The 60948-nt window shown below is 39.5% G+C and overlaps 6 protein-coding genes across 10 annotated transcripts in view; 3 read left to right on the top strand and 3 right to left on the bottom strand.

Annotated features, from left to right (window-relative positions):
* Nucleotides 1-218: 218 nt before the first annotated feature.
* On the top strand, nt 219-13297 carry fbxo11b (F-box protein 11b). Of its 4 annotated transcripts, none has more exons than XM_061027667.1 (22): nt 219-396; nt 1534-1697; nt 1900-1960; nt 2194-2335; nt 2429-2558; nt 4366-4449; nt 4552-4684; nt 4809-4915; nt 5801-5912; nt 7285-7391; nt 7492-7629; nt 7718-7935; nt 8055-8235; nt 8384-8506; nt 9457-9542; nt 9650-9726; nt 9808-9951; nt 10551-10661; nt 10766-10873; nt 10978-11086; nt 11574-11672; nt 11868-13297. In XM_061027667.1, exons 1-22 carry the CDS (start codon nt 309-311, stop codon nt 11995-11997), a joined length of 2652 nt encoding a protein of 883 aa, XP_060883650.1. In that variant the 5' UTR covers nt 219-308; the 3' UTR covers nt 11998-13297. The 4 variants fall into 4 exon arrangements, with proteins under 4 accessions (XP_060883650.1, XP_060883648.1, XP_060883649.1 ...); XM_061027665.1 differs by having other exon boundaries at nt 1900-1981; XM_061027666.1 differs by having other exon boundaries at nt 220-396; nt 2191-2335.
* Nucleotides 13298-14840: 1543 nt separating this feature from the next.
* On the bottom strand, nt 14841-26485 carry msh2 (mutS homolog 2 (E. coli)). The gene is made up of 16 exons (XM_061028152.1): nt 26226-26485; nt 25883-26031; nt 23629-23913; nt 23354-23500; nt 22901-23050; nt 21736-21869; nt 21309-21508; nt 20679-20788; nt 20430-20553; nt 19691-19841; nt 19016-19113; nt 18461-18706; nt 17176-17380; nt 16847-17094; nt 16437-16612; nt 14841-15105 (listed from the first exon to the last, which is right to left on the bottom strand). The coding sequence occupies exons 1-16, from the start codon at nt 26431-26433 to the stop codon at nt 14929-14931; spliced, it is 2808 nt and encodes a 935-aa protein (XP_060884135.1). The 5' UTR covers nt 26434-26485; the 3' UTR covers nt 14841-14928.
* A 3476-nt stretch (nt 26486-29961) lies between these two features.
* Nucleotides 29962-34213, top strand: gch2 (GTP cyclohydrolase 2). Its single transcript, XM_061028625.1, has 6 exons — nt 29962-30330; nt 30954-31063; nt 31313-31368; nt 31953-31984; nt 32085-32169; nt 33476-34213. The coding sequence occupies exons 1-6, from the start codon at nt 30051-30053 to the stop codon at nt 33603-33605; spliced, it is 693 nt and encodes a 230-aa protein (XP_060884608.1). The 5' UTR covers nt 29962-30050; the 3' UTR covers nt 33606-34213.
* A 2243-nt stretch (nt 34214-36456) lies between these two features.
* On the bottom strand, nt 36457-42222 carry cript (cysteine-rich PDZ-binding protein). Its single transcript, XM_061028059.1, has 5 exons — nt 42067-42222; nt 41832-41897; nt 40003-40057; nt 39784-39887; nt 36457-36907 (listed from the first exon to the last, which is right to left on the bottom strand). Exons 1-5 carry the CDS (start codon nt 42080-42082, stop codon nt 36843-36845), a joined length of 306 nt encoding a protein of 101 aa, XP_060884042.1. The 5' UTR covers nt 42083-42222; the 3' UTR covers nt 36457-36842.
* Nucleotides 42223-43087: 865 nt separating this feature from the next.
* Nucleotides 43088-47517, top strand: pigf (phosphatidylinositol glycan anchor biosynthesis, class F). Of its 2 annotated transcripts, none has more exons than XM_061028722.1 (5): nt 43088-43482; nt 45816-45907; nt 46253-46369; nt 46477-46585; nt 47194-47517. In XM_061028722.1, exons 1-5 carry the CDS (start codon nt 43249-43251, stop codon nt 47305-47307), a joined length of 666 nt encoding a protein of 221 aa, XP_060884705.1. In that variant the 5' UTR covers nt 43088-43248; the 3' UTR covers nt 47308-47517. The 2 variants fall into 2 exon arrangements, with proteins under 2 accessions (XP_060884705.1, XP_060884706.1); XM_061028723.1 differs by having other exon boundaries at nt 43089-43476.
* Nucleotides 47518-58020: 10503 nt separating this feature from the next.
* Nucleotides 58021-60948, bottom strand: part of LOC132955747 (cytochrome c oxidase subunit 7A-related protein, mitochondrial) — a 6184-nt gene continuing 3256 nt past the window's right edge. Inside the window, exons 2-3 of the mRNA XM_061028745.1 lie at nt 59123-59257; nt 58021-58355 (exon numbers count right to left, since the gene is read on the bottom strand). Coding sequence (XP_060884728.1) covers nt 58215-58355; nt 59123-59257 — 276 coding nt within the window. The 3' untranslated portion in view covers nt 58021-58214. The remainder of the gene's footprint in view (nt 58356-59122; nt 59258-60948) is intronic.

The following is a 60948-nucleotide window of genomic DNA, read 5'->3' as shown; positions in this document are numbered from 1 at the left end:
CTCTTTCTTTTTCTCGCGATTGTTTCCCGTGTGGGTTAATGGCTCCTCCTGCTCCAGTCTGAGACGAAGCTGGCACCGAGCAGCGATACGGGGGGGGGAGAGAGCTGTAACACCAAGGGAGGAGGCTAAAAAAGCGATTACACCCCCCAAAATACCAGCGGGTTTTGGTCGCAGTTTGTTTTGGGTGTAGCGGGGGGAAAAAAATAGACTGTCCAGGTTGGTAGCGCTCGGGTCGTGGGCTAAATTTAGCAAGCGGGTGGTCGAGGATAAGCGAACCTATTTTTTTTTTCCAACAACCAACTCCCCAGATGAACTCCGTCAGAGCCACCAACAGGAGACCCAGGCGAGTGTCGAGGCCGCGCCCGGTGCAGCCCGAACGGAACAACGGGGATAGAGGTAAGCAAAGGCCCCCCCCCCCGGGTTAAACAAGAAGCGGTAACAGTCGGTGTTTTAATCCCGAGCTCACTGCTACGGGGTCTCCTCCACCAACTACGGTGGGGCTAACGCAGGAAAAGCCGAGGCTTCTTTGCTCTGTGGCTTAGGCCAGGCCGCGCTTTGTTTGGCTTGAGTGATCGAGCCTAGCCACCACTGCTAGTTAGCTCACCAGGTTATACGGGATGTTGGGGAGTGGGGTGGGGGGGGGAGGTGTCTTCGCACAAAACGTAATGCGTATTTAACCACACGGTCAACATAAATGCCTCATAATACTTGACTTCAACATGCTCTGACTGCAGCCTTCGTGTCTACTCGGGCGCCGCATTCCCAGCTGTCACTAACGATTCGGAGGGTGTAAATCTGCGGACTGCCATTTTTGGGGTGTAACGTTAACAAAAACATTAGCAGCGAATAGAGGGGGGGGGGGGTGCTAGTTAGCTGCCCCGGCTACAAGAGGCCCACACAGATCAGCTGCTGATACTTTTTTTAAAAGTGAATTCACTGTGTCCCATTTTCGAGCTAATGCAGCCTGCAGAAATGAGACCATATCCCCTTCCTTGTTCGCAGTGCCTCCTCGATTTGTTTACACCGCGGATTTGCAAGCTACGCAGTTCAGTTTGTAGCCATTTAGCCGCTCGTCTTGATCGAGTTTAATTTTGACAGCCACAGCTATAAAGATGAGCCTGATCTTGTCTGGCCCAAATTGCACACACAGTCCGATACGTGTTGAGAATGACTAGACGTAAAAAAAAAAAATGTGGTTGCAGGGGAGGGGGGGTTGCATCTGTCATTATCAATCACTAACCTTTGTCTTGCCTTACCCCACTATATTACCCCGGTGTGTTAGCCTGCGCACTGTGAATACTGCATGTTAGCCGAGTGCACACCATTGTGTCATTTGTAGTAAGGAGTGTCAGCTTTAGATGCAACTACTGGAGAAATGTGAGTGATAACAAAAGAGAAGAGGAATGCATACAATTTTTAAAGAAAATCCCACTGAGTTTTCTGTGTCACACATATTGCATGTTCATTATGGCAGCTCTGTGCATTCAAAGTGCTCGTGTTTGTATAGACAATGTCTATGTGTTTTCTGTCCAGATGAGGAGGCTCCTGCAGCAGCTGCAGCAGAGATGGCTATTGAGGAGTCCGGTCCAGGAGCTCAGAACAGTCCCTACCAGCTTCGACGCAAGACCCTGCTTCCCAAGAGAACCGCTGCTGCCTCTGCTACCGCCTCTGCCTGCCCCAGCAAGGGCCCAATGGAGGTTAGACTATAACATATTTTCTGTAAACATTGCACTGTGCATCCCTGCGGAATCTCGCTTTTGTTCAAGAGAGAATCGCTGATAAAGTGTCTTCCTCTTTAATGGGATGATGTTTTTTGTGACACAGTGCTCAATTTCAGAGTTGCTTACTTGGTGCTTTAATCTTGGCATGAAGCTAATATCTTATTCCTCTCTTTTACAGGGAGCTTCCACTTCATCAACAGAAGCCTTTGGCCATCGAGCCAAGCGGGCACGAGTGTCCGGTAAGAGCCACGACCTGCCAGGTGTGTGTCAAAGCTCCGCAACTGGAGCAAGGAGAGCATTAGCTCTTTGTTGAGCCATTAATTAAGTTATATGTTTGTACTCGTAAATCTTTTTGTTTTTTTTCGAAATCTATCAAATAACATAATCTCACAGTTGCATGTGCTCAGAGGAAAGACAAAAATCCTAAATCTTAAATCACGAGTGTGTGTCTGTATTTGTGTGTTTTTAGCAGCCCCAGCAGAACAGTATCTGCAGCAGAAGCTTCCAGATGAGGTTGTTTTGAAGATCTTCTCCTACTTACTGGAACAGGATCTCTGTCAGGCAGCTTGTGTATGCAAGAGATTCAGCCAGCTAGCCAATGACCCCATCCTATGGTCAGTGCTGCTGAAGAGATGAAAACTTCCTGATTTATATTTAATATTCTGATAAAGACGACAACTAATATTAAATGGTATTTACTATCATAGGAAGCGTCTATATATGGAGGTTTTTGAGTACACACGTCCCATGATGCACCCTGAGCCCGGCAGATTCTACCAGGTCAGCCCTGAGGAGCATGAAAACCCAAACCCCTGGAAGGAGAGCTTCCAACAGCTGGTAAGTCTGCCTTTTACGTTTGTGTGGTGATTTATGGTTATAAAAAAGAAAGAAGGAATGTACTCTCAATAGTCTAATTTGTTTCTAGTTTTCAACAGTAAGCAACGTGCTGTTATTGTAAAGCTTTGGTATTAGATCCTACCTTCGGGGGATTCATTAGAAAGACACTCGATATAAGTTTGTTTCTTAAGTTTCACTGGGGAAATTTAGTCACAAGATTAACTTTTTTGTTTCTATTCCTATGCTATTGTTCTCTCGAAACAGAATCAGGCAGTTCTGTTAAATCTTTTTAAAAGCTGATCCTTGAAAACGTTTCTTGACTGGAGATAATTTGATAAAACGACACACCGCTCCCAGAACTGGTTTATTCTCTCAATGAATGCTGTTAGCTCATCCACAGACACATCCATTTGTTTTGGTTACATGTGTTCACAATGTTGTTCTATTGCTGTGTCAATAATAACATGCGTAGTACTTCATGTCTGGCCGTTAAAATCATTACCATATTATGTTAATATAGTGCTTGTTGTGGACTTAACATTGTCATAAGATCCTCAGGAGACTATCATGCTTACTTCAAGGGCTGACCAATTAATAGTTTCAATTACCATTTTGGCTACTGACCATCATGAAAACAAGACAATCGAGATTAAATGATTTCTGTGCTGGATGCTGTGTTGTATGTTTTTGTCCACATACATATGTGTGGGAGCTGTTTCAAAGTGTTTGTTGTTACATTTTAGCCACAAGATTACAGCCCCACCACACCGAAACAGACTTAATGGATATATGATACTTTGTCTCTAATGTATTTTCATTTATTCAGAATGTAAAAGTGTTCAGAGTGTTTGATAAATGCTTGTGATGCAGATGTTGTAAAATCAAAGAGTTATTGTGTTTAATGATCGTGATCTCAGTATCAATCATAACAATCATGATTATGATTTTTGAAAGAATCGAGCAGCCCTAATGCTTACTGATTATAGTGTTCAGTTAATTTCAAAACATTGAGCGCAGCCATGCAAATTGAACTGAGTCCTTCTTCCTGTTAACACTCTTCCATGTATTCTAATAACTCTTCAATCTGTAGCTCTATGGCACTGCCTTGTTGTTCTGTGGATGTTTGTTATTTATAAACATTTATGGACACCATGGTTTACGCCAGGGGGCACGTAACATGGGAAACATGAAAGCAGCCATACCCTTTCTACACATAAGTTCATTAATTTTTTCAGACGTTTGGCCTTTGTTGTAATCGACTTGTGGAATAAAATGTCTGTGTGAAAAGTTTACAAGCCGTATACATCTTCAGTCTGCAAAGAGGGGGAATAATATTTTATTTGTTTAACAAAGTTCTCATGCCAAAATCCATGCTCACTGTCCCTTTGATGGCAACTGTTTGTATAGCGCAATATTTTAAAAAAAAGATACAGCTCTAAGCAATTGAAAATCAATCTTAGAAGTAACATGTTCTTTGATTAATTATACTCATAAATTGCATATAGCAGTATTTGCCATGAGAAGTTTAACATAAATATCTGAGTCAAAGAAGGGAATTTACTTTAAGGTCTGTATCTCCTTCACATTCCTTTTCACAGTTCAAATGCAATAGTGGCAATTACAATCAGAGTATAATATCCTGTGTTTTAATGTGGAAATAAATAATGTTTCAACATGAAAAGGAAATCAAATAAGTTTGAGGGTTCAAAACGTTTTACATTGTGTTTGGAAAGGTTACCACTAGTCAAGTTTGGACCAGTTCATGTGTAGGAACTTTTTTGACCCTTGTGGTTTTTCTGTGTTGCAGTATAAAGGTGCCCATGTAAAACCAGGCTTTGCGGAGCATTTCTACAGTAACCCCGGCAGATACAAAGGCAGAGAGAATATGCTGGTAAGTCAAAGTCAAAGACAAATCCTCCTTTCCGGTCTACCTACTGATGACTTACAGTTCGTGTGTATTCTACCTGAAAGTGTTTGTGTCTTTCTCCTGCAGTATTATGACACCATCGAAGACGCACTGGGTGGAGTACAAGAGGCCCATTTCGAAGGTCTGATCTTCGTGCACTCTGGCATCTATACAGACGAGTGGATTTACATAGAGTCCCCCATCACCATGATCGGTGCAGGTAAGAGTGCTTCCTTCACTGAAAAGTACGTTAGACGTTTTCACGATGCTTGTTCTGCATGCAATCAATATCTCATCTAAGACAGGGTGAGGGTGTCAGTGAGTGCTCTCTGCTTTGTCTTCAGCTCCCGGTAAAGTAGCAGACAAGGTGGTAATAGAGAACACCAGAGACTCAACGTTCGTCTTCATGGAGGGAGCAGATGACACCTATGTGGGATACATGACCATCAAGGTAAACACAGATCTCAACCTACGCTTAATAGTTATATCTTTCACACAGCTTGTGGATGGCTGTAGTATAATTATAGACACAGATGAAATCTAAATCTTAGCTTCTAGATTATTATTTATTTTTAGTTATTGATCAAGTCATTGTGATGTGTTTCACGGGACATAACATTCAAGAACAGTCAATTGATGATGAGTGATAATTCTCCCTCAATGAACTCACTGGTCAAAATAAATGACACATTGGAAAAAGAAACCGTGAGCCACTTAAATAAGACTTGTTTTTAAAGAACTTGCTGCTTTTCTTTTCCATCCTTTACAGTAAATGAAGATGCCTTTTCTTCTGAACTCTTGTTTGGCCATTCTTAAACAACGCTTTGTGCTCTCTGAACTTATAAAAAGATGGTTAACTTGTGAGTTTGTTAATTCATTGAAATTTTAAAGAGCCATTTAAATTAAAGAGCTCAGGGAGTAGATAGATGAGACAAGTTAAAAGAAGTGAGTTGAACTTGATGGCACACAATGCCTCTTACACAGACCAGATCAAAACATTAGTTTTTGTCTGGCGTTTGAGATGTTGTTAAACTGATAACCAAAAGAAATCACATTGATTTTCTTTGTAAGTTTTTCGTTTTAGACAATTTATTATAAGCATTTATGGTGTCGTGGTTTTCCATCTGTTGTAACCTCATTGCACCTTATGAATATGTGACATATTGATTTATTGTATGTCTCTTGTTAATGTCCTGCTACTGTATCAGCCACTTGTATGTGTTACTCTGATTCCTCCTGTACGGAGAGTCAGTGTGGATCTGGTGGGTGGAGAGAAGCTTGACGCGTTGTTAGTGAGCGCGGCTAATGTCTGACCTCTGCTGCTCCTCTTCTCCAGTTTAATCCTGACGATAAGTCGGCGCAGCACCATAACGCCCACCACTGTCTGGAGATCACAGTCAACTGCAGCCCTAACATCGACCACTGCATCATCCGCTCAACGTGCACAGGTAACACACATACACACACACAGTAATCACCTGTACTTTAGCAGCTCTAAATTAGGTCTGTGTAGCGATCATCTTGTTGACTGATGCTTCAATGAATAAGTATTGGATGCAGGCGTCTTGTATTGTTTTGCATGAAACTGTTGGGTGTTTGTGTGTATGTTTACGTCTGTTTTACATCTCAGAGCCATTGTTGCTATAGTTGTAAAGTGGACAGCTCCCCTAATTGTGGTTAATCGATGTGTGATGAATGAGTGTTCATTATGTCCCAGGATGAGGGACTATATTTATAATTTGGGTCTTGGACTGGAAACCCAAATACAACCTAAGGCAGTGTTTTTTTATATTTTAATAATGACTGTTTGTTTTTCTTTAGGAAAACAAAATAGGCTGTTTTGTTTGTGCAGCACTTTTCCAGTACTGCACAGTGTAAAATATATATAAACACATAGTGTCTTTCCACCTGGGTCATGTCACTCAGTTTCTCATATTTGTAGTCTTTCAACAGCCATCTAGCATGAAAAGTCTCGCCACTTTAGCATCAAGGCATCAATCCGTCATGTGTTGCGAGAGATGGTTGTGAATGAATTTTCCCCCCGCAATGCAGATGTCACAGTTGTTAAATACATATTGTTTTCATTATGAGAATAATGTCAGATATGCAACTTGTGCCCACCATAATGAAAGAGGGAAGATAGACCCTGCGTTTCAAATGACCAACCTTTCTTTGTTCTGTTGCTGGCAGCTGCCCTGACAATGTTCTTACTCGGCTTGCAGTTCAAACAATTTCAGATAAAAAATTGGAGAAATACACGTACAAATCTACAGTTTCTGGACAGACTTGGAAATGACAGTTACTTAGCCTATTTATGGTTTGCAGTCTCCATTTGCTAATGGAAGTTAAAAACAGAAACTGTGCTACTTCTTTGTAATCTCTGCCTCTGCTTTGTTTCTATTATCTGGAATTATGTTTTTGTTTTATGATACACTCTCTTGTTTTTTTACGATGCATGATTTGGCAGCACTTTCATTTTTATGTACCGGTACATCAATAATACATTTTTGTGTCATCATCCTTGTTATGGTTCTTTTAGTATTTAGAAAAGTGCTATATAAGTCTAAATTATTATTATAAGGATTCTAGCTTGCTGATGGTAACACAGAATAACATGTTTGGCTGCAGTTGGCCCACGTGTCTGATGCGTGCGTGTGTCAATCAGCAGGAAATTATTTCATGACTGTAGTAATGATGAAACTTTACTGAGTATGTTTGAGGGTTGGATTGTGTTTATCTGCTCATTTTTTGGACAGATGTGAGTGATCAAAACTTGAAGCCCTGCTGTAGTGTGACAACTTTTTTTCTTCTCATGTTTAGTGGGTTCAGCTGTGTGTGTGAGCGGCCAGGGGGCGTGTCCAACCATCAAACACTGCAACATCAGTGACTGTGAGAACGTAGGACTCTACATCACAGACCATGCACAGGTAAGAAATGAACGTTTCCCTCCACGATAGTTACACTAATGATTTGAAAACATGCAGGCAGAAGTGTTCAGAGAGGTTCTGTTTTTTTTTTCTCTCTCAGGGCATTTATGAAGACAATGAAATCAGCAACAACGCACTAGCAGGAATATGGGTGAAAAACCACGGTAATCCCATCATTAGACGTAACCACATCCATCATGGACGAGATGTCGGAGTGTTCACCTTCGATCACGGCATGGTAAACAAGCTTTCACTGCGTACATAGATGTTCTTACTATGAGTGACACCACAGACTCGTCTAACTCGTCTTCCTTTCTGGGTTTCAGGGTTACTTTGAAAACTGTAACATCCACAGAAACCGTATAGCAGGCTTCGAGGTGAAGGCCTACGCCAACCCAACAGTGGTGCGTTGTGAGATCCATCACGGGCAAACAGGCGGCATCTACGTCCACGAGAAAGGCCGAGGGCAGTTTATAGAGAACAAAATCTATGCCAACAATTTTGCTGGGGTATGGATCACGTCCAATAGTGACCCTACGATACGGTGAGGACACACTTCAAACAGGACTGCATTTATAGTGATCCTGTATGGGGGGGGGGGGGCTTTTGATACAGACCATGTAGTTGTAAGATTCTCACAGTTTGTAATCCTTTGTTTTTTAGGGGAAATGCTATATTCAACGGTAACCAAGGAGGGGTGTACATATTTGGAGACGGACGGGGATTGATAGAGAGTAATGATATCTATGGCAACGCCTTGGCGGGAATCCAAATTCGAACCAACAGCTGCCCAATTGTACGGCACAACAAGATCCACGATGGACAGCATGGGGGCATCTATGTGGTAAAAACCTGTCATTTTTAAAAACATGTCATTTTATTGGTTAGGATGTAACTTTGATGTCAGAAAGTTCCCTTTTTTTCAGCTTATATTCAAAGATGAAACCCCATATATCAGTTTTTGACAGCCTCATCTGTGTTTTGTTTCCCAGCATGAGAAAGGTCAGGGGGTGATCGAGGAGAACGAGGTTTACAGCAACACACTGGCTGGAGTCTGGGTGACCACAGGCAGCACTCCAGTCCTCCGAAAGAACCGCATCCACAGTGGCAAACAGGTAAAAGTGACATGGTTGAACCCCTGAAAAAAAATACCTTCAATTAAATCTCATGCTTTTTAGTTTTATGTCCTCAGCTCTTTCTTGGTACCATGTTAAAGATGATTCCAGGCTTGATTCAAGAGATAATAATAATAATAATAATAATAACAATAATAGTAGTTTATTTAAAAGAACAATTAACAATATTAAACGTATTTACGTTTGATGCTTCTTAAACCTTTAATTTCTAACTGTAGCTCTTGGTATCTTAGGGGTGATTCTTTAGACGTAGCTTTAGGTCTAATGTCAAAGGTAAGCTGCTTTTAAACTTTGGTAAGTTGTCAGATAAGCTTAGATTGATGGTTGTGTAAAAGTTTAAATTCACTTTTCTTCCAAAAAAAAAAAGGGTATAACGCATTAAATTGGGTACTTTAGGAATTGTGTCGTGACACAGTTCTTCCAGCAGATGACTTTGGACTCCATGTTTTACCTGAACCTCAGTGTAAAAGCCAACATAGCGGTATCTTTATAAAACCTTTTAAATGTAGCTTCTTGTATTGATTGGGTGTTACTACAGCTCAGTTATAAGTTTTAGGAAGTCCGTGTCTGAATAAGGTGTGCGACCCCGGAAGAGCCGAATGTTTATGACCACTAAAGTCTGAGGTGCATCCCATTGTTGTAGTTTAATGTTTTAGTTTTTGATGGGCGTTACATACTTACAGGCCTTTCTATAACAACTTAAACACGTCTTCCTTCGTGCACCAGCCAGGTCACTCCAGGATCAAACATCTCAGTTCACCGTACTAGACTTTTCTTTATGTTTCAAAGCACACAGCAGTTTCACAGCTGAAGAAAAACTGGTGGGCACTAGAAAGGCTGACGATGTATAATGTTATTAATGTTCTTTTTAATAGATTAACTATTAAGAAATGATCCTCTAAGACCTGTCCTTTTTTGTCTTCTCATAGGTTGGTGTGTATTTCTATGACAATGGGCACGGTGTGTTGGAAGACAATGATATCTACAATCACATGTACTCTGGTGTGCAAATAAGGTAAGGACATTTTTCTTTCCCGGTTGGAAATACAAAAATGTAAATCAGATTATTATTCATCAGACTTTAACACCAACTTTCCCTTTTTTCTGATTGAATCTTGACAGAACGGGGAGCAATCCAAAGATCAGGCGCAACAAAATCTGGGGAGGCCAGAATGGAGGGATTTTAGTCTACAACTCGGGTATGTATTTGTTTTTCTCACTGTTCTGTTTCTCATTTGTAGGGATGTGGATTCTTACATCTCACCCGTTTCTTACCGCAGGTCTTGGTTTCATCGAGGACAATGAGATCTTCGACAACGCCATGGCCGGTGTGTGGATCAAGACGGACAGCAACCCCACCCTGAGAAGAAATAAGATCCATGATGGCAGAGATGGAGGGATCTGCATCTTCAACGGAGGCAGAGGTACGTCATCTCAATCTGTGGAACCAAATAATTAAGAAAACCTTAAACAATCAACCTATTATTTAGTTTTATATCTTTACATTCAAGTGCTACAATATATTGTATACCTGCTGAGGCAGAGTTAATTTATGTGTGGAATCTATACAGATACTTTCCTTTGTGCACATTTTTACTCATGCACTGTTGTGTCTACATCCATCTTAAATAACAGTCAAAATGCTAGTTGGCAATGGGGGCTCAGTGCTTCTGTGTTGAGCTCTTTAAACTATGGCATATGACACTTGGAGGATTATATTGGATATTTATGTTTACTCCTACAGAAAATGAAGGACAAATATGCAAGCACAGTAGCCCTTCAAGTACCAACATTCATTCTGAGTCAGCAGCCAGAAACAAACTGGTTTCATGCCCAGCCCTTCGTAGTTTCTCTATGATGGAAATGTGCAAGTCAGGCGTTTGTGCCAAGACCGCAAGTACGGCAAACGATGCAATGCAGAAGAATAATATTAGTTTACTTTCATTTGTGTCTGTTGTGATTTTTCTCTGGTCTTGCTTGAGTTTGTTTCACTTTCATTTATAAATACCTTTTTTCTTTCAAGGTTTGCTGGAAGAGAATGATATCTTCAGAAACGCTCAGGCCGGCGTGCTGATCAGCACCAACAGCCATCCAATCCTCCGCAAGAACCGCATTTTTGACGGCTTTGCTGCTGGTAAGATTTTTCCCTCTAAATCCATTTGATTTGAACACGCATGACTTCAATTTTAAATAGTTTGCTGTTATTTTGTGCTTACGAAAAACTGTCGTCTTCTCCAGGTATCGAAATCACAAACCACGCCACAGCCACGCTGGAGGGAAACCAGATCTTTAACAACCGCTTTGGAGGCCTGTTTCTGGCCTCGGGAGTTAACGTCACCATGAAAGGTGAACATGCTGCTGTGTTTAAATTTTGTCACTTTTGTCCAGTCTGCTTACAAGCTTTGTTGTATCTGTTTTCTAATCACACCCCCCTGTTAATTTGCCATCAGATAATAAGATTCTGAATAATCAGGATGCGATCGAGAAGGCGGTGAGCAGAGGACAGTGTCTCTACAAGATCTCCAGCTACACTAGTTACCCCATGCACGACTTCTACAGGTAATGTGTCAAAGGTTCACTGCAATATGTGTATTTTTAGCAAAGCGTAAAAGATGATCAACTTTAAAAAGAGTTGCTGGGGAATTATGTATACATCAGCTTGATATTAAGTTTGTTTTAAGGCAGCAATGCCAAAAACTGTCTAGTCAAGCATTCAATTGTTTATTTTACGTGCCTGATCTTTATCAAATAGGATCAATAACAACAAATACTAACAACACATTTAAGGCATCATCACAGACACATGGCAGTGAAAACAGACCCGTTTGAAAGCAATGTGATTATAAGAACAGATTTGAAACATTGTGCTTCTTTGACTTTTTTCCCATCAAAATTGGAATTTACATTTTGTTTACCAATCAATGAATATTTTTGTGTTGGCTGCAAAGGTTAAAGTAATTATCAGGTCAGTTGTTTGTAAAATGTAAAAGTCATATTTTCCCTCATTTCCGTATGTCAATGTACCTCTCTTTCTTTTGTCTCCAAGATGTCACACCTGTAACACAACAGATAGGAACGCCATCTGTGTAAACTGCATCAAGAAATGCCACCAAGGGCACGATGTAGAGTTTATACGGCACGATCGGTGAGACTTTCTTGGTATTGACACAAATAAAGGGGGGAAAATTTATTCAAAAAATACTATTCAATCATAAAGAAAAGACTGAAAATGCTGTTGCTCTGTCTCAAAAGAGCTTCTTACAATTAAAAAAAAAAAAAAACACTCTTAACTTATTTAAAATAACTCTTATTCACTTGCTCTGATATTTCATCCCTTCAGGTTTTTCTGTGACTGCGGAGCAGGGACGTTGTCCAACCCGTGCACGCTGGCCGGAGAGCCCACACACGACACGGACACTCTGTATGACTCGGCACCTCCCATCGAGTCCAACACGCTTCAACATAACTGAAAGCGTCCGGTCTAGTTACACCCTCTCACTTAAGCATATAAACACATTACATTGCACACAGCTATACACACACACACACACACACACACACAGTAACACACACCCACACACACACGTCCACGTGCAGCCATAAGGACCCAGAGAGACTCTGTAACTGCAGTGCTCTCAGACGGGCTCGAGGTGAGATTGGCTGCAGAGGAAGCAGCTTCCTGTCGCTGCAGTCAAACATGCTGCAGTGTGGGCAGACACCACTAGAGGAAGCTGTGGAGCTGAGAGTAGACGGACAGAAAGGCCACAAGAGATTCCTCGCTCGAGTATTTCTTATTGCAGTCTGAAGACAAAGAAGATGGAAGATGAGGGCTGATGATGGATGCGTATAAAGTTCCCCCTGTGTTACTCCCTGGCCCACTTCTTTTTCTTCTTCTTCTTCACATGAACTGCTGTCAAAGAGACTTCCTGCTTCCTCGCAGCTGCCATCCCCATTGGCTTCCCAGGCAGTTGTAACTAGGCAACAGATGGGCGGATGTTGCTCTGTCGTGTGTGGATAAAAAGCAAGATTGTGTGTGTGATGGAGCACTTGGGCTTTTTTAAAAAAAATATATGTTCAGATCAATGGATTTTATTTCAATGCTTTCTCATGTAGTTTTGTATTTTCAAGCAAAAAGCTGACTGTATTTGAATGTCTTTTATTTTATTATATATTATTATTATAATTATTATTATTTTTCTTTGGTTAGCGTCCCCCCTCCCCACCCGACACTCGTCAGACTGCAGAGACTCCAGACGTCCCAGTGATGAAGTTCTTTCTGTGAAAGAGAATCTCGTTTAAACACTAAAAACCCTCTCCAGTATATTAGCTTAAACAGCAGGTGGAGGGGCTCCACAGTTGTATAAAGGTGTGTATGCGAGTGTGTAAATGTGTGTTGTGTACAGTGGAAGTTGTGTGTGTGTGTGTGTGTGTATATGTTTATGATTTGATGCAGTCAGTGTTTTGTGGAGAGGGTTTCAATAGGAGGCGCCAGAGCTCCTTTGAACTGGAACTAAAGAGTCGATCTGCAGCCCTTCCCCCCTCGTCTTCCCCCCTCCCTCTCCCCCGTGTATCGTGGTGACTGTGGCTCCTCATGCAGCCTGAATCGTATGCATGTACCATAACATCTAGACTTAATATATTGTGAAGTATTCAATAACCATTATGTAGATGCTAGTTGGAATTCAAAAAGGGGTATACTTTCTTAGAAAGAAAAAAAAAGAAAACAGGAAACTGGCCATTTCTAAGAAAATAAAACTTTATTAGATCAAATGTGTCTGTCTTTAAATTCACAACCAGAACTGATAATGAATGCTTTGTTTGATTAAATCCATATGTTGTTAAAGAACTCATGGAGGTGGTATGTGGAAAATAACTGCAGAGAAAAGTTATTTACAGAAACACTTTTTCAGATACTTGAACAGTATTTAGAAAAGCTGGCGATTATTGTGTTGAGTTTTTAGTTTTGTGAAAGTGAACTTTGTCAAACAGGGATATTGCTGTATTATTTATTTGTGATGAAATATCCGGAGTGTTTTCAAACATCTGAAGTATACGCACAAGTATCAGACTCTAAATGGTTCAAAGATGTAGCATCTGACTCATATACTCAGTGGCAAAGTTATCAACAGTCTGCAACCTACTTTTTAAATGTTCATGTTATTTCAGACTCCTAAAGCCCACTGAAGTTTGTTTATTCTAACCAAAGGTATTCAGTTAATTATTGAAAACTGTTTGGAAGCTAAATACAAAACTACATAATTTAAAAATAAGGATCAGTCTTTCAAAGGCAGATTCATTTCTTCAATCAATTTGCTGTCAACTTTATCATCCTTTATATTTAAAATAATTCACTGTTGTACTTGTTGACAAACATTTCATGAAAACATGGTTACGTCTACACAAAATGCAACCAACACAATACATCTACAGCTCTGGAAAAAATGAAAAGACAACTGTAAAAAAAAAAAAAAAAAGCTTTGCTGTTAACATTTCTCCCAATTTCCAAATATAATATTCTCATTTGCAGGAAATGACCAATTAAGGTAAGATGCAGAATATTTCAGAACACTTGCTCATATTCATTTTAAGCAGAATACCAAAGTTTTCATTGAGAATGAGTTCAGAAATCAATACTTGAAGAAATAACTGACTTAACTACAGCCTTCTCCGCCCTATACTCTCTACCAGTGTCACTGTGTCCCTGCTGTTGGGTCATGATGACACTCTTGCATATATTCCAGCAGGTACATATTATTCCTCAGAGGGCAGGATAGGGTGAGAAAAGAATCCTTCCATGAAGGTGGAAATGCTGATTTATGTAGATTAGAGGCGGTCTGCATTTCCTCTGAAGCCGTAGGACTTATAAATTTGATTTGTAGCCCTGATGCGTTACATCAATTATTTCTACAACTGAGATCATAAAGCAGCCTTAAACATTAGAATGTGCAGATCGAACTGTTGATAAAACAGTGTCTGTGAAAATTAAATATAATTTAGCATAAAAATATAAAGAATGTGGAAAGATTTACAACAGTACAAGAAGGAAAACCAAAGAGCCGCCTTCACAATAAAAGTAAAAATAGTTTACTGAAAAGATCAGCTGGAACAGCTCTGTTAAGATAAAAGTATTTATGCATAACAGCCTCACTATCACATTGAAATGTGTGATAACAGATTCATTAATCCACCTTAGCTGATTTACTGGAAAACTACAAATTGAAGTGTAGAAGTTCTTAGAAGCAGCCACAACTCAGCTGATAAGTGATACAGAAGATTAATGTAATTATAATAACAGACAAAAACACTCAGCAGATGAGGGAAAAAAATCTTTATTTGAAAACTATACAATAAGAGCGTTAGTGTAACAACTATAGTAGGTTAACTTAAATGGGACCTACAGATCAAGCTGTTTTAGCCGGAGCGCAGCGTGCGAGGAGGTCTGTGATGTACGAGTTCTTTTTGGCCACGAGCTCCTCTTTCATCCTCCTGAGCGCAGCCTTCACCTCTGCCTCGCTCATGGTGGCAGCAGGAAGTGACTTCACCTTCTCCAGGAAGTCTTGGATCAGGTTTTCGCCCACCTGAAGGATAGAGTACAAATTTTAAATAAGTTCAAAAGCTATTACAGATGATGTCATTATTGCATCACTAAAGAAGCAGGGTGGGATTCTCTGGCAACGCCACCAACTACCGAGGTGCATAAAGAGTGAAAGGCTTGGAGTGGTGAAAGGCGGTTTTTAGAGATAAATGTTTGACTTTCTGTTTGTAATTTTCAAAGCCTGGTTATTCCAAAGTAAATGTGTCTGATTCAATTTCATTTTAAACTGGGTTCAAAGAAAGGAAAGGATTTCTAAAAGTACAAGGCCTGTCAAACAATATATTTTTTTTAGCCATGATAAATCACCAAATTTCAATAGTTTATCATGATTAATCACATTTTTTAGCAGGATGTTTATCCATTATTTGTCATACAGGAAATACAAATCTGGCTCTTGTCCTTTTGAATAACTAGGCCCTGGTAATTCCAGGTATTAGTTTACCAACAAGTCCAGTACCACATTCAGTCAAACCCAGTCTATAAGTCACATAAACCTGACTTTACCTCCTGTGTGTCCAAGAGGTAATAAAAAGTTGAAATACTCTTCTCTGTGTGAGTCTGTGTGTGTGTGTGTGTGTGTGTGTGAGACTCTTTCCACTGCCTTCAGAAAATTCCAAAACATTCAGTCTGTGAAGCCGTGGAGCTTTCTAGTGCGGTTTGTTTTCACCATGTGAAGTTTGAATGGAGCTCATCTACCGTATGGAAGCTAGTCGGATTGCAGTTTAAAAAAAAAAAAAAAAAAAACTTAAAATGCAAATGAATGATTAAAACGTGAAATAATGAAGAAAGAAGAGTTTATCTGCTTTTGTTTTTGTTTTGTTGGATTGCTTGTGTTCTGACTTATATGAAGGATTTTACAGGATGGGCTTCAGCTCATTCCTTTCTTTGTCATTGATTGTTTGAATTTCATTGTGTGAAATGGACCAGTGTAAGCATGTCAAGTGTTTTGTTTCTGTAAGTCGTCTATTTACACAAATATTTTTGACTCTTATTATTCTTTAATGAATGAATAAAAAAATAAAAAAAAGTTAAAAGATTAAAAATAAACTGGTATTAAAAGTGCAGCTGAGCACAATGTTTGTTCTGGTTTGTAGTGTACGTATGATAGTAGAGTTAAATATCACTAAACTACATCAACCACTAACAGAAGAGCTGCTTCTCAGATTAGTTTTGGGGTTAAGAGAAGTGTTTCTTCCATTCATTGGATGTAGATGTTAAGATAACGATCTCGTGTTACACTTTCTACGAGATGGTTTCTGAAAAGCAGAAAGCCTGTTTAGAAACTCCTGCGTGAGCATGAAAACTGAGGCCTACCTGTTTCTCTGAGCATCGTCTCTTTGCCTCGGGCTCTCCGTCCCGCTCTGACTTCTCTCCAGCCGGATCCTGGAACTCTTCCAGCTCCTCCGCCTTCTCCTTTGCCATTGCAACCACTGCCGGCGGGAAGCAGGCCAGCTCGGCAACATGGATACCAAAACTCTGATCACACACACCTGAGGGCACATTGAAGGAAAAGATTTGTCAGGAGACTTAATGGCAGACACTGAATCTCATTATTACATACAATAAAGAACATTTTAATGATTTCAAAAGAGCATCTTCACTTTGCGTAATCAACCATTGCAGAAACATTTACTAAATAAACCAAAAGAAGCTCTTAAATGTAGTACACTCACTTTAAATAAACACAGCTGTATTTAAATGTTGATGTGTGTGTGTGTGCTGACCGGGTTTGATTCTGTACAGCATGGTGAGCGTGTTGTGCGTCGTCAGCGCTGTGACATGCAGGTTGTGGACAGACGATTGCTGAGCTGCGAGCGCCGTCAGCTCGTGGAAGTGAGTAGCGAACAGACAGAAGCTGCCGATTTTAGAGGCGACGTGTTCGCTGATGGCCCAGGCCAAACCGAAGCCGTCGTAAGTGGACGTTCCTCTGCCGAGCTCGTCGATTATGATGAGCGAGTTCTCCGTGGCCGAGCTGAGGGACGGCGCACACACGATGAGAAACAGCACGTCTTTCTTTAAAAAGAAGCTGTGAAGTCATTTCGTCTGTTCTTACCGCAGAATGGCCGCAGTCTCCAACATCTCGGACATGAAGGTGGACACTCCTTTCACCTGGCTGTCACCCGCTCCAACCCGGGCCAGGATGCTGTCAATCACACTAAGCTCCGCCTTCTCACATGGCACAAAGCAGCCGATCTGAGCCATCAAAGCGATCACTCCCACCTGCCGGATAAATGTGGACTTACCGCCCATGTTTGGTCCTGCAGAGGGGAGGAAGAGTTGCATGAAAGTGTGTTCAGGCAGAATGCACACATTTCCCTTCTAAAAGGTCGAACTTGGTTTACTTCCACTGTGTCTTAGTTCAAACATATTCCTCGACTTTTGATGTAATTTAACACTTTTCATCATCTGACCCTGTAGGTCTGTGCGCCTTATTATTTACAAAGAAGGACCTACTCTCAAAAATCATTACAATAACCAACTCTTACAAAACATCTGAAGATCAAAAAAGGTTGGACAATCAGACCATTAGTTCATCTCAAACCGATTCATCAGCAATTTTTTCAAATATTTACACACAAAAAACAACTTCACCGAAGGATTCATTTTTTCAATATTAGGAAAAGAAGGTATTTTTTTGGCTTCATTTGACAGGACAGCTGTAGAGATACAAATTAAAGTCTCGAGGCTGAGGGTTGAACCTGTATTGAGGAGTGAAGTTGGCGCCTGCTCTGAAGACTAAACTGGCGCCCTCAAATCTGCTCTACTTTGTCTCTTTACTGATTTCACTCCGGTAGCTCTCAGCCTCATTTCTGGTCGCAGCTGGTCTCAGAAAAATCTTTCTTAAAATCAACCAAAAAGAAGAAAAACATTGGAACTTAAGATTAAGCTAATGAGTCGTCAAATTCTCTGAGGAATTGTTCCCAAAGGATAAATTTAAATCAGAGCCTTGTCAGAGTGTTAATGGACTTTAGGTGCATTCTGAAGGTCTCGATGGGCTTGATGCATCCATAGAATAATAATGTGTGCAGGTTTAAACAAGTCAGGAGGCGGACAGTGTATTTTAAAAATAATAAAGCTTAAGAAGACGCGTCCACCTCTTTTCTCTCAACATTGATACCTGCAGCACAACGAAATAACTCTGTGAATGAAACTGTGAACAAGTTGGAGCAGCTGCAGAATATGAAGAGCAGGCCTTATTTTTATGCACGTTCTTGTTTCCTGGATTGATGGTTTAAAAATAAGCCTAGAAAAAAACACCATATTATTTCTTCATTTAGCTTTTGTATTTTGACCATCATATTAAATGTGACTGCTTTAAAACTGTCACTATCATTCACCTGTTATAATATAGAAGCTCTTCTCTCCCTGGGTGAAGGTGATGTCGTTGGGTATGAAGGCGGTGTCTGCGTCCGTCTCCATGCAGGGGTGTCTCGCCTGTTTCAGCTCCATGCGTCTGATGCCGTCAGACAGCAGGCGGGGTCGAACGTACGGCACGGGAGCAGAGACAGACGCCACGGCGAGACTCACCACGGCGTCCAGCTGAGCTATGACGTCGCTCAGCGTCTGCAGAGGATCCACGTAACCTGGCGGCCCAGAGTTCAACGCTTCAGATAAATGTTCACGGAGACAGACAGTCTGCAGCGTGAGCCGGCTTCCGGAACAATTGACATTTGATGAAGAATGACATCTGACCACAATCTCAACACTTCTTTAACTCTTAAGAGTTCACAGTGTTGTGAAGTTTTTACTCTTTTTGTAGAAAACGTGATCTCTATCAGTATTAAAGGTCGTATTAGACAAATTCTATATCATCACAGCATAATTTGATCTAATTGTCAAATCGATCACATGCGGAAGAGACTTGGTGAGCAGCATGTGATGAGATTTTTCACCTGAGGCGATGTTTAAGATCTCTGTGACGATGGCGTTCTGCGCCTCCTCGTACTCCTCCCGGTTCTTTGTGTACTCCTCGTTCAGGGAGCTCAGCTTACTGCAGACATGAGAAACACAACAGACCATCAGCTGACACACTTCAGTCATCTGACGGGGGAAATGTAGTTACAAACGTTCCACACAGACTGCACTGGGCCACGCAGGTTATTTTTTCTTAACCTGTGTCGGTAAATTTAATGTTGTTTTTTTTTTTAAATAACTTCATCTGAGATCATTACCAAGAGCTAAATCTGACCTTGGGTACATCTTCATCTTGAAAACTCTAAAGCTTTCTATTAACCTTCACAAGTTCTTTAGGAAAAACTCGAGTATAAGAGACGCTTTCTGGTTTAATGTCTGTGCTGTACATAGACTGAGTGTGCTGCAGGTTCCTGTAAATGCTTGTTCACTTGTGTTGTTGATTTGTTTAAGCTGTCAAAGCATTACTAGTAACCTTCATGTGTTGCTCTGTGTGCATTAAAGGTAGCGTCAGTAGCATTATTTGTTGCAGCTTATAAAAAACATTCAAACTGGCCTAGAATAGAACTGGCATATCCCTTCAGGTATTATTCACATTGTGTGTGTGTGTGTGTGTGTGTGTGAAGCTCTGAGGTGTGCGATGCAGTGTGAAGGACCTGTTGGTGAAGCGCACGCCGTTCTTCTGGACGTCCAGCGTGGTGAACTTCTTGTTGTTCCTCAGACTCTTCTCCTCTTTGCAGGTGACTCTCAGGTAAAAACCCAGCATGGCGTTTGACTCCAGTTTCACCGTCTTTCCAGCATCCAAACCTGAAATACAAAAAAGGATTACTGTGATTTCAAACCGAGCTGCAGCGACTCTTCAAAAGGAATCCAATACAGAAATGTGGAGGTCATTAAAGGTGAAGGACTCTATCTCGTAGATCAGTGGTTCTCAAACTATGGTACGCAGGCTCCCTGTGGTGGTACGCAAAGAAATCTCCACAACATAAAAAACAAACCCGTTTTTTTGTCGTACCCTTATCTAGCTTGTATTTGTATCAGATGTGTTTTCCCCTCTAAATTAATCTAGTTTTTGCAACAAACAACTTTAATCTGCTCAATTTATGCGCGCGCACAGACATAAACAACAACAGGAGTACGCCTCGCTTTTTGAAAAGTTCCACTCGACATTCCGTTATAGTTCAGTACTGAAACAACAGCAAGCAGCTGTAGACCTACATTAACAGATATTCTGTTAATGTAGGTCTACATTAACAGAATATCTGTTACATTAACAGAATATCTGTTAATTATCTGTTATCTGTATTTTCGGAGGTGGTACACAGTCTAAAAAGTTTGAGAACCACTGTCGTAGATCAATATAACATCCTGTTCTCTGTTAGCGTGTGTAATCACCCAGTTCTCTGGCTGCACTGTTCAGCACGGACTGCATGCTCTTTTCCAGCTCGTCCATCTTTTCTCTCAGCTCACTCAACACGGGGTCAAAGGACGCCTTCACCAGGAACTCATGATGGTCAATCTGCATGACAAGCAGGATATGGGGGGGGGGAAAAGAAAAAAAAGACACCCATGAATAAGAGGTAGAACTGACAAGATAGAAAAATACAAGAGTGGTACATGTGAAAGAGAAATGCTTTAACAGACCTGGTTCATGTCCAGCGTGGTTTCAATCATCTCCTGATACTTAACAAAGTCCGTCAGCAGGTCTCTGAAAGGAGAGAGGAACGCAGCCTCCAGCAGAACCTGGTAGCTCCCTTCAAAACACACGAATAGAATGAAGAAGTAGTACATACAAGGCACTGACCCAATTTTTATAAAGATGTTTTGACAAAGAGTCATTTTAGGCTAAATCCCTAGCATAAACCCTACAGAGTAGATATGGAACTTTTAAGGCCTTTGCAGACAGATTTTAGAGGGAAAAATGGACTGATTACTGATATGACCGCTCATATAGTGAATTTTAGAAATGTGATGAATTTTGTATTTATGTGACCCTGCAAAGAGCAGGCTGCTCTCTGAAACAAATAAGTGCTTTAAAATATAAAGTCTTAAGTGCCATGTTTTACACACTATGTGATATTTCAGCATAGATGTGGATGAAAAGGCTTTTAAATCAAAGTGTAAAACTTGTAAGCAAATACTAAAATCAGTATTGGATGATATGGACAACCAATTAATCACTCAGCTCCCGACATCATCTAAATCAGCGCAATGCTCCTGCACAGATGTCGTAGAAATGATAGCAGTACATATGACATCTGCAGGTGTGTGTACCTGAGTATCTGTCCAACGCTGTGATGAGGGCGGGGATGTGGCTCACCGCCTGGTAGACGCGGTAACAGTCCTGCAGAGAGGCAGAGTGACGGTGGAACTTCTTGGACAGCCGGTGCATGTCAGGAAACCGACGCAGCAGGTCTTCCTGGCAGGTCTGCCGGAGCTCCGAGTCACACACGAAGCTCTCCACCAGGTCCAACCTGAACACACAAACACGCACAGAGGATCATCACAATCTGTCACTGAACGCAAAAAAATACCCATAAAGGGTTACATGGCATCATCTCCATATTAATACAGAAAAAACATGTAGCATACACGATTCATCACAGTACAGTTGAATAATAAATACATTTGAAAAATCTGAAATTTCCCTTCATGCATCTCCTCTTCTAAGGTGGGATCTGTTCAGTGTTCAGATTTTTACCTCTCCTCTATTTTGGTTTTGTCCATGAGCGGTTGTTTGATCCACTGGTTGACCAGCCGCTGACCCTGCGGCGTACGACACTTGTTCAACAAACCGGCCAACGAGTGAGCTCCACTGGTGTCGTCCGGCGACCCCTGGAGAGATAATGTCAGAAAGCACGTTTGAAAGTTCTGTATTCCGTTTTAAAGGAACAAAAAAAAAAAGTTGCACAGTCAGCAAATCTATACCAGAAAATAACCTCTTCAGCCCTGTAGCACGGGTAAGTCACAACAAAAGGAGAGGGGGCGCTGTTTGAGGCTTCAATGGACTTTGCAAATTTGTCTTACTCAAAATTTCACATCCTTCAATGTGATTATTGCAAGATCAAAAATATTGATGGCGAAAATGTTTCTTTTTGTCCTTTAACTACTTTGAAACCGCTTTAGCATGAAGTTATGAGAGTGGTTTATTTCTTCTGTTTGAACTTAGGATCACAAACAGAAAATCTTCCTAATTGGAAAGTAATACATGACTGACTGATTAATGCAAAACTTACGTTAACCTCTCATGTGCTGACCTTTTGTATTCAGTGTTGGGGAGGAGCACTGTCCTTACAAAATAGGAACAAACTGGACAAAATTGTTAAACTAGGCAGCAAGATAACTGGGAAGCAAATGTACAGCATTTCTTTCCTGACAGACCGGTACACACTGAATTTAGCCATCAAGATTACAGCTGACCCTCTGCACCCCCTTTGGTCAGAGTATGAACTCTTGAATTCAGGGAGCAGGTACAGAATGCGGACTAAAAGAGGCGTTACATCCTTTGTACCGCGCAGTATTCAGCTGCTTAATAAGAACTGATCATACGGGACGAACTCGACACTCTGCACTTTATTTAACTTGCTGAAATCCCTCATTGAATCATGTGATGCTTCAGTGTGTTTTTATGTGTTCTTATGTGCGGTCCTGTAAATTTTTGTTTGTATTGTGTTTTTTTTAGCTCTCTGTGCAAGGCAAATTCCCCTAGGGGCAATAAAGGTTTCATTCATTCATTCATTATGACAGTTATATGTGAAAATACTTTCCACCTTTATTTGATTATGTTTATTTTTGTAGTTTTTTTTTTTTTTAAACTACAACAGACACCTGGGGGAAAACACGGGCTTAAATGAGCCGTCACTGACCTGGAAGAGGTTCAGGGCCCTCACAGCAGCGTTGTCGAGCCTCATGTACTGACCCAGCTCCAGGGAGGTCAGACTGAACGAGTTGAAGTTTGACTCGTCAGAGAGAAGCTCGAGGAAACGCACAACTGCCGCCAGGCACGACATCGCCACCTGAGAATGAAAGCGCACACGTGGAACTCTGATCAAACAGTTAAAACGTTAACTTTCGCTTTCTGTTCAGGCAGGGGGGAATACGTATCTGACTTTAAACCAGGGCTTTTCATTCTACATTACAAGAGTAAGACACCAAAACACATTCTGGTTGTTCAATCTCAATCACGCGAAGGCAAAAGAATCCTCAGGTTTGTCTTAATACTGACTTTTAAATGTTCCATTTGGTTACATAAACCGTGAATATGTGAAATGATGTTCCCTCCTCGCTAACAGCTTCATTATCAGTATTGTGTTGTTGACCTGTTTGTCGAGCTCAGGCAGCGTGTTGCTGGCCACCGTCTCTCCTCTCTTGGCCCTCAGCAGCCTGTTCAGATCCTGCACCATGTCCTTACTTTTGAACTCCGCTCTCTTCCTGTCAGAGACCAGCAGGCCGCCACGCTGCACCACCTTCACAAACGCATCATAAAAACATATTCAGATCATTTCGGCAGCATTATTTGTTGTTTATTAGGTATTATAGAATGTATTATAGATGTTTTTGCTGTTTTCATGTCGTAGCCCCGCCCGCCACGTACCTCCCGAAGTTTAATGCCGTCCGTGTTTCCGTCGCCCTGCGCTAAGAGACACTCTTTGGGGCTGATCTGGACGAGCAGCGACTCCAGGTTGGAGAAGATCTCGTTGTCTGGAAACTCACACACTCCCATCGTCCTCTGGGCGGCGTCAACATAGCCGACCCCGACCACGCGCTGCCCGTCAGCTCCTGTGGCCACACGCACTGCTACGACTCCTGCACAACCCTCCGCTCCGGCTCCTCCACCAAACAGAATCTCCTCAAACTGAGTCAAGTTCCCAGGAGAGGCCTGATGGAGGAAGTGGGTGAGAAGGACAAAGGACAGAGAGAGAGAGGGAGATTATAACAAACATACAAGATTTTTTTTTTTGGCCAATGGGGGGCCAGGAAAAGATGGAATAGGAAAAGGTGGAATTTCAAGTATGCAGCTTTTCACATTTGATGCAATGCTCTTTTGTCATATGTAATAGCAGGCCGTTTGTCTTTGTGGTTTGAATGGATTCAGTCTCATCAAACAAATGACTGATGGATTTATCAAGAAAATAAACTGGATATTAATTAGTAATGAAAACAGTTGTTCCAACGTTTGAGGAGTTGATCTCTGATTAAATGCATAGCAGTGAAAGAGAAGCCAGCCTGCTCATCAATCTCAGTTTAAAGACCTTAAGAGTCTCTTAGATAAGCTGTCAATTAATTAAAGTAACGCTGAGACAATCCTGTCTGGAACCAAGACAACAATGTCAAGGACACACACGCTGAAAAGTTTTATACATATATTATATCAGTCTTTATAAAACCTGAATGTATCAGACACAGGACGGACTGAAGGAAAGTTGAAGCATAATTAAAAAAGCTAAATCATTCAGTTTGATAGCATGATTAAAAAAAAAATCTTAAGAATCTTTAAGAATTTCAGTGGGATATAGCTGATGGAGATAGGGGACTTGACATTGAGAATAAGGCTTGGGTTTGAAATCAACTTGCAGTAAGGACTCAGATCTAATGAATGAGGCTCATGCTATATCAGGTGTGCTGATGAGCTGCCTCAACTCGTCTAAATGGTTAGAAATGAGATACTGAAGCTGGCAGCGGAAGTCATTTTGCACATTGTCTGAAAGTGCAGAATCCAATTTTGCAACAACAAAAAAAAACTAGAATTTCACTGCAGATACCCCATTCCTCAACTCACTGCAATCAGATTAAAGAAATCCATACAGGGAGGCTGTCGTCTCAAGCGGGCGGCCCGGGTTCACATCCCACCTGTGGCTTCTTTCCCGCATGTCGATCCCCACTCTCTCTCTCTCTCCCTCCCTGATTTCCGACTCTATCCACTGTCCTATCGCTCCATTAAAAAGGCACAAAAAGCCCAAAAATAAATCTTAAAAACAAAGAAATCCATACAAGATTTATTTTTTTAATTAAAGGGGCTGACAAACTTTAAACCACAGCAGTGGCTCAAAATGTGCAAATTTTGCAATGACGGTACGAAACCTCCCTATGGGGGGCCCCATCTGACAGCGCTCACCCTGTTCGCCCTTCTTAGCCTCTCATGCATTAGTCCTCTGAAAACCGAAGTTTGTCAATGACAGTCACTGGAGGAAACTGAAGAGGAATTATCTGTCTGAGAGTTAAAATAGAAAGAGGAAGAGGTGTCAGGACATTCTGGCAAACATAATGGTTTATGGAGGGGCCCCCCCCCTATTTGTAATTTATTTCAAGGATAGCCCCTCGAGATGCATCATCTCATTTTCAAGGGGGTCCTTTACGAAACATAAATTAATCATCACAATACAAAATCAAAATAAAAGATAAATCCAAAACATAATACCAAACATTTAAACACAGAGACACCCACACCACAAACACACACACACACACTCACAATCACTCACACTTAATGCTCCCCCAAGCCTAGCCACCCACCAACCAGCCAGTATTACACAATCTGAAAAAATCCGGAAAAAAAAAAAAAATAATAAAAAATAATAATAATAATAAAATAATAATAATAATAATAATAATAATAATAAATAATAATAATAAAAAATAATAATAATAATAAAAATAAAATATAATAAAATAATAATAATAAAAAATAAAAAAATTAAAAAATATATATTTTGAATAGGGCCCCATCAGACTGTAGAATCGCCACTGCATGTCACAGCTATTTACAATTATGTAACGACCTTATGGACAGCTGCATGCAGACAAACATAAAGCACAGGGACACTCCTCCTCATGGATCTAAACAGTACCTTGTACTCGATCCTCCAGTCGTGCTCCTTGCTGCTCTTGCTGTGGTTTTTGTACACCTCCACTCTGTACTGCTTCATTAGCAGCAGGTCTTTCGCAAAGGCCTCAAAGTTCAGTTTGCTCAGGACCACACTCTCCAGCTTACGACTCCCTGAAGATCAAAATGCTCAAATTAAATGCAGAAACGACCGACCATGTAATCAGCACCGAGCATGGTAGCTTAGCTTTCGGCTACATGGAGTTCGTCTTCAGATAAAACAGAACTAACAACATGCAACAGAATTAACTACCTGCAGCCAGATTAGTGGCATTGTTAGCTAAGCTTCAGAAGCTATTCGTGTGTACCTGAGCCCAAGTATTTGATGACCGCATTCGTCTTGAAAACTTCCTTTGCTGCGAATATGGCGTCCTTCCCGTGGACAGTATAGTAGTCGTTGCGGTCAAATATCCTGAAAGTCGTGTCCGGTTTTTCCGGCATTGAGAAAACAAAGTTAAGAAATCCATGCTCGGCTGCACTGTCCATAGACAGGTTCTGTTTCGGTTGAACCGCCATGCTGAAAACTCCCGCCACCTCGGGTATCAAACCGGAACTACGTCATTATTCCCCACTTCTTTATCGTTTACTGTTGCTTTTTTTTTTAATTTACGTTACCGCCACCCACAGGTACCGATGGAGAGTTTAATTAATATAAAAAAAGTGTATAAAAAATAATTAATTAATTAATTTAAATAATGATAAATGAACAAAAAGACAAAACACCGTTATAAATAAGTAGTCAAAGAAATATATTAGAAAAAAGAAAATTAAGTTGCATTTTCTTTATAAGTTCGCATTTTTAGGATATTGGAACAAAATAAGATATTTCCAAAGATTTTCAAACGTATAAGTAAAAGTATAACCATATCCTTTGCAGAAACATACAGAAAACTCACAATAACATTATATATGTTTGATATATAATGTTATATAATTTATGTTTAGAGTTTTTCCTTGTATTTTTTTTCCCCGTTGCCTGTTTCTGTTTTAATTTTTTTTTTTTAAACCTTCAATAAAGAAGAGGGGAAAAAAAAGAAAACTCACAATAAACAACGTAAATATCAGAAATTCATTAAAAAAGTGAATGCTCATAATATCCTATACCTTGTCTTATTTATTTATTTATTTTTTAAATGTCTAACGTAAATATTTTTACCTGAAAACGTAATCAATTAATGAAGTCTAACATAAAACAAATGGAATAAAAGTGTTGCAAAATGAAAAAAAATCCTGATCACAATCAACAAACACACCAAATAACACACCAATGATTAAGTCTATCCAGAAAGTGAGTGACATTGGGAGGGTTACTGGTCCAATGCCACTCACTATAGTCCATTCTGGTTGTTGTAGTTTTACTCTGGTCAAGTGACACCTAATATATGTTTGAGTCTTCCTGCAGCATACAGAGAGCATATAGTAGTACGTTTTAGAAAAAAAGCATCTTTGAAACTTGGATCATGCAGGTTAACCATCTTAAACAAGCGGATTCAATCCAGTAACAAACACAGCAACAAATTGGTGGATGAAACCTGACTATGTATTGTAACAAAGTTATAACTATTGCTTGATATAAAATGAACAGAACTGATGTACGGACTGAATGAAACCAAACTGATTGTCCTCACAGGGATCAGGAGATTGTATTTTGGTTGTAACTTTTCCTGCACAAATCCATTAACTGTGAAATTGCCATAGTAAGCACTCACCACATGCAGGGGGCAGCATCTCAGAGCTAGACAGAGGTTAAACTTTGTCAAGTCATGAGCTTGTATGCAGGCTGTTGTCCTGTTAGGACCCCCTTCAAAACGAGATGGTACATCTCAAGGGGCTTTTAAAGTAAAAAATAAAAACTGTGGTGTTTGCTGATAGAAATCTTCTTTTTGGGGGGGGAAACATTCATTCTGTGAGTGTTTGTTAATAAGGACAGCCGTGGAGAGAGCTTTGACTCAGTAACTGTAATTGCAGATCCAAGCTGACAATCTTTATTTGTATAAGCCTTAGCAAAATACCCATCTGTAAACATAATAAAGATCTGCAATGTCCTGTCTCTCTACTAATTACTATTGCACTTATAGCCTATTTATGGTTATTCAAATAATCAGTCTGATGATAGAATATTTCAACATCAACTGGAAAGACATTCATTGTGCCAAGACGTGGAAGTTAATTGACTTCAATTGGCACCTGACTGTTTTTCTAGTGTTATCAGCAGGTTGACATTTGGGGCTAAAGTTGAGAAAATCTAAGCAACTTCCAGGTGGATTGCATCGAATTGTCCCACAGGCCCCCACAGGATATATTCTTGTGACTTTGGTGGTTATCCCCCAAATTTATCAAATGAAAATAAAAATGTGTTTTGTATAGTTTTAGCTATAGTTGAAGTGTGGTTATGTTTAGGCAAAAAAAAAAAAGGATAGCTTCAGAAAAAGGAAATGATTCTGTTAAAATTATGAACTTTTTTTGAGGAAAACAAAACCTCAGTTTAGTTTAAAACATCTTCTTTTTTTTTTAGGATGGGCTTCTTCATCATGGTTATTATTATGAACAAGGGTATCTAAAATAAAGGCATGGGGGAAAAAAAGGTTGAAATAGCAGCAGGTTCCAGTGTAATAAATGTATGGTTCGATTTTTTTCGCCTGACCTTCTCACCTGATTTCCTCCTTTGCTCTGCTCATTAAACACAAGAGGTGACAGAAGGCTTTCAGAAGACTCAGAAATCTAAATATTATATCATAGATAGTCAATGTTATTGGAAGGATGCTCGGTTTAACTTTGGTTTACAACCACGTGAAAGTCTTTTCAGCCTCAGCTTTACCTTGTGTTTCCTGTCATTTCGTTATGAAAACATGACATTGTCATAAACACTGTAATATTTTAAATCTTCAATCACCAACTCATCGGCATGTGGGCATTGTCATGAGAATAGGCATTTCACTCAAAGGCCACTTTTTGGGTTAAACTCTGTTACTGCACATAAATAGGTGAACAAAACATTTAGTATAATCTCACCTTAAATGCCTTTAAATCATCTAGATGATGGGGATGTTGGCAATATGTGCTATCATGTTAATACACATACACTGTCAACACTGATTTTTTTTGTCTTCAAATTTTAAAAATGTCAACTTTTTTTCCATTCCTTATTCTGCAGTTCTTTTATTGATCCACAAGGAACAAACTGTACCGGAGCACTGGTAACTCGAGAGTCCACTGTAACTCTGTAGTTTTTACACTGAGTGCTGATGACTGTAAAGATTACCAAGATTTGTCCATCATTAACACCTTCAAAACAAAAAATCTTTTCATATAAAATGCAAAATGAAGGACTTTTTTTCTTTAACCATTGTGACTCATTTTTCAGGATTGGTAGCTGAAAAAAAATCATACTTATAGATGCCTTTTTAACTGCTTGTAAAATTAGTTAATATTAATGCCATTGCCAGTTGAAAGAGAAATCAACAGCCTTAGTGATTTTGCAAAAATTATGCAAACTTAACCAGACCTGTATGCAAATATCAGTAAACATTGTAAATTTGGACATTCAGATCTCACATCCTTTGACCATACTGATTTGACACATTTCTCTGTAACACCTTGTGATAGCATGGTACATCTTAGCCTATATGGATAAAGTGTGTTTTGCAGAGTTGGTAAGTTGGAGTCAACTTTAAGAAGGCTTAATATGCTCGGTTGCACAAATGCCGTGTCTCCACGTGAAGTCACGAGGCAGCAGATATGTTAATGAGCGGAATAGGCACATATGCCTCTTTCTAGTTTTTTTTTTCATTTACATAACTTTATTCGGAAGTGCAGTAATGGATGGGGACAGGAGATTACACAGTAGGCTACGAGTCAAGTGATGAGGTGCGGATAATTCAGATGTACGATAGGCCAGTTGTTCTGAGAGGGGAGGTGGAGAGGAGGGAGTGATGACATTTAACCCAGCTGACGAAACTAAACGTTTGACGTAGGCTGCACCTTGACAAATGAGAAAGTGATGCGCACTCGGGCAGCTGGTTTGGGCTTTAAAAACGCTCCCGAAACAAGGTAAAACCCACTAAACCCGTCTGTCTCAACTTCCAGGAGTCAACTCTTCCTCCTCCTCTGCCAGAGCCAGTACCCGCTCCGACATGAACGGCCTCTGCAGCGACCCCGTGGAGGAGTTCAACTGCAACAAAGCCTTCAGCGACCTCATCGTGGAGAACAAGAAGACCGCCGCAATCTTCATGCACGAGAAGTCCCGCAAAGAGGCTGAGGACAAGATCCGCTTACCAACACTGGAGGCCGCCTACACCAGCATCCTGCGGGACCTCGGGGAGGACACGGACCGGCAGGGGCTGTTGCGCACGCCGCTACGCGCAGCCAGAGCCATGCAGTTCCTCACCAAGGGCTACCATGAGACCATCGACGGTGAGTTAGCAGGTGTCTCTGTGTGGTCTCTGGGGGCTGTTTTTGTGTGTGTGTGTGTGTGTGTGTGTGTGTGTGTGTAGCCTATTTATAGTCAGTTATAATGATATGGTTGGTCTCTTCAATGCACAGAAAACACTATAATGGTGTGGAATTTAAAAGTTTAATTTAAAGGTATCAAGGAGGATTTTATTCACTTTTTAGTAATTAGTTTCGTGAAGAAAGTTGCACTGGATTGCATTTATCTGTGTTGAAATATTGTTGCTCCTCCAGGTAGCTACTTTTTTAACACTGCACAATAAAAATACATAACACATATAGAGCCACATTTCTATAGAATGAGGTGTTCCTGAATCTGTTAGATTTTGAGATGAGTCTAGGGCTGCAACAACTACTTGTACTTCATAGAAGTACAGAAAATAGTCAACAATTGTGATGGCATTTGGGGAGAAATGCAAAAAGGCAGTCCATTTTTTAAAAATGTTGATATTGTTTTTCAAATTTGGCCTTTGTTAAAAAAAAAACCAAAAACAAGATGTATCAAAGATGCTATGATGTTCATTTTACACTATTTTCAACTATTTCCAATTGTATGGAATTTCTTCAATCGTGTTTGTGCCTTGCAGATATCTTAAACAACGCCATTTTTGATGAAGACCATGACGAGATGGTGATTGTGAAGGACATCGACATGTTTTCACTGTGTGAGCATCACTTGGTGCCATTTTTTGGCAAGGTAAGTATTTGTGTGTGTGTGTGTGTGTGTGTGTGTGTGTGTGTGTGTAGTGTCAACCTAAAGAGATATTAAGTGGATATCATGTGGAGGGTTTTTGGGTTCAAAGCAAATATTAGATGACCTCAAATACAAACAACTGCCCACTATCACCCTCGTGCTGTGTTTCTGTTTGCCACCTGAACAGTGTGTTTTTACTTTTGCTCTCTGATGGTGTGACCTCTGCCCTCATTGGTTGTGGTCTCTTTCCAGGTTCACATTGGGTATATTCCCAACAAAAAAGTGGTGGGACTGAGCAAGCTTGCAAGGTAACACAGACACACACACACACACACACACACACTAGATACCCTCGCTGCTGTCACTGTGGCTTTATGTTTCTGGTGTTAGTGCCGGGTGGCTGTGTTCTTCTGTTATCTCAGTGCATTGACCTGGAGGCTTAGGTCTAAGCCCAGAGGCCGTCATCTAGTCCCTCTCATCAAACTCACTCACAGACACAAATCTAAACTCTATCCGCTCTCGAGCCATGAGAAAATCCCTTCAGACCTGTGGGAATCAGCCGTTATTATCACAGCCTCTCCTGTCTGTCCCTTCTCATCCTTACTTTCAAATATCACACCGTCTCTGAACAAACAATCCCAGATAAACAGAATCAGATTCACAGAGTTTTTTTTTTTTTGACAAACTGGCTGTGTTTGAATCTTGCCCTACAGATTCAGAGAATTGTGTAGGGTGAATGATTCACAGATGAAGGGTCCATACCACTAGACAGACTGAGTGAAGGCCAGGGTACAAGGGCTGATGCCAGTCTCTATTTATCAAAAGATTAATCATTGTTACGTCTACTCTGTAATCACTCCTCTCTGCTATGCCTGTGTTCTGGTTTCCGCAGGATTGTGGAGATCTTCAGTAGGCGGCTACAAGGTCACCAAACAAAAGCATTATGAATACATAATACATACAAGATTTGTATCATGTCACAGAACTTTTTTTTACTAATGTTATAATATTTGTTCTCTTTTAGTTCAAGAGCGTCTGACCAAGCAGATCGCTGTAGGAATATCAGAGGCCCTGCAGCCAAAGGGCGTAGCTGTTGTTATCGAGGCAGCGTAAGTACAAACACACTCACAGGCACAAACACAGATCCCCTTCATCATCCTCGTAATGTTTGTATCATCACAGAACGGAGGAGAGTCGGTCTCTGTCGCAATAATCAAAGTTTCATTTTAACTTCCATCCTTGTGCTTTGGGTAAAAATGACCGTTAGATGTTATATGAAGCTGCAAGTAAACGGGGCAACCTTGGACGCATTTAAAGTAATTTAAATGCAACTTATTAAGAATAATAAATACAATATTAATTTTACAAATAAAATGTTCAATTAAAGTAATTTTGAACAATCCGATTTAAACTCTGCTAAACCAACGATGTATTATGAACAGTACTTTCTGGCTGTTTAAAGCTAATTAATGTAAAATTTTGCTTAATTATTTTCTATGCTACCGACTTCAAGACTCTCCTGCACTTTTGCTACTGTTACACTGTATTGCAGCTTTAACCACAAGCCTTCAATTGTCAATTTTACAAGAGTTCTACAGATATTTAACATTACACTTCTAGCAGAAGCTAATGTAGCAATGAGCAGTTAGCCCCGAGCAGGGATAAGTCGTCGTCTAGAGAGGTCTAGTACGACAAAAATCAAACCAAATAAATGAAGTAGAAGTAGCCACTGTTCATCACCAGTTGATTTTTGTACCTAGAGGTGGCCTATCTGCACGCTAGAATGAAGCAAAAGATGAGTGAAGGATGGGTAAACTGTTATTATATCAGCTACTGCTAGCGCTAGTTCGGTTAGCAAGCTGCTTAAAGTTGCTATGGTGCTAATATTGTTTAGCTAAAAAAACCTAACTGGCTATGAATAAAACTTTTCCTCTTTGAAGTCTCTTTTTGTGAAACCAAACACTAGGTAGGTCTTTGTCACAGCAACTTCACAAGGTAGCCATGCCTTTAATCGTACTGTGATAAATCGTCTACTTTAATCTTAAAATGACCATAATTGATTAAATGAACTTCATGCTTTATAAATAAAGACCTGACGCTAGCACTTGAAACTACAAAAACCTTTTTAAGTAAGAAAATTGTTACTTAAAAATATGTAAAAATTCAGTGAGAAGTTGGGTTATTTTCTCATGAACTTCTTTAAAATCTAGATGATTTTATTTCAAACAGGAGAGTCACTTTTTGTTGGCCATCAGAAATATTAAAGGGTTAGGACTAGAGTCAACTTTTATGTGACTGTGCCCCAGATGTTTAAAATTTGTTTGGTTTCCTTTAAGCACATGTTTTTCATGCTACAGACTTTCCTCAAGGCATTTGCAAAATCTGACCAGTATGTGTGCATGTGTGTGTTTGCAGGCACATGTGCATGGTCATGCGTGGAGTCCAGAAGATGAACAGCCGCACAGTGACGAGCACCATGTTGGGAATTTACCTCGAGGACCCCAAAACCAGAGAGGAATTCCTGACTCTTTCACAGACCACCTAACTGATGTCATACACCATTCACTCCCGAGCCTCTGTTTACTGTAGCACACAGAAAGCTCTAGAGTAACAGTGGATCCGCATCTGACTCTAATTTAAGAAAACACACAAACCAATAACAGGTCAATATAAAACTTCTGTTTGATGCAGGGTCCAAACCAACTCTGAAGCTCACCTCAATACACTCACGCCTGATAGATTTCAGTCCTGATGCAAAACTCCATCATTTCAATTCACTGTGAATATAACAGGAATTATTACTCACATTCATGGTGCCTTTGGTAGTCTTACAAAGCAATATTGTTGTATTAAAGTGTAAAACTAAGTGCAATATTGCTACTTGACAATACTTTTGATGGGAATTTAACAGGTGCTTTACCTTGCTTTATTTTTCTGCATATATAATCCAATGATTTTAATAATTTTACTAGCTATGTGTCCTTACAGTCACAATAGTTTTGTATATGATAACATTTTTAAGATTGAAATTGAAATTGTTATACCTGTACGTAGAAAGAAAATTCTTAATAGATTTATGTTTTTATCAATGAACAGTGTTGCATGTGTTTGAAAAATGATTTGCCGAAATAAAAATATGCAAACATTATAAAAGACCAACCTCACTTTGTTTTTGTCAGTGTAAAAATAACTGGTGAGCCAAAGGCACAAAAAAGCCTAAAAATAAATCTTAATAAAAAATAAAAAAAAAGTTTAAGTATAGTTTTAGAAAAGATATTAAAAAACAATGCAGGCTGCTCTGCAAGGCTCGAGTTAGAGACAATTTGAGCAATATTGGTAAAAATAGCATAAAAACAAAGCAACAATGACTTTCGAAGAAAACGATATTCAACATAATGTTTACAATCTTCTTCATGTAATTCAGGCTTGCTAGCATGCTTAAATTCGACTGAGATGTTATTAGTTTTGTGGGACTCTGTCATGAACCCAACGTTGGACGAGTTGAAATTTTGACCTGATAAAAGGAAAGGTCAGGTGAATGAATTAAGGCATTGGGATGTACTTGATCAATCAGGGATGTTCAGTTTTTATTAACCTGATTTGAAATAATACCTTTCAGACAGAAAAAAAATTGGTTTCCTGTTTGCGAAAGAACTTCACCAACAGTTATAATGAAGTTGGTGTACCTCAGGGTTCACCTTTAGGTCCACTGTTATTTACTATGTGTATTAATAAACTACCTGAATCCATGCAACCACTTTTACTATATGTATGCAGATGATACAGTTATATTTATTTATGCAAAAAAAAGGCAAGCCGAAACAAATCTGTGTAACACTGGTCGATATCTTTATTTGGATAGAAACTTAATGTTCACATCTAAATGTCAATAGAACTGTGTAAGTTGTATTTTGGGTCTGTAAACAGAGTTCCAGACCAAGATCATGAAGTATAGTAGTAATATGGAGAATACAACCAGCAGTTCATGTATTTGAATATGGAGGCAAAATAAAAATTCACAACAGGTTCAAAAGGTTGTGAACAGAATCAAATTCAAAATGGAAAATTTTAGATGTATAAGGAACATTTAACTACTGATTCCTCTAAGTTAGCTCTGAAACATTGGGTAAATAGTAAAAATTTAGATTTAATCAAAATTTAATTCCTAAAGCTTTGGAAACATGACTAAAATTGCTTATGTTTTAAATTTGCATCACACTTTTCCTTGTTATGCCTTTCCCCCTCTTCATTTAACCATAAAACCAAATCAACAGTCTCTGGATTCCAATAAATCTGTTAAAACAGTGGTATCCAGACAATCAGATAAACTGTCACCAATCATAATTTGGTCATTGTTTTCCTATTAACTTTACCAAATGTGCGTTCTTGTAATTATGTGCTCAGTAAGTTAGTGCAAATGAGTTTTTGTGCTTTCTAACATATTTTCACATACCATAAGCCTCCTAAGGACAGCCAATGAAAGTTAGTCTGTATGGCTAAATCAGTGACATTTACATAATAGACTTAAATGCTCCTGTTAATTAATGCGCAATGCCATTCTGAAATAAAATACACCATAACATGTCTTGAAACTGGAGGGAAAATAAGGGGTCAAGTACAGATATAGGGCTTCATCCTCATATCCGAAATCCTTAAAAAGTAAATATTGAACATCATGTGTACTATTATACATGAAGTTGATCTTCAACAGTATTTTGTGTCACTGATGGACTTCATCCACATGACCTGAGCATTAAAAGTCTGTATGGTCGGTTGTATAATAGGTACAAACAGGGATGTTAAAGTGATGTCCCCGAATGCACCACATCACAGAATAACTGGAGCCAAAGGGCACAGATATAACAAACAAACGTGAGGATTAAGACTTATATAAACCAGTGATAAAGCTGTAGTAAGTGCAACCAGAACTGACTGTTTTTTTTTTTTTTTAGGAGGGGGCGGTGAAATACTAGAATTTTTTTTTTTTGTTTGTTTGGTTAAACCGCTTTAAAATCCGACTCCCAGGCTACAGTGATTACTTGATTACTGTTATGGCCTGTATTAGCCAGAGACAGGGGACTGTTTTTCTGCTGTGGAACCAGGGCATAAATCAATAATGAGACACAAGCGTGAGTGTTCATGTGTGGTTGAAAGCCTGAGGGAGAGAAAGGCCTTTAAATATCAAATGCCTGTCGTCAGACAACCTGTGAACTATAACCTCAGTCTCTGACAACACTGGGAGGAGAGCATGCAGTTTCTAAATCGGATTTTGTAAAGGTAAACCAATTATTACCGGCGTACAGGGTGAATGTGGGTATGTTGTGCGTAAGAGGCTAAAATTGTACTCTTCATGCCTGCAGGCAGACATACAAAATAATAATCCTGTCCAAAAGTCCTCATATTGAATGTTTTTATTCACTCAAAATAAACAATGCGATATATTACAAACAGATTTTAAAAGCAAAAGTAAAAGAATCCAAGTCAAAAAATGAAATTTAAAATATACATAAAGTCTTGAATACCTGACATGATGAAAACAGGTGCTACCTTAATTATGGCCACTGTAAAAGATACAGCAGCATTGTTTTATATCGTGTTGTAAAGCCTCCTCCAAAAGTCTCTCTTCCAAGTAGGAGGGAGGAATAACTATTAAAGAGTTATAGGTGTCTATAACAGGGTGGGATGAATAGTGAAAATGTGACAGGGTGGTGAAAAAAAACATGCCTGTCTCATCCTTCTGTCTGTTATTCACTCGTTGAACTGCTCTCTGATTGTCATGTCGTCACACTGATGTCTGTTTGTAGTTCTTGGTATCCAAAACCTTCTTTCCACACATTGCACATATTCCTGGAAAGACAGAAACGGGAGAAAGAAAGAGAGACGACATTATATAAAACTGAATCAGTGCAGCAGTAATGTTGTGTCAGCTGTTTTACTAAATGCATTTTGTTATATTTAAGTTCCTGTATCAATGTGTTTGTGAACGTATTCTTTTTTTAAATCAAATAACCTTTAGGCTTTTCCAGTTTTAATTTGATGCTACAGTAGTCCAATTGTTTTTTAAACTTTTTTAAGGCAGCAGTTGATTTGTCCTTTCTTCTGTGTGTATATATATGTGTGTGTGTATTTCATGTTTCCTTTTCTTTAACTGGATTTAATTAAAGGAAATCTGTGCATTTTGTGTTTATTCTAATTGAGCTTCATATTTAGCGTTTTTCAAAAAAATTACAGAAAATCAGCAATTGCCGATTTTGAAGTTCTTACAGTAAGCATCCATTCAAGTTTATTATTTATTGTTTGTAACCGCATCATAAATGTAAATCTTACACTCCCTCTTCTTTAGCAATGTTTTGGCTGCCACCAATTTCTGACGGAAAAATCACTCTCTTCAGCATTTAGAAACTAATGATTATTGTAAGTAGTCTATTTCTTAAGAGTTTGTTTTTCCCCAATGCATACAGCACCTGCTGCAGCCAAGGCTGATGAGGGCCATGAGCCTGAACCAAAACAGTCAAGCTGCAGGTAGGGGAAAAAAAAAAAAAAGTATCAATAGGATCTAAATCTCCCAAGAGCTGTTGGGATCTGAAGAATTGGTAACTCTGCATGTGTTTGTGTGATCCATTTATACGCACATATTGGTTAATTTTGTTTGCATCAGAGGGAATCTAGTGAATTTGACCTGGAATATTTGACAAAGTTTCGATTAAAAGTTTGTATATATATATATATATATAACAGGGGAACTGATGACCCAGTGTGATGACTGCAGACTCTTCTCCTTTGACCCCTGTGGAGCTGAAAACAGATTTTTGATGGCCTGGATGCCCCTTTACTGACTTGTAACACCTCCAAATCCTACATTACAGTTGGGGAAGAGCTGTAACATCACAGACATACATGACTGTGAACCAGTCTGACTGCGTTCCCAACACGACTTAAGATGGGAAAACAGGGAAGGCTTGGTAAAGCAGGATGCGTCATGTCCCTGCCACAGAAAGACAGAGACTGCTGAGCCCCGATGTAGGACTGATGGTCTGGAGCTACTCGCCTCTCCTCCCACCGTCCAAAGAAACAACATTTTAGCCAATCGACCTCTAATGGGACGATCAGCAGAGCAATGACTGGCTCTATTTACTTTTAAATACATGGCTTTGTTAAACAGTTTACACAGATTGATTGTAATTGGTTCATCAGAGCATTCTACGATCCGTTTCTTTTTCATAGCAGGACGGTTGATCCAGTTCACCTCACATACTCTGGATAACTACACCTATCATGTCAATCTGGAGAAAAAGGACGACGTGCATTTAATGTCAGCCGGTTCACTGCAGGCAAAAAGGAACAGAAAGACAAGGGAGAGAGAAAAAAAAAAGGAGCAAAAAGGAAAACAGCACAGCAAACCCACAAGAGGTGAAAGAACTGTACGACCGAGAAATCGACAAAAATTGAAAAAGGCAGACATAAAGTAAACACTACACAGTATGGACCATGGCAGTGTTTAAATACTGGTTAATGGAAACAAAAAGGTCAACAGACTTTGGCAGTAACAGGGGGAAAAAAAGCCTAAATCAAATGCCGGGGTCAATCATTTCATTTATACCCCTCAGGGTGAGACATTACTGCATCCCCCTGTCAGTTTTTCTCCTTATAGAACAATCAGCTCACTGTTCATTATCACTCACTAATGTTTCACTGTTTTGTTCAAACTTCATAAACCAAATTAATTTTGTGAATATGGCTCTGTCCTTAATTTGAACTACACACAGGGACTTTAATCAGGCCTCTGACCTGGATGAACTGATGGCGATTGAACTTCAGATCATTTTATCCCTGCATCTTTAAAGTAACGTTTCTGTTCTCACTCTTTACAGAAACGTGTATGATAAACCATAAGACCAAATGACTCCCCCAGCTGTTTCAGTAACCATTAAGCAGTGTCAGCCTGGATTTGCTCATTCTAAAGACTGTTCTTAGATAGAGACTTGAGGACAGTTGGTTGGAGTTCACTAAAGTCATCGGCATGTTTGTTGAACAGTCTGGAACAGTGCCATCATGTACTGCACTTGAACCCACCCTCCACTTGTTTTTTTTACATTTTATTGTGTACCCGCTGCCCCTTTATCTGACCTGGTTGTTGGCTGCTGATTGCAACCCTCTGCTTCAAGGTTCATCCAGATATGCTTTTTCGAGATGCCCGCTTATTTGGATTTCGTCATTCATTCTAAATATTAGACACAGTAGTGGTGCTGGTGCCAATCGAACACACGTCACCGAAATGTAACTGATGTAGCGTGATTACGTTATGTTTCGCTATGCATTTGGCGTTAAGGGGGTTGGCTCATTCAGGTATGAAAACTTTTTTACTCACTTGCCTGTAGTGAAATCTACCCATGCAGATACTCTCACTTCAAAGACAACATCTACACCTTTTCTCTCGTCAATACAAAGACTTCATTTTTTAAAGGGAACTGCTTCTAAAGAAAATTGTCCTTGATCAAAATGAGAACTTTGGATTTTAGATGGTTCATTTTACAATGAATTTACAAGAAAAAGTCAGGCCACATAAACTAAAAATAATCTATGCTTCTACATTTACAAGGTGGAAAGCCAGAAAACAGTCTATTCTTGCAATTTAAACCAAGCTGAATGATAAGCTCCTCAGGTTTTGGCCTAGCTGTATGCGGTCATTGGTAGTATGGAGTCCAGTCTGAGTGAGTTCATACCTTTCTTATATGCACAGCCCTGACAGTAGTGGGATCCAGACTGATGGACAGAGCTCTTGCAGATCCTGCAGATAGCAAAACCTGTCTTGCTGTACGGGTCAAATCTAAGAGGAAGACATGTTAGAGAGCCATAATGTATGACGCAACAATTGACAAATGATTGATGACATGAAGAATACAGCACTTTGATTTTTATGCAGGCTGTAGCAATTCATTTACCTGGCTTTCTTCGAAGTCAGCATCTTGTTTTCGTTTAGCTTACGTCCACCCCCCTCTGATGAAAGAAGAAGCAACTCAATTAAACGTCATAACTGAAGCTGGATAATATGTGACAACTGAAAAAAATAGGAAATTAAAAAAGAAATCACGAAGGTTATTTGTTGCTCTCTCGCGTTTTATGACATTGGCTAATAGCTTGAAAAGATCAAACAAGGTCTTTGATGAAGATATCTGGGGTTTGGGGTTCTTAAAATTCTATTTTTGTTTTCTTACACTATATACACTGCCTGTCCAAAAAAAAAAAGTCACCACCTGAATTTAACTAAGCAAATAGGTAAGAGCCTCCCATTGGATAATAACTGCATGGGCGATTATCTTTCAGCTGGCAACAAGTTATTTAACCCCAACTGATGCAAAGAGTAGCTTCTCATTTCTTAAACTACGATGTTGAAAGACCCATCCTGTGGTCGTGGAAAAGATGTTAAGTCTGTTTGAGAAGGGTCAAATCACTGGCATGCATCAAGCACAGAAAACATCTAAGGAGATTGCAGAAACTACTAAAATTGGGTTAAGAACTGTCCAACGCATTATTAAAAACTGGAAGGAAGATTTCCCCTGTTCCAGAGTGATCAGGGTAAGAAGAGAGGCAGATGAAGTGATGCATCCATCATGCCTAGTGCCTGCTGTACAAGCCTGTAGGGGGCAGTGCTATGATCTGGGGTTGGTCAGGTTCAGCAACATTATGTGCCCAAAGAATGAGGTCAGCTGACTACCTGAATATACTGAATGACCAGGTTATTCCATCAATGGATTTTTTTCTTCCCTGATGGCACGGGCATATTCCAAGATGACAATGCCAGGCTTCATCGGGCTCAAAATGTGAAAGAGTGGTTCAGGGTGCATGAGACATCATTTTCACACATGGATTGGCCACCACAGAGTCCAGACCTTAACCCCCATTGAGAATCTTTGGGATGTCCTGGAGAAGACTTTGCGCAGTGGTCCGACTCTCCCATCATCAATACAATTTATTTAATGCAACACTGGACGGAAAATAAATCTTGTGACATTGCAGAAGCTTATCGAAACAATGCCACAGCGAATGCGTGCCGTAATCAAAGCTAAAGGCGGTCCAACGAAATATTAGAGTGTGTGATCTTTTTTTTCGGCCAGGCAGCGTAGTAGTAGTAATCATTTATTTCGGTCACAAGAAAAAACATCTTGACCGAAAAGGTGTAGGCTGAAGCTTTATCTTATTACACCTACCCTTATTACAAATCTGATTACCTACCCTTATTACAAATCTGAACTCTCTCTCAGAACACCCCCCCCCCCCCCCCCCCTCCCCCCACCACCAGATTGTTGATGGACAACTTGCCTCCCCCCACCCCCTTGCTCTCTATCCCTCTTCCTGCATCTTATCCCATCTCTCCCCCTATCCCTTTCCAAGACCGGTGCAGTCTAGGCCTGTGAAGACTGTTTCGTCATGAGCCGGGGATCCGGCCGAAGATTTCTGCCTTTTAATAAGACAGTTTTTTCTTACCACTGTAACTTTTGCTGCTTTGCTAAAGTGCTCATGATGGATAGACCGGGTTTTTGTAACATAACAATGAGTAAGGTCTTTTACCTGCTTTTTGTAAAGTGTCTCGAGATAACACTTGTTATGAGTTGACGCTATACAAATAAAAATTGATTGATTGATTGATTGAAATGTGTCCTGAATATGAAGGTGACCTTATATTGACCTGAATGTCTTTTCAGATAAAGGTTATTTTACAAGACACTGAGGAGAAAACAGCTGAGTTTTGCAGAATGTATATTTAATTCACCTGTTGTATTTCGTGCTCCATCCTTCCAGGTGTCAGGTGTGATGACTTTACCGAGTTTCTTCTCGCCTGAAATAATTAAAAAAAAAACCAATCATTTCTTTTCGGAGAACACATCTATTGAACGAATAAACACATGTTAATGAGGGTAGTGAGCTAGAAGTCTCCATTCTCCGTTAAAAGCCCAAATGTAGATCACACGTGAATACAAAGAACATGTGACCAGAGTGATACGTACACTTTTCACAAACCATCTTGACTTTATGTTGTTTTCAATTAAAGTAGTCGACTGTTGACGATCAAAACAACAATATCAGCTGAGCATTAGCTTTCTCGTTCGTGTTTGTAAACTTCCGTTCGTTCCTTCCTTCCTGTTCTCTCGCAACACTCAAACACTGATTGGTCAATTTTTTGCCAACCTCGTATTGATTGGTTGATACACCCGTTTGTCACATCAATTCCCGGTTCAGTTTCTCTTACTGACGCTGATTGGTTAAAGTGATGGTTTAACATCCGCAGAGATAACTACTCTTCAAAATAAAAGTCCGCTAAAAGGTTTCGTTTATGGTCGAGGAATAATATATTTATTAGTCTTTTCAAGCATAAAAAAATAAGTTAAATCAGGAACCAAAGAAACTGTTTAACTATGCATAGCCAGCCTACCTTTACAGCATTGAATAAGCAAATATTAGGTTAACTGGATTAGGAAAAGGTATATAACCATAACCATATTTATTTAAAAAGTAATTAAACTTGAAAACGCAGAAAATTGTAAATTAGCTTTAAATAACTGTAATAAATAATAATAAATAATAAATAATCAGATAATCAATCAGAAAAAAATAAGCCATTACAATTATTGTTTAAAAAAGTTGGTAATTTCAAGACTTCTAACACAGACTTTCTCAGTTTCTACACTGAAAGACAAATGCATTACACTGGCCGTCTCATTTAGTTTGTTTTGGGGAATAATTGTATTTTTACATAATAAAACGTAAAACTCTTGGTCTTAATACACACACACACAAACAAACAAACAAACAAACAGTGTATTTAAAGGCCTGCAGTTTTTATAGTTATGGAGTTCAAGTGTTTGTGCTACTTTTTGTCCAACGTTTCCTTGTTTTATGTGAAGTGTGTCAATTCTTTTGGCTGTATATGAGAGTAATGTAAATTGTATTTGACCATACTTGGCCAATGAATGTTATTCTGATGTTCAAGTTACCATTGGACTTTTATTGTGAAGTCCAGGCGGAAGTGAATATTACTCCATGTTTACGGAAGAAGGGTCAAGAAACATCCATTGATTCACCCTTCTTCGTGCATATGCTGCTGGAATAAAGACTTTTGGGTGTTTTATTTTTCTTTTTTCTTTTTTTTTTTTATCGTCCTCTTGTTGTAGACAGGCGACGGCTTCACGATGTGGGACCATGAGATCAGAGCCATGGCGTCCACTCACTGCATCATCGCCGCCTCGGTGTTCATGGCGACCGTCCTACCTGCGGTGCTCGTGCCGGGCTTCTCGGTGTACGGGACTCACCTGCTGTGGATCTACTCGGTGTCCAGTGCGGTTATCGCGGTCAGTGTCGCCGTCTTCTGGCTGCTCGGCATCACACCGCCCGCGAAGAAGCACACAGTGGGATACAAGGTACAAGTCCGTGTGACTGCTGTATCTGTTTGTGTTACAGGGATAAAATGGATTAACTGAATATTCTGAAGAACTGGCAAAATGTCAAAATGGGGCAAAAATATACTTAATTTGTTTTGAAAAATGTGTTATTAATAATAATAATAACTTTATTTATATATCACCTTTTAAAAACACAGGTTTACAAAGTGCTTTGACAAACAAGAACAAACTAAACCAAACACAGAAGAACATAAACAACAGCAAGAACATAACAAATGCAAAATACTAAAAATAATTAAATACAATTCAACAGAAAAGAACCCAACAGACATATATAACCCGACCGTCACAAGAACCATTATAAGAACCCAGGAAACACAAGAACCATCATAAGAACCCAGGTAACACAAGAACCATCATAAGAACCCAGGAAACACAAGAACCATGATAAGAACCCAGGAAACACAAGAACCATGATAAGAACCCAGGAAACACAAGAACCATGATAAGAACCCAGGCAACACAAGAACCATTATAAGAACCCAGGCAACACAAGAACCATTATAAGAACCCAGGTAACACAAGAACCATTATAAGAACCCACGTAACACAAGAACCATTATAAGAACCCAGGTAACACAAGAACCATTATAAGAACCCAGGTAACACAAGAACCATGATAAGAACCCAGGAAACACAAGAACCATCATAAGAACCCAGGCAACACAAGAACCATCATAAGAACCCAGGCAACACAAGAACCATCATAAGAACCCAGGCAACACAAGAACCATCATAAGAACCCAGGTAACACAAGAACCATCATAAGAACCCAGGCAACACAAGAACCATCATAAGAACCCAGGCAACACAAGAACCATGATAAGAACCCAGGTAACACAAGAACCATCATAAGAACCCAGGCAACACAAGAACCATTATAAGAACCCAGGTAACACAAGAACCATCATAAGAACCCAGGCAACACAAGAACCATCATAAGAACCCGACAATTATAAGAACCATCATAAGAACCCAGGCAACACAAGAACCATTATAAGAACCCAGGTAACACAAGAACCATCATAAGAACCCAGGCAACACAAGAACCATCATAAGAACCCGACAGTTATAAGAACCATCATAAGAACCCAGGTAACACAAGAACCATCATAAGAACCCAGGCAACACAAGAACCATCATAAGAACCCAGGTAACACAAGAACCATCATAAGAACCCAGGCAACACAAGAACCCAACAACACGAGCTGAGACCAAGAGGAACCAAAGATTTAAAAAGATGTAAGAAACTAAAAGAGATAAAAGCAAATAAAAAGATAACAGCAATAAGAAGGTAAGAGCAGTAAAAGAAATAGAAACAAGTGGTTAAAGGATCAAAAAAAACCAAAACTATAATATTAATAAAAATAAAAAGTAAATATAAATATGAAACATAAATAGACAAAGTAAGTAAGATGAGAAATTACCAAGTTAAAACATAAGAGGAGTTAAGATAAGAGCATAAATAAAAGAACAGTAAGAAGTAAAAGAAGATAAAAATAGTAAAGACAGTAAGAAGACGACATCACATAAAAGCAAGTCTGTAAAAGTATGTTTTAAGAAGGGATTTAAAAGAATTGAGGGAATCTGTGAGTCTTAATAGATCTGTGTTAACTCCAAAAAAATAAATCAGACCAAAGTGAGATTTAAAATGCAGATTGTTTATTATTTGACTGAAGAAAAAACGAACATTTCAACTTCACATGTTTACATTTTAAACACAACCCTTTCATTTGTTCTGTTGTAAAGTTTTATTTAGTAATATTGTATTTTTATACTGTATTATTATTATTTAGCATCAATATATATACACATATATACTGTACATTCTATATATTTTTATTATATTATTATACTAGTCTATATTATATAACATTTCATTATATTACACTATATTGTTCATACTGCACTATATTATATTATATTATATTATACTACATTATATTATATAACTGTCTCTCTTCTCTGTTGTTTTACATGACTTGCTGCTATTTATCATACCAAGTCACTTTAATCACTTGTCACTTTATTTTGTCGTTCTCTGCAAATACTGTCTCAACTCTCAATTCCCCCCAGTTAACTTCATCATTCATTTTGTACTTGTATATACCCCCTGTTTTTATTTTTATTTTTATTTATCTGATCTATTCTGTTTAATGTGTATTTTCAAGCTTTCTTGTCTGTGCTGCTGTAACGCCCAAATTTCCCCTCTGGGGATCAATAAAGTATTATCCTATCCTATCCTATCCTAAATGATTTATTTACTTAATTTTCTTAACGTCGGTTTCTTTCTGCAGCTGTCAAGGTTGTTTCGTTCCTGTCTGTACTTCATCCTGTCGTGCCTGTTCTTCCACACAGTGGTGGTTCTCTATGGAGCTCCGCTGATTGAGTGAGTAGACGCTGATGCTCATGTACTCCACCTGCATGCGTAGAAAGATGTTAAATAGAAAAATAAATTAGAAGAGTGAGTAATTACGGAAAACCTCCTGCTCCTTTACAAATGTAACACCCACAATAAACAAACAATAAATTAAAATTTAACTACGTGTACAAATTTGTACACCATGATCATTTTCCGTCCATTATCTCTGTACGTTTTATTTTTGGGCGTCAGATTTTATACCCATATAATTATTTAAATCGCTTGGTTATTTCCATGCAGTTCCTGCCTTTTAACAATGTCATGATCCTTAAAACCTAACACTGAGCCTTTACTTCCTGGTTTGTGTTTCAGGTCAGCTTTAGAGACGTTCTCCCTCGCGGTGCTGTTAACCTCTCTGACCACGCTGAGGTGTCTCTGTGTCCTCGGACCCAACGTCCAGGCCTGGATACGAGTGTTCAGTCGACACGGGTAATCCCAGAATATATATATATTTTTTAATCTTCTTTTCCTTCTGCCATTCATTTCATGTCCCATCTTTTGTCTTTTAATTTGAATGTTTTACCCCGTCTCCGCAGAGCTATGTCCGTGTGGGACACCTGTCTACAGATCACTGTGGCCTGCACGCTGGTGGGGGCCTGGGTGGGAGCATTCCCGATACCTCTGGACTGGGACAGGCCTTGGCAGGTCGGCACACATAAAACTGTCAGAAATTCCTTTTTGTAGTTTAATAGTTGTGTTTTTTAACGTCAAAGGGGGAAGCACACGTAGCTGTAACACCTAGACTTCAAACAGACTTCAGACAGACTTCAGACAGACTTTACCAGTAAGACCTTCATCATTTAGCCTCCCCTCCCCTGGCAGAGTTCAGATCTTGGTCCTCCATGGTTTTCTCTGTTCACCAGAATCATTTGTTTCCATTCAGCAGTTTTACAAACAACATTCTCAAGTATGGAATTATTATTCAACACAGGGACCATGATATTAAAAACAACCAAAAGACCAAATTGATCATTTAAAAACAGTTCTATGCACACAAAAAAAACATCAGGAGGACAGAAATGTGAATAAGAGGTCGACCATAGTAATTGGAATATAACTAAATGTGGTTTTTTTTATCTTCAGAGGTCCCTCTTTATTAAATCTGAAAATGACATATGGTTTAATGTTTGGGGAAAAAGGAAAGATGACGCATGATATGTTCAACTCGTCCTGATCTGTCAGTGCTATGCCAGAGTGTTTTGACACTCTGAATCTGTGAACGCTCAGACTCACCCTCATCTGTCTTCCTGTAGGCTTGGCCTGTGTCCTGCAGCCTGGGTGCTATGATCGGTTTCTTGACCGGGCTTGTTGCCGCTCCTGCCTGGATCCACTATCATCGCAAACAGCTCACATACAAGTGCAAGTGATGGAGCGACATACTGTACGAATGTGATCATGAGGGTATTTTCTCTAACCCTGCAGTTTTCCTTGACCATGTACTGATTATTTATTGGGAACTCTCACTATGTTTGCTACCTGTAGGACAGATTCTTTTCTCTATGAGCAATATTATTTTGTACACATGAAGGCTGAATGTGTTTCTGGAGACTTTTGACATGAATAAATCATAACTTCTTTCTAAGTGTGCATTTATTTGGGGGGGATTTAGAGATTTATACCTGACTTGAATGAGCACAGCTAGACTAGGTGTTCACCTACATCTACTGTGGAAGTATTGTTTGCACAGATGGTGGGTAAGATGTCTGAAATCAAGATCAAACTGGGGAGGCTGGGACAGCTTTTGTTACCCATCTGGAGCTCAAAGAAAATAGTTAAAAGGCAAACTCTGGATATTCAACACCAAATTTAGTCTATGATGCTGTTTTCATTTAGAAACATTGAGAATGCAAAAAATCTTGAAGACCAGAGGCCGTATTCATGAAGCCTCCTAAGTACTAGAAGTTGCTTCTCGTGACCAAATTCTAAGAAAATTCTTAGAATCAGGACATTTTCTAAGAATTTTCCTTTAAAGTTAAGACTAGGGGCGCTGGTGGCGCAGTGGGTAGTGCGTGCGTCCCATGTATGGAGGGTATAGTCTTCCAAGCGGGCGTCCCAGGTTCAATTCCCACCTGTGACTCCTTTCCCGCATGTCATTCCCCCCTCTCTCTCCCTGATTTAATCTCTATCCACGTCCTGTTGCGCCAATAAGTTTTAGATCCTTGTAAAGAGGAAAATGATTCACAAAGTGTCTTAGCCCTTAAAAGAGCTCCCAAGGTGTAAAACTGTTAATAGTGAGGAGGACTTTTGACTTTTCTCAAGCTGAGGAGAAAATGGAGAAATATTCTGCAAGCACTTCATGAAGAATATTAGTGAATTCAATCATTATTGAAACTGATTCAGTTTTATTTATTGTAAATTATTCATGAATTTCACATTTTTATTTCAAGAATCTGACAAAATAACACTTATAAAAGATGGACGCAAGAACATTTCTTAAAGAGTGTATTAGTCTTTATTATGGCAGCATATTCCACTTTATGCTGGATCGTCTGTGTGATCAGTTTCAGTTCAATAAAAAACCTTTTTATTTTTATATAATGTATTTGTCCATTAAAAGGCGCCTAAACAGGAACACCAAAGAGTGCAAAGTAGAAACATAAAACATCAAATAAATAAAGTAGACTATAGATATACTTAAGTGGACAGAGGTTGGAATAACAACGAGAAAGAAATATGGAACCAGAGCTGTATGAAAGTAAACTAATGTGTAAAACATTTATTTATCTCCTCTAGCTCACTCTGACACATGGGGTACCCATATTCTTTAAAATAATAAAACACCTATAAGGATCTGCTATCACATAGCAATAGAATAAACTGTACTTCTTTAACGCTTTCAAGTGAAACTGTACAGACTTCAATGTTGTTGTTGCCGTCTTCGTATTCTTACTCCTGTTCTGTCTTTGTGTCACTTAAAAACATTATTGTCCAACCTTTGTGTGCAAAGGGAAGATATTTGTCTTTTGGTCACATTTGTATGCAAACACATACAATACAAACATCCGTATACCACGTAATACAGAATAATTAGACAAACACATTAAATTATAATTACTAAAGAAGCTGCAGTAAAAGGATCGCCTAGTGCAAAGGAACAAAGTGTGCTGAGGTAGCATGCCCAATTTAATTATAATAATAATAATAATTTAAATATTTTCCCTGAAGGCAGCAGCTGAAAGAAGTGATTCAAAGGATGGCTGCTGTCCTCTAAAGTGTTGAAACTAATTTAAATCTATAAAAAATAAATTGTAAAAACCTTCTACATAGGTTTCCGGTTTTGTCTCCTGGGCTGTGTGTGAACCAAGCTTCTGTACTGACAGCTTCAGGAGGAGCTGAAAATATTCATACTTTTAAACCTAAACTAAAGACGTACCTATTCAGTCTGGCTTTTATGTAGGGGTTTTATATATATCTTTTTATATATATTTTAATTCTAAATTCATTTTTTTATTTCCTATTGGTGTGCATTAGTCTCTACTTCTCTACTTCTAAATCAATTTGAATTTCTACCCTGTTTTCTCACTTTTTTATGTTTCTTCTTGTTTTTCAGTCGCTGTAAAGCACTCCCAAAGTGGGGATCAGGATCGCTCAAGACAAGAGGCAGGTCACAAGGTGCCTTCCAAAAAAACGAATAAACTAATTTTACCCATTGCCCTTAAAATATCCACAAAAAAAAGGGGGTTCAATAAAAAATAAAAAAAACCTATCATGAAATGATATTTACGTGTGGAAATACTGAAAGTGTCGGTCTGCACATGACAGCAACAATGCAGGTGTCTGCTACTCTTTACACACAAAGACACAGTCTCTTTATGTCCACACAGTGCTCAGATCTAAACATGGAAATGAGTTGTATTCTGCGATTATTACAATAAATTACAAAATAAAATCATTTAATGGTTTTGAGGTTGTTGTATTCTTTTCTGTTGTTCTTTTGTTTACCAGTGTTTGGATAGGCTGCTTAATGCATGTGTGATGTGATCTTATTTTGGGGGTCACAAGCTGAAAAGTTTGGGAACTCCTGCTTTACGCTCCTCTGACGTGGGTGTGTACTATCATTTTGAACCTCCACACTGTACTGAAAACAGATTGATTAACCCTAACATGTAAGCCCGTATGAGAAAGTTAATTTACCTTCAAAAATGCCAGCAGCTTTACTGACTAATTCAGTTGACGGGGGCGGTATATTGACAGCTAGAAGGCACAGCTGTTTCATTCTGTGGAACAGCTGTTGCTCTACTATTTTCTCCTTATGTCTCTTTCAACCCCATTCCAGGTGGGCGGGACTAAGACTCAAGGAGACAAGGAAAGGAAAGGAATTGAGGATGTAAAAACTGAGATATAAGAATAAGTCTATTTGTAAAATATATCTCTCTGTTATTTGTCTTTTGAATCTGAAAATTCTCAAACCTGTAGATGGCGCTGTTGGTCAACCTGCATGTGTGCTGTGTGTGTGTGTGTGTGTGTGTGTGTGTGTGTGTGTGTGTGTGTGTGTGTGTGTGTGTGTGTGTGAGTGAGAGAGAGAGCTGAGAGGTTATAAATGAAGACAAGAACTCAAGCCTTACTCTCATTTGCAAAGTAATAAAAACTAATCAGCATTATGGTTGGGCAGTCATTTATTGAAAGAGTCTCCGGGAAAAGTTAAAGACAAAGTGCAAAACTTGTTGCAAAGTGAACTTCCATCTCACACACACACACACACGCACGCACACAAACACACACACCGACGTCTTTCTGCACCTGAAGCTGACTACTGATGAATACTGTTCCTTTTTAAACTCCCATTAATCTTGCTCCAACTCTATTTCAACTCCCTCCTCCCTCTCCCGCTCTCATTCTCATTCCACCTTTTCACATCCTCAGGCGACCATATTGATTCCCTTTCATTTTAGGGGCATTAATTTCCCTCCTTTCAAGCCGCCCACGTCCCTTGTTCCCCCCTCCCAGCCGGTAACCATAAATGAAAGTTACATTTTCTGCATTGCAGTGTCAAACTGAAATGTAAATGAGGAAGGTAGCCTGCAAACTGTCTAGTCACTGTCACACAAAACAACTGAAGTAATAACGTGCAAAAAAATAAGAGACATGTTTTGTAAGATTGGTGGACAGTTTGTGCATAGTGCTGGGGGCAGAACTGTCCATCCGCCCTGTGTTTGAACTCTTATGTAAAGTTGTTGCCAGGGAAAAATTGCGGAAAATAGCCTCGAGCAAAAAGGGAAAAAAGCAATTTGCAATATCCATACGGGAAGGGGACGGATTTCAGTAGCCTCCATACACTTACAACACCAATCAGCACTTCTTCTTTTTTTTTTACACCTCAATCCCTGCCTCTGATGAAATTCAATATGACCTCACACTGGTACCTCCATTACCCTCATTCTCCAGTCAGTATTCTCTATTTCCACTTTGCCGTCACCTCTGGAGAGCAAAGAAAGTGGCGAGTATATGTTCCCTGTGAGAGCGGAATATCTCACCTCCGGCTTCCTGGTCGTGTGAATGCATTTCTAGGGGATATGATTCATAGATGTCAGGACACCGGGCATGTCACAGTCGTGTCTCTTCACGTCCCTTTGAGATGCTCTTTTATGTGTAATTGATGTACTTTGTGGACTGAAATGTTCGACGGCTTTGCTTTGTTCATGCGCTCAATTGGGTTTGTGTTCATTTCATCTGCCAGACAAGTAGAAGGCCATCACACACACACACACACACACACACACACACACACACACACACACACACAAAAGCTAGCTCCTGCTTCTCAAATTGCTCTCCTCATTCAATCTCGGAGAACTTTATTTATTCATTATTTGTTCTCAGGCTCTGCTATTGTGGCAGGGGTATTGTGAGAAGAGGTAATTTGTCACTCCCCTCCCCTGCCCTCCCCCAAGCCTTTTTTTTTTCTCTTTGTTTCTTCAAGCTGGTTGTTGTGTCTGGTGTTAGCAGAGCTGTTGTGTTTCTGCATTGTTTCACTCAGGAGGGACTGACTGAAAGAGTTGGGGTATACTGTGAATTAGGATGTATGCTGTGTAGAGGATCATCCAAAATGAAACCTGCCTAAATCAATGCATCTAAGGTATAGCATTAAATCAAATGGTCGTGTAACGCATATAGATTAATGCTGCAGGGAACAGAAAACTAACCCCAACCCAAAAAAAAAAAAACCCTGCCTTGCAGATCCACCCAACCACCCTGCCATTTGGAAACCTTCTTGATATGACAGCCCCTCAAACCAAATGCTCAGTCTCACTGCTCATAATAATTCTCTGCAGCGGGCAACCTTTGAAGCCAGGAAGTTTTCGATTAAGGCCGAGTACATGAACAGCTCAGCCCCATAAGACGAAGTCAGCACGGTGAACAAGTGAACCGCTAACAGACCAAACCGAAGTTGAGATTGATGAATTGGATTGCCAAAAAACGTGACACTAATAGAACTCTTGTGTCGCTGTATGACGCTAACATGTCAGCTGGAACTGTTTACAAATTTGCAATTTCTTATTATGTCCATACTTTTTACATAACTTATTCTGCTGGGCAACCACTTCAACTACACGCCAAAGCCTGATTTCGGCAATTGTTTCTTCATGAAGTAAAGTCGGTCAACGCAGAAAGTCAGGCAAACTGTTTATCTGACTTTCAGAGTTCCTTAACCTGAAATTTTTCACACAATTTTGCAACTATGTAAGACTGTATCAGAATTCAACATCTCGTCTGCCTATTTTTGCACTGCTGGGGGAGAAGTGGGGCGCTATAAGGGCCAATTCCATTTTCAATTTTCCTCCAATTTCTCCGATACATCTCCAATTTAACAGCCTATTACTCACACCGTTAGCTACTCGCTCACACCTCACTTGTTTCCTGTGTGTCATCCCTCCATTTGTGATAGTTTCCGGTGTTCACGCCCCCCCCCCCCCCCCCCCCCCCCGGTACAAGCCTCATTAACAGTTGGAGGACTGTGTTACTGAGAGGCAAACATGTTAGTGCAGATCTCCCAGTGCCGTGTCTCTTCTGTGGGGTGTAAGAGCGAAAACAAAGGGATCGATTGTTACTGAGGGATGCTCAAGTGGGCTGTCGTGACGCAAGAGAGGTGGGGGAGATAAAAGGGGCAGAATAAAGAAGATAGTGAAGTATTCATGTGAATGAATCATTTTTATCTGTGGAGAAAAGAAGACGTAAAGAGAAAGGCTGGGCAGGGGAAAGACAAATTACTTACTAGTAAGGAAGTTACCAAAATGATCTAGAGAAAGTTACTCAGGTATATCTCAAATCTTGTGCTCAGACCCCTTGAGGGACTCACAATATAAATCTGGAGGTTAAGTTTTTTTTTTACAGCCACAAACAGATTTGTCACTGACAGATGTGATGGGTCTTTTCATTCAAAAATATTTTATTTAACATCCATGAGCCCCAAAGGATTTACCTTAGTGACTTTGGTAAATTTCTAACAATCATTTTTTTATTTTTTATTATGCTCACTTCCTGCGTGTTTCTTAAAGTCTGCAATCGTTTTCTCTAACTGTCTGATGTTTTGTCAGAGTAAACATTTAGAGATTTGAACGTGTTTTAACAGCATCTAGCTTTTTTTTTTGTTCAAAGCTAGGTTGTCAGTCTGTTTGATTTCAACAGCCATTGGTGAAATCTTGCACAAACATTCATGGTCCCCAGACAGTGGCGATACCTAAAGCATGTTGGGACCCTAGGCGAAAATCAATTGGGGGGGGCCCTCTACCCAGCGTTCATCACCTTTACGTCTGCCATTGTCCCCATGCTTGGTCCTCTTCCTCTTTTTTCCTGTTTAGTTTTTTCTCTCTTTTCATTGAAAAACGCTGGTTTGCATGCAACGCTTAGCAGGGCAATGAGAGTGAGTGCCATCAGATGGGGCCCCCCCTTAGGAAGGCTTCCTCCTGTCATTGCAAAATTTGCGCACTTTGGGCCACTGCTTTGGTTTAAGTTTGTGAGCTCTCAGGGGCCCCAAAGAGCTGCCTGCCTTGCCTGTTGACAAGCAGCGCCTCTGTCCCCAGAGGATTGGTCTGACTGACTTTGAAAGCCCCAGACTTTTCTTTGCCATCAACAATCAGATGAATAAGAAACTACAACTGTAAAAAAAAAAACAATGACACTGGGATTTCAGTCTCTGAACTAGATTTAGGTTATTACTCTGATCAAGAGCCAGATTGGGATCATACTTTTTTCAATGAAATACAATTTTTAAAGGAATCAAGATTTAAAATCGGAGTCAAAAATATGTGACAGGATTGCTTTTCTGACTTTTCTACTCATATTTTCTGCTTCTCAAAGAGCCTAGATATGAGAACTGAAACATTAGTGTTACGTTAAAAACCTGTCTGGTATGAGTCTGACAGTTACACAATAATAAAAACCGGATAATTAACTGTGCAAGCTAGCCGCCCTTGTCCCTGAGCCATGTTTCCATGGCAACCGCCAATGACATCTACTCAAACACATTAGAGGAAAACATGGCTTGATTGGCAGCATGTGGACGTCGTAGAAAAAGTCACATAGGTGAAGGTTGAACCTTTTGTAACTACTGTAAATGTACAGCTCATTAGACTGCTTCTTTATTCAGTCGTTATTCAAATGACATTTCTTCAATATGGTGCAGCACGCTTTCAATGGAGGAACAGTCTGAAGGTGCAGCCTCTGGGGTTTGTTCTGAGAGTATTAGTTTGCACAGATAACTCTGTAAATAAGAGCTATTAAGGACTCAGCCTTGGGTCCAATAGAACATCCTAAAGAGCATTTTCCAGCATTAATAGTAATGACCTCACATAATACAAGCTAAACACAGGCTCACAGCAGGAACATGTATGTAAACTAACCACTAAATCTGAACCCTGCTTTATAAAATGAATGGTATGGAGAAACACTCACCAAAAGTAATGTGTGGTGTCTTTATTTATTTACAGCGCTCATTTCACCCCTCATCAATTATCCCTTTTGTTTCGTGTTTTTCCTTCAGTATTGATGCAATGACAAAGGGAGGTCCAGTGCGGGCTCATTTTGACAAATGAAGGTGCCATATTTAATAAATCAAACTGTTGAATGGGAATCCATCAAGGTAAAAAAAAAAAAAAAAAAAATCAACAACTTCATTTTACTTTTTAAATATTTAAACTTTCAAGAGATTTATGAGTTCATGCTTTAAAAGAAAGAAAATGTTGGACAACGCATACAACTATAGCATTCCTGTACCCCCCCCCCCCCAGTCTATAAAGCTTGCCGGGACACAGTTGTGCTGTATCGTCTCGGCAAAACGGCAAGAAGTTAAAATAATAAAATGTCAATGAGTCTAAGGTGATAACTTTCAGCGTTATGACTTCTGGTAGTTTACATTTCTATAAATCAGACAAATAATGGAACTGATTCTGTGTTTAGGCTTGCCACAGGTTTGGCTCTAGAGATGGATATGTTGCTCCATCAAATATTTTTGAATCTTGAATTGTCAAAATCTTAATGCTGAAATTGATGATTCCATAAGGTAAATCCTAATCTGACATAACCAGGTTGAAATTGTTAATGCTAATGTTGATAATGTCAAAAAAGAGACACACACACACCAAAACGGAGCGTTCTGAGAGAGCTGGTTTATACAGGGTCACTAACCTCCTCTGGTGCTTGATTCATGTTATATTTTGACCACAGCACAGATGTTTCATTTAGACCACAGGGGGAATGTTTGAAAAGGTGGAAAAGGGGGATGATATGTCCTCTTTAAGGTATGGTGGACAGCCAGTGAGTGTCTTCAAGCTAAATACTCATGCAGGCTGATATGGATTTGTATGGTGAGGCACGAAACCCGAAAAATGAACCAAAGTTGAAGTTTGATATTATTTAGAGAAATCTAATTAAACAGACACAATGTGGAGTTGGGTACAGCATTAATGAGGTTTTGAACACATACCAATTGCTCATTTTGTCTCATAAGCTCGGAAAATAAGATATTTTGTTCAATTAGGGTTTGTCTTACTTTTTGTTTTCTCTTTTTGTTTCATGACAATGAACAGACCTACTATGCACTCTGATCCTGGAATGTTTTAACTCATGGTGGCATAAATGTATGTATGACACAATAATGAAATAAAAACTTCAAACTATTAATGAAATTCTTTTAATGTCAATTAGAAAATGTTGACATGATAAAGTTACGGAGATGGAAAACATTGAACCTGGCTTGTCTTACATCAATAACACATTGACAATAGGTCAAAGTTCTACCATTCAGCTTTAAACTGTCGGTGTTTTTACGATCGATTTTCAGCGCATCACCGCTGAGAAGATGACTGTTCTGGCCCTGTGTTCCATTTTACATGTGCAAGCTTTGTGCTACCCGTTTACAAGTGGGAGAGCTCTCTGTGAAGACTGCACGAGTGAGTTCAATCGACTCTGAATGTTCAGCTGCCAAGCGTCATGAGACCCTCTGTGCCCCTTTCCTGTGAAATCAATACAAACACCGAGATGAAGTGCACGTTTCAACATGCACAGCAAACCAATGGATCAAGGTGTCTTTATAGTATGCCTCAGTGATGGACTCTTCGGGACCAAATGAATGGGAGCGGCAGTGTGGTTGAGAGTAAACAGAAAGGCTTACTATTATAAGACATTTCAGATCTTCCAGCCTCCTGCTAATATTTCCTTCACCATGGATGAGACGTTTTTTTTTTTGGAATAAGGACTCCGGCTTCCAGCGATGAAGATGGTCATAGGTGCACGAGTGGGTCAATTGGTTATCGGCGCGGAGAATTCTGGAGAATTTCAACGGCGTCTGAGACCACTATCATGCCCATGAAGATCAAGTAGGAAGAAGACAACGCAGAGAAAACCAAATAACATCCAAATGAATAATGGATGGCGAGAAAAACGGTTTAATTTGTTTGTTAAGTATCATGGTTGTTGAGCCTGGGACCATTAAGACACCTAATGACTGAAAGACACTTGATGTGATTGAATGACCATAATTAGACATTAAAGACTTTTAATCTTAAACTTGCCATTCTGCATAATGAATACTTGTGTATCAATGGGAACTTTGAGTATATTTTGATGGCTTTACTTTAGTGCTTAAGGTCAAACATTGGACACTTGACTTTTACTGCAATGAGTAGTATTTTTATAATGTGGTTTATTTTTTTTAATGGATTATTTTTATTTTTTTGGGTTTGCTTTTATTGATAGGACAGCTGAAGATAGTGGATGTGGAGGAGAGAGAGTGTGGTAGACCTGCATTTAAAAAGGTCTGGGCCGGGACTCCAACCTACAACTGATAAGTCGAGGATGATACCATCTGTACAAGGAACACCCGCTCTATTGGCTGAGCTAAACCACATGGGATTAACACTTTTTTCTTAAACAAATAATTGGAATTTAATGAGATAAATCACACTGGGAAACTGGATCAGAGCTTTAAAGGAGTCATTTATTTGTATAGTGCAAATTTTTTATCCCAAGACACTCTACAAAAAGAGCAGGTTTAGACTGTACTCTTTGTGACATTACTCACAGAGCCTGAACCCTTCTTTTGAAGACTGCTGTATAAGGTCGATGACGCTTTTGTTTTCACCTTTCGTCACATTTACGTCGAGGCCAGGGAGAGAAAAAAAAAAATGCAGAGTGAAATTATCCTGAGCGTTTGAGCAGTTTGACTTGTGCCTGCCAACATGTCTGCCTGAAACTACCATCCCCACACACACACACACACACACACACACTTGACAAACTAGGCGAGAGGCATCTGACATCACACCCGGCCCACACGTCTAAAAACTGTATGAGACGGTCCTTACGCCAAGTGAGCAGCAGCTATGTTCCAGACGAGCCGTCTCCATCATGCCTGCTCGCCTGCACACACATGCCACAAGCCTGTTGAGGACCAGGAGCAAAAAACAGACAACACAGCTTCTATTTCTGTAAGAGCGTAAAGAGATGATGAAGCTCTGCGTTCTATAAACAGTCGCATACATGATGCCCATGTGTCTCACTTTCTTTCTTACAGTGATAGCTGCTTCAATGAAATACAATATAAAGGTAAAAATTGAAGACAAAAAGAAAGACAATCTTTCACCTTTGTTTCCCCTTAAAATTTATTAACTTAGACATTTCAGACAGAAGACAGAAAATATTGTTGTTATTATTGGTGTGTTGCACTAGCAGCGATTCATTTTCATCTGAGTCCCAGGAGGTGGCAGAACGAGGGCAGATGGAGACTGTTGGGAATGTTGGGCTGATGCGTTACATAAAGATCCCGGGTTTGTGTCGGTCACTTTTTGCTGGGCTGGGCTGCGATGTAAAGAGCCACAAGACAGTACAGAGCGCCTCCTACAGTGAGAGCCATGGTGGTGCGGTACAGCAGCCTGTCGGGAACGCCGCGCTTCAGATGAATGGGGATACCGTCTGATGACTGAGAGAGGACGAAAAAGGAGGGAGGAGATGAATGGGAATTTGGGGGAGGGTCGTAGCAAGAAAACAGGAGGAAAAAATGAAATAAAATACAGTAATAATAATAATAATAATAATAATAATAATAATAATAACAGAACAGAGTGCACAGTTATTTATTTAGGCCCTTTTGGCTTCATTAGATAGGTTGGCAGAAGAGAGAAACAAAATGTTTGGAGAAGAGAGTGGGGAACGACATTCAGCAAAATAAAGTATAATAAAGTATTCCAAAATTCAAAAGATTAATTTTGAGAAAGTTTCCATAAGGACATCATTTTTGGCGTACTACTATTCGTTTTCAAACATCTTCTGCTTTTTTTTGGAATTTTATTTTTTTCCCCTCAAAATTAAAATGACTTTTTTTTTCAAAACGCATTCAAAGAACAAAAAACTGTCTCTGAAATAATTAATTAGAGAATTACATTTATTTATTCAATTATGAGAGCATGTTTTTCTCCTGTGTGTTATTGACTTTTGAAGGTTAGAGGGGCTTAGTGTCACTCTTAATTCCCTTTGTGTGATAAATATTGAAACGGTGGAAGGGGAGGTGGGGCAGGAGGCGATTCAAAATGAAAATCAGTCATTAACTTCAAATAAGAAATCATCAATGCAGGTTATCTACCATTATTCTGACGATTTTTATTCAACAAAAGGATGAACAGTTCAACGTTTGATTCACTGCGGGAAACTTGTGTCGTTGTGACTAACATGCTCTTTGCTCTCCATTACCTGGAATAGCCTCTGGAAATCAGGAACCTTGTTTGCTCCCAGGTACTCCACCGCGGCTCCAGCCTCTGACACCACCTTGGTGGGAGTGGCAAAGATCATGGTTGGAGCCTCTGCTGGCACACCCGGCCTCAGCCCCTGATCAAAAACAACCAAATGGTCACAATTTGCTCAATTCATTCAAAGATATAACTAATGCATGCATGAAATATATTAATTTACAACATACATGGAGGGTCCCCTAAACTTTTCTAAAATGAAATGCACAGTCAATGTAACGAGCAGATTCACGCCAATCAGCGTATCATCATCAATCACGCTTACAGTGACATACGATGGTCAAGAACAAGATTGTTTTGTTGAGTCATTTCTCCAGAATGACACAATTTGGTGCCTCCTTGGTTGAAATATTCAAAATCGAGGGGCTGAAATATTTTTCCGGTTGGCTGAGGGAAATATTTTTAATTGTAACTCAAACAACAAGAAATTGGCCCAGAGCATGTTTGAGATATTAACAGGTGAGCCAGTGCACCTGTTACCACGGTTGAATGAACTGGCAGCAATTTAATTGCATTAGTTTTCTGAACTCTGAACATAATGTGAACAGATTGTCTGATGTGGAACAAACTAAATGAATATGAAGAAGTTATAACCAATGTAGATATTTTTATTTTTTTCCACTTGTGTCCAAATGACGGGGGATTGGAAATTACTTGGGTCTGCAGCTTGGTAGAAAACTGAACAGAAACTTTTGGCTCTTCCATGTTGACAATGATTTTTTTCTGATTGGATTTTGTGCATGTTACTCAACAGTATTTGGCAGAATTAAGGAGTGCCAAACCTGGGCCAATGTCTGTTCCTGATAGGCCTGAATAACTGGGAATCAGACCGTGCGTCATGTAATTGATAAAGCTTATAATAATTATGTTGTAAGTCTTATTAGTGCCCATCCTATTTCTCCTAGCCGAGGAAAAAGTCACGCCAAATGGTTGAACTACTTCCCGTAATGAATTGGAGGAAGCCACCTGGTTATGTGGCTGTTACCATCTGTTGAGATCCTATTTTCAATTACTTCATCCTGCACCCTTTCCAATCCGAGACTGTAATTGGAGTCTTAACAGAAGGTATAATAGTTGGTATTATGTTTTTGTTTCATATTTTACAGCTTGTTTTTAAATGTTAAAAAAGATTATTATTATTAACGAAAAGAATGAAAACGAAATGTATTGCTTTCAAGGTTACTGTGTTTGAGGCAATTGGTGAAAATGGGTTGTTTTTCCTTGTTAATCTGTTTCTGATCCGCAGCTGCTGCTGCTGCTGCTGACATTATTTGTGAGAGTGTCAAACCACAAAAAAAGGACACGCACATCCCTCAGTGGGTGCTGGATCCAAAAAGTCAAATACTAGAAGAGGACTAGGAAAGTGCTCTACAAGCTCCAGTTTATTTACCATTTAATTAGGTTACAAGAAAAAATCTTTACCTGAGGTGATTTCATTTTTTTCAGTAATCATCAACTTAAGAAATAATTTATATCAGGTGAAACAGAATTCTGTGAAGTTGATGTGTGCTCTGTACAGACCTCAAGGCTGCAGCATTAAGCAAAAGTAAAAACACCCGAGTTATTCATCCAGATGATGAAGATGATGAAGGTCCTTATTAAAAATCACTTCAAGTACCCGACCAACACGACAAAATACACCTAGCATCCAGGCTCATTTTTGTTTTCACTAGTGTGATATATCGAAAACATGACCATGTATGCTTTTTAACTCCGACTCTTTAAAGACAATATATAGAAAAAGCTGAAATCAGGCTTCTTTTGCTTTTG

The sequence above is a fragment of the Labrus mixtus genome, chromosome 21 (assembly GCF_963584025.1).
Source record: "Labrus mixtus chromosome 21, fLabMix1.1, whole genome shotgun sequence".
NCBI classification, from domain to species: domain Eukaryota; kingdom Metazoa; phylum Chordata; class Actinopteri; order Labriformes; family Labridae; genus Labrus; species Labrus mixtus.
The sequence above is the reverse complement of the archived record's forward strand: the minus strand, read 5'-3'. Positions and strand labels throughout refer to the sequence as shown.

Bases quoted from the DNA above. Each gene is read 5' to 3' on its own strand.
- fbxo11b (XM_061027664.1), top strand. From the start codon at position 309: ATGAACTCCGTCAGAGCCACCAACAGGAGACCCAGGCGAGTGTCGAGG. The intron at 4,916-5,800 runs GTAAACACAGAT...CCTCTTCTCCAG, and splicing joins TGGGATACATGACCATCAAG to TTTAATCCTGACGATAAGTC. The intron at 9,543-9,649 runs GTAAGGACATTT...GAATCTTGACAG, and splicing joins TACTCTGGTGTGCAAATAAG to AACGGGGAGCAATCCAAAGA.
- msh2 (XM_061028152.1), bottom strand. From the start codon at position 26,433: ATGGCGGTTCAACCGAAACAGAACCTGTCTATGGACAGTGCAGCCGAG. The intron at 21,870-22,900 runs GTCAGTGACGGC...TTATCTCTCCAG, and splicing joins GGGCCCTGAACCTCTTCCAG to GGGTCGCCGGACGACACCAG. The intron at 20,554-20,678 runs GTCTGTTAAAGC...CTTGTCATGCAG, and splicing joins CCACGCTGGACATGAACCAG to ATTGACCATCATGAGTTCCT.
- gch2 (XM_061028625.1), top strand. From the start codon at position 30,051: ATGAACGGCCTCTGCAGCGACCCCGTGGAGGAGTTCAACTGCAACAAA. The intron at 31,369-31,952 runs GTAACACAGACA...TGGTTTCCGCAG, and splicing joins GGACTGAGCAAGCTTGCAAG to GATTGTGGAGATCTTCAGTA. The intron at 31,985-32,084 runs GTCACCAAACAA...GTTCTCTTTTAG, and splicing joins CTTCAGTAGGCGGCTACAAG to TTCAAGAGCGTCTGACCAAG.
- cript (XM_061028059.1), bottom strand. The intron at 40,058-41,831 runs GTGAATTAAATA...TTCTTTCATCAG, and splicing joins TGGAGCACGAAATACAACAG to AGGGGGGTGGACGTAAGCTA. The intron at 36,908-39,783 runs GTATGAACTCAC...CTGTCTTTCCAG, and splicing joins GGGCTGTGCATATAAGAAAG to GAATATGTGCAATGTGTGGA.
- pigf (XM_061028722.1), top strand. From the start codon at position 43,249: ATGTGGGACCATGAGATCAGAGCCATGGCGTCCACTCACTGCATCATC. The intron at 46,370-46,476 runs GTAATCCCAGAA...CCGTCTCCGCAG, and splicing joins CGAGTGTTCAGTCGACACGG to AGCTATGTCCGTGTGGGACA. The intron at 46,586-47,193 runs GTCGGCACACAT...GTCTTCCTGTAG, and splicing joins ACTGGGACAGGCCTTGGCAG to GCTTGGCCTGTGTCCTGCAG.